Below are 62,715 nucleotides of genomic sequence, written 5' to 3'. Positions count from 1 at the left end.
TTGTCAAAGTTTTAACGGAAGAATACGAGCTTGAAACATAATGAGTAGTCAGATGATAATTTTGTAACTTTTAATAGTCAATAGACTTAATAAAACAACTCCATATGGTTGAAAGAATATTTTGTAACTTTCTATAGTTAAGGAACTTAATACAATAATATCCTATCATAAAAGCACACTCCACGTATTCACTGCGTCCACAATCATCAATCGTCACATTCCTAGGTTGATAAAGCCCATACTTTTTAACACGTACCCTTTTTACCCCTAAATACGATTCCAATCTCCATTTCATTGAAAAACCATCAATCTCCAATCGAATATAAACTATTTGATTTATTCATCCTCTAATTTATAAATGTCCGATCACATAAAATTAGACTACGTTAGTTGATTTGTCATTCTCTTATGATCTACTGTTTAGATTGATCATCTGTTCACAATAGTTATATCACGTTAACTCGTCCGTTAAATTTTTAATCACGTAATTCTAAAATAAAACAAAAACAAAATGATAGAAACGTACAAGTAACCGGGGGATTAGGAGGAAGACAAAGTCGTGGGTTAAATCGGACGGACAAAAGAGCTTGAATCGTGTCGGGCAGGGCATGTTTTTCGATTTCTGTGTTGTTGGAACAATTAGATAGACAGCGTCAATGATAGCGTGACAGCTGAGTGCATGCATTTCCATGCGATTGTCCCCCTCCTCTTACGTGCCACCCTTGCCTTTTCTTGCTCCACTTGTTCGGGAACTCCACGTCTTTTCAATTAAAATACAAATATTGAGGTTTTAAATTACGTAAATTATAAAATACATTTTAGGATAAAGTACAAAAATGGTCCCTCGATTTTAGGATCTTATTTTATTGAGTCTCTCGACTATTAAAAATTATAAAATAATCATTCAACTATTAAATATTATTTTGTTGAGTAATTCGACTATTAAAAGTTATAAAATAATTATTATACTATTCATTAGATTATAAACTCATTTTTCGTTAAAAAATTGACAATAATCTGAACTGGATGTTAATTTATTATTTGAGATATGAAAATCGTTTGAGATTAAAACATTCTATGAAGTCAGCAACAGGTTACAAATAGAAAGCGTCCGACAAAGTCGCCCAGGGAAAACGGGCTGTACTGTCATTACTTACACCAACGTTCGCAAATATGCTACGGTGGTCGGTGGCCCCACTCTCACATGGCTCCATGTGATTGTTTTTGTTTAATGAACATCAACTCTTTTTTTCTTCTCATTTGCCCCTAACTTCGTTTATTTATTTATTTATTTATGACATATATAAATTACAGGTTCTTTTACTTTTGAAAAAAAATTAATGTGGTTCTCATATTATTTTATTCTCTCAATATAATCCTCTAACTCATAAAACAAATTCAATGTGACCCTTTGACCAACGTTTTTCGTCGTTGATCGTTACAGTACTGGCATGTCAATTCACATTATGATGTGGCAGCCCATCTTTCATATTTGAGTTACCAATTTAGCCCATATGGCATGTCATCCGTCGCAATAATCTGTCACCCTAGACTATCATGTTACAATCGTGGGTTGCCACATCAGCACCGTGAACTGTCACGTCAGTTTCATAACGATCAACGACAAAAAAACATTGTTCAAAGGACCACATTGAGTTTATTTTTTGAGTTGGAGGGTCACATTGAGAGAGAAAATAATACGAGAGCCACATTTATTTTTTATAAAGTATAGGGACCTCTGATAACATTTTGCCTTTATTTTTTATACATGCTTTATAGCTAATTTCTTGATTCCATCATCCCAATTCCAGCACTCGATAATCGCATGCTTCATGGTGTGCATCTCACGCTCCTTTTATTTTGAGATTCATGTAATTGAAGTGCTCTATACGTAGATCTGTAATATTTGATTTTATATCAACTGAATGCTTATATTAAAAACTAGAACCCCATAACAAAGGCATAATACTAAACTTACCCCTAACATTTACTAAAATGATTATTAGTTGACACATGATTAAAATTATAAACAAGTTTTTTAATATAAAATGAATATTAATAGTTAAAATACTCTAAAGATAAAAATAAAGTAATTATTATATTAAATATTAAGATTTTTTTTGTTATAAAATAAAACGTTACAAGTTAAAATATTCTAAAAGATAAAACTGGTGCCAAAATAAATATTTTAAGACCTGATTTTAGTATCACGTCTAAAGAAACAAAAAGTAGAAACTTCAAGATCGGCCGTCAAAGCGCGTGGGCGATTAATTGATTAGCTCCAGATGTGTGTACACTTATAAAGTGGGCCCATATGTTTGACCCACCAATGATAACATCCACCGTCAGATCCGGCAAAAGGTAAGAGGTAGGGTTCAGTAATTATTGTTATTATTATCATCTAAACTTTGAAAATATTTATTTATTCATTTTCTTAAACAATAAATAATAAAAACAAAAGGTAAGAGGTAAGAGGTAGGGTTGAATAAATATTATTAGGAAAAAAGGTAATGAAATTCTTGTAATTTATAAAATAAATTTAATATGTTCATTTGACAAATATTTTTTTTATTTGACCGTTTTAGTAATAATGTGAGGATTAATAATATTAACGTGATAATCTATGGTATTGACGTGATAATCTTTCTATTATGTTTGATGCTTTTTTTTTCCATATTATTATTAAAGAGACAGCTCCCAATAATCTTCTCGGGATTGATGGTAAAGAGAAACTGACTCGTCGTTTCCACTATAAATAAACCCTATCTCCCCTCATTTCATGTCAACTTTCTTCCCCAATTCTTTCCACTTCTCTTTGCCTTGTTTCAGCCATGGTCGCCCATGAAGCTTTAGGGTTTTATTTTTCGATGAAAAAAAGAACCAAAACAGCAAAACATGGCTCTCTTTGTATTCTTCCACAGCTTTCTTGAACTGCAGCTTCGTGTAATTCGCACCGTTCGTTGCTGCTTTTCTCATCGTAATCGACCGTGCATGCCGTAAATGAGCATGCTGCAGCGGTTCAATAAAGCTGTGGGAAGATACAAACAGGGCCAAAAGGACCAATCTGCAGTAGCAGTGTAAGAGAAAGAGTGGAACCGGGAAATGTAACTGTTGTTTTGGTACTTGGAGTTTTCTATAGCTCTAGATTCTCGACTTCTGCTGACTGTTTCGGATCGATCTACGTTTATTTTCTTTACCGTAATTTATGACAGTAGCTTCGATTACATTTACCATGGTCATAAATGCCATTCAAATTTCACCCCCTTCCGATTCCGCTCAAAATTCCATTTGAAACGTAAAATTATTCCCGAACGATTTATTTTCGACCAAAAATTCACGTTTGAAATGTAATTATCGACTCAACCAAGAAACTTGTTTGGGAAAGCGAAGCTGTACTCTTAACTGCTCGAAACTAAATTTGACACTCAGTGTTTAGGGTTTTTTCATTCATATATATATATAAGGGTAAGATTCGTTTTATACTAAGTGTAAAAGTTAAGAGTTGTATATATTTTTAGGATTATTGGGTGCGAGAAATTAAAGATTGAGATTAATAATAGGAAACGAGAAGATATTCACCGGAAAAGAATAATAAGTTAATCTCAACATTTGATTTATTTCAATTCAATGGTCCTAAAATAATGTAAAATCTTAATTTTACCTTATGTGTAAGTGGATTGTAATCCTATATATAGGAGTGTATTTGGTTCGGTTCGATTTTTGACTAAAATATGAATCGAACCACACATTGTGGGTTTTGAAAAAATGAAACTGAAACCGAATGACATAAAAACCACGGTTTTCGATTCGGATTGGTTCAGTTTAGCGGTTTTTTTATTGTTCACTATTTTTTAAACTCGACCTCAGAAAAAGCAAATTTAAAGCTTAAATTGAGTTCAAACTTATAAATTTAAATTTATAACAAAATTTTACTAGTTTTAAGAATTTATTTATTTAAAATTGTCTTGTAATAAATTTAAAATGAATTTATTTGGATATTTTTTCTTTTATTTTTTTAATTCGGTTCGGTTCAAACGGTTTTTCATATGAAAAACTGAAACCAAACCGAATTACATATTTGTTCTCTTAAACAGAACCGAAACCGAAACCGAACACTAAATTAAAAAAATAAACCGAATCGAACTGAACCGCACACTCTGATTCGAACCTATTTTTGGATTTTCTCAATTTTGTTGCTTAACCCTACCGTCCCCCCCTCTCTCTCTATATATATATATTGAACCACAATGAACAAGAACAACTCAGCTGTAAGAAAGAGCTTCTAGATTATCCCAAAACATGCTGTCTTGTTGTAAGAGCATGTTTCAAATACCAGATCTGAATGCTCGTGCCTTCCTTTAAGTGGATCTAGACAAAACTAGTGTGTTTCCTTTTTCTTTTAATGAATGAAGTGGGTAGTGTTCTGTACAAACTTTGACAGACACTAAAATAATAATACAAGTACCCTACATGCGTCAGTGTATGCATATACGACTACATATAAGTTAGATGTATTAGGGATATATTCACCATATCATCTAATCTAACTGATTTAATTATGTGATCCCATCGATATTGATTCATGCATGTCTTAGTCCCACCAACTAATCCTCCTTCATATTTTAATCACTTTTTTTACTTTCGGTTTCCAAGGATTTTGCCTTGACTAATCCGGATCGATCCAGGTCGCACATTTAGTTTTAGTGAGCGAGTCTCGCGATGGGAGTTTTCTGCTTACACAAAAACTCAAACTCGAAATCTACTTAAACGATATCAAACTGATTGCCACTTTAACCAACCCGTTAATATATTTTAATAACTTTGCTCCTTTTGTTTGGTGCATGTATATGTGCATAACGAGTTATGTAACATGTGTGACACATTGATAGGGCATAAATTAGAGTGTAAAGATATTTTAAGAATCTGGAATTTATATATATACACATGGATGCATTGAGGAGATGTTGAGACAACTCGTATTCTTAAAAATTTTAAAATTTAATGTAATTTAAATATTTGATTTGCATTTTTATTGATAATTTAGTTTTAGATTCCTTAAATTTTTAATATAATTTTTTAAATCCGCATCATTTAACATAAAACCATATGTACGTTTATGTATACATGTGTGTATATGTTTGTCGTAACCGTCTTTCGGTTGGGTCCCGGAATTGGGCTTCGACTTGAAAATGTGGATTGGAGTCGCCACCGACCACTTTAAAACGAATTTAGGTGGGCCGGACACCATCTTACCTGATCTGCGTTGTACCAGAAACGTATCGGGTTCGGGAGTCGGTTACGGTCAAGGAAGGATTAGCACCCTTGAACCGCCCTTTCGGTACCAATTAATTTGTCGGTTGTCTTTAATTGTGAAAATAAAAAAAAAAATTAAATTATCCGATTCGAAGTACCTACCTTTGATCGAATGAAATTACCTTCAAAAGTCAAAATGTCAGATAGGAAATAATAAAGGAATATTAGATAAATCAAAATGAGAAAATAAAATAAAATATAAATAAAAAAAGCTAGATAAAAGAAGGGGGAAAGGTTTAAAAAAATCTAAATTCTAAAGGAAATCAATAAACAAATGAATAAATGTATGATGAAAAGAACAAAAAATTATGTTAATTTAAAATGAAACAAAAAAAATAATTGTTGCTTTGTTGGAATATAGTCATAAAGTAACATATACGTGGGAACCACTTAGTAGAAATTTACAGCATTGGATTCCATTTTCATTGAATTTCCTGAACAATACAATGCCAAAATCTGTTTACACGGCAAAAAATTTGACTTAAGGGAATTAAGATCACATTCCTAACAATAACAATAATACACAAAGTAATAACTAAAATTATTAATATAAATACGATGAAGTATGGAACGTATACATATATAATATACTATAATACTAATAAAATAAACAAAAACGTAATATGTTAAATAATGTAAAAAATAAATAAAATAAAATTTAAAAGCTAAAACACTAATTGACTTTTAATAGGGGCTAAATTGAAAAGAAAAACAAATCAAATGGCCAAATTAAAAGAAAATCGGGTTTAAATTCAATTTTGGGATCAAAATAAAGGTACTGAAATATCAGAGGGACCAAAAGGGTAGTTTACCCTATTTTATTCAAAAACACGCGTATCCGCTTGTGTTATCGGGTCGGGTTGTGGGCTTTACTATAAAAGCCAATATATTTTTTAAAACCTCATTTCTCTTCTTCTCCACGAGAGCACCCCTCCCCCTTCTTTATTTTGCTCTCATCTGTTCTTCATGCTGAAGAACAAAGGTGGCCGGTAATCATGAGGAACCCAGAACCCAGCCGCGCTCCGCCGTGCGCTACCTCGCCGGCCGCCGTTCATCGGCGGCGAAATTGAAAAAGCTTTCATTTTTTCAAAAGATCCTTGTACCCTCGTTCTGAAAATCAACATATTTTTCCAAAATTCGCCTCGTAGGGGTGTAGATCCAAAAAAGAAGATTCGACCACCTCCCCCTCCGATCATCGGCGCAACCCACTTTTGGGTTATTCGGGTTCAAAAACAAAACAAGAATTGGAAGGCATACAACAATAACAACCGAATAAGGTAAAAGACAATCTTTCTTTTATTTCTCTGTCAAAAACTTTACAAATGCCCGTATTTCCTTTTAGGATTTTCTAGCATTTTCATGTGATATTGTCTGTAAAAAAAAAACCTCTCCCCCTCATCTAAGTTACATGCAATATTTATACTGAAGAAAATATGCTATTTTTAGAGTCCTAACTACACTGGTCTTTGTTTTTTGCACGTTTCTTGATTTGGTTTGTTGCCGAGGAAACCGATATTGGGGATGTGGAACATGAGGGAAGCTTACGGTGTTGGCTTGGATGAGATGCGTGAGTGGCAAGGAGTCCACGGTGAGTGGAGCGCGGCGCTGATGGATCTTGGAACTAGGGTTTTGAAAACCCTAGTTTTCTGCTATTTGGGTCACGGGTTTGGACCAGCTGGGCTACTGACTGGCATTTGGGCCACCCGTTGTTGGGCCTGTAAAATGTAAAATAATATGTAAATATATGTGTATTATAAAATATAATACATAACTATATTATATAATATAATAATTTTAATTGAATGGAAAATGTCAAAATTTGGTGTCTACAGCTGCCCCTCTTTGCTCATTATCGTGTAACGAAAATAGAGCAAAGATTAAAGACACAAATTTCGGTCATATCGAACATCCTCTGTCGTAGAGTTGAAATCCGATATTGAAACTGGTTTGTCAATATGAATCACGAAATGACTCCCTCGTCGTGAGGTTGAGTCAAAACTGGAAAATTCTGAGCATGAATCATTCGTCGTGAAGTTGAGCCTGAGAATTGGATATCCTTCGTCACGAAGTTGAGATCCAATGCAAGTTGCGTTGTTTCGAGGCCAATATCCTTCGATGTGATGTTGAAATTGACTCTGAAACTAGAAAGTGTGTTGACAGACACTCCTTCTTTGAGTTGAATATCCTTCGCCGTGAAGTTGAAATCCAATCTAAATATGGATGCTGCTTGTATGCACGATTCCCTTCGTCGTGAAGTTGAAACCGCGGGCGGCCGATTCGTTGTGAAGTTGAGTCTGGAATTGGATATCCTTCGTCGTGAAGTTGAAATCCAAGTAAGTAGCATTGTTCCAAGTCCAATATCCTCCGTCGTGAAGTTGAAATTGGCTCTGGAACCGGGAAATTGTTTGTTGACAACCAGCTGTCCCTTCGTTGTGAAGTTGAACTTGTGTTGTCTCGAGTCCAACATCCTTCGTTGTGAAGTTGAAATTGATTCTGAATGAAATTTTGTTGACAAGCAGCGGTCCCTTCGTCGTGAAGTTGAACTTGCGTTGTCTGGAGTCCAATATCCTTCGTTGTGAAGTTGAAATTGGCTCTGAGATTGGGAAGTTGTTGTTGACAAGCAGCGGTCCCTTTGTCGTGAAGTTGAACTTGCGTTGTCTGGAGTCCAATATCCTTCGCTGTGAAGTTGAAATTGGCTCTGAAATTGGGAAAATTTGTTGACAACCAGCGGTCCCTTCGTCGTGAAGTTAAACATACGTTGTCTGGAGTCCAATATCCTTCGATGTGAAGTCGAAATTGGCTCTGAAATTGGGAAGTTGTTTATTGACAACCAGCGGTCCCTTCGTCGTGAAGTTGAACTTGCGTTGTCTGGAGTCCAATATCCTCCGTTGTGAAGTCGAAATTGGCTCTGAAATTGGGAAGTTGTTTATTGACAACCAGCGGTCCCTTCGTCGTGAAGTTGAACTTGCGTTGTCTGGAGTCCAATATCCTTCGTTGTGAAGTTGAAATTGATTCTGAATGAAATTTTGTTGACAAGCAGCGGTCCCTTCGTCGTGAAGTTGAACTTGCGTTGTCTGGAGTCCAATATCCTTCGTTGTGAAGTTGAAATTGGCTCTGAGATTGGGAAGTTGTTGTTGACAAGCAGCGGTCCCTTCGTCGTGAAGTTGAACTTGCGTTGTCTGGAGTCCAATACCCTTCGCTGTGAAGTTGAAATTGGCTCTGAAATTGGGAAGTTGTTTATTGACAACCAGCGGTCCCTTCGTCGTGAAGTTGAACTTGCGTTGTCTGGAGTCCAATATCCTTCGTTGTGAAGTTGAAATTGGCTCTGAAATTGAGAAGTTGATTATTGACAACCAGCGGTCCCTTCGTCGTGAAGTTGAACTTGCGTTGTCTGGAGTCCAATATCCTTCGTTGTGAAGTTGAAATTGGCTCTGAAATTGAGAAGTTGGTTATTGACAACCAGCGGTCCCTTCGTCGTGAAGTTGAACTTGCGTTGTCTGGAGTCCAATATCCTTCGTTGTGAAGTTGAAATTGGCTCTGAAATTGAGAAGTTGGTTATTGACAACCAGCGGTCCCTTCGTCGTGAAGTTGAACTTGCGTTGTCTGGAGTCCAATATCCTTCGTTGTGAAGTTGAAATTGGCTCAAAAGGCTGTAACAAATCATGTATGCTGAAAATGATGGATATGATGCACCTAGGTATGTCTAAGATGCATGCAATCATGAATGAATTATGATTTATTTCTTGGATTGAAGTCCCGCGTCTTGCCTGCCAATCTGGTTCATGGAATTGATCGTGCCCCATTATCTTCTCGAGCTTTGGCTTTACAGACCTTTCAAATCTGAGACTACTCTGTTTGAAAAATATTTTTCTCTTTTTTCTTGTTTTAGGAGAAAAATGTTGTAAAATATTGTTGGCAATTGACTCAAATTGTAAACGTGAGTTCAAAGAATATCAAAGGAATCAAGAGCTTTTTTAATGCTTTTAGAGTCACAGTTCTTTGAAAAATGTTCAAATGGATGAGTTGGCCTTAGGTTGGCCTCCTTTCTAAGGTTTTGGTAACCCAAAATGTCATTTTTAAATATCGAAATATGCTTTGGCATTTCATTTGGGTGCGGACATAATGACGCAACTAGAATGACTAATTACTAGACATTTTATTTCTGTCCTCTGAAATCTTCCATTTGTTCAGGCTTTATAGGCTCCTCCAACAAAGGCAGTGCGAAAAATATCGGTCTAAAAAATGAAATTCTTGAGTGCTCGTGTGTAGTTGACTATAACAGGTGTTCCTTAACTCCCTTAGTTTAACATTACCGAAAATTTCTTACTCAGATAAATTTGATTTAATTTGTCGTTATCTGGCAAGCTGGATCCATAAAGCCGGGGCGTTTAACCAATTGCTTTAGAGGGACCACTTAACATTATAATCAGTTTTATCAAGTTCACTGAAGGGTTCATCTCATCACAGAGTTTTCAGCCTGACAAGAGCAGTGGAGCAAACACCGAATTGCCAAGTGTCCGAGCAATGTCATAGTTTGAACGTAATCTACTCATAAGACCAGGGCTTTCAAGTTTCCTCTATAACCAATTGCCTTAGTGGAATAGCTCAGCTTTACGGATTTAATTTCTTAAGATTGGCAAGAAGAACCTGTTATAGCCTAGGTGTTTTGTTGAAAGTCAAAAATTTCATCTTTAGAGTTCAATTTTCAAGCAACTGACCTAAACTGGATTCACCTACTCGACTCTTTCATTTGTAAAGATCATCATCGTTATTGAACGTCTTAAATAAAAAACATAGTAATTGTCATATGCAAATGATGCCCCATGTTGTCCGCACCTTATGAAAGGAAAAGGGTATATTGGTTAATTACAAGAGCAGGGTATGGTGTTTGAGGGTATATTCTGGATAAGGTCAAAGTCCCTTTTTTTAAAATCATGTTACTTTGTCAAAGATCCGTAACTTTGAACCATTAACAGAGTTTCTTAATTCAAATGATATTCAAAGAATTGCAAGTTTGCAAATGTGATTTATTGCTCGCCATTATTAAAGCAACATAAATTTATTTAAAAGTCCTTGCAAAAACTTGAGAAAAGAATGAAAAAACAAATCCAAACAGAATGGCTCAAATGATGAAATGATATGCCTCACTTGGATGCCCCTAAGTTGTTGAAGTAGATCCGATTCTTGTTACGTATTTTCTGTATGATTCTCTTGATGGTGGAGTAATTCTCGATAGTGCACCCTGGGACTCCGCTATGATTTTCGCAATGAGCGTTCTCATCATACTACCTGGGGTACGGGGCTTCATGGACACCACGTGTGCATCAAACAACTGTTGGTAAAGCTCCTTATATGTCATAGGATCGGAATATTCTCATTTTTGATGTGAATGCAATGAAAAAAAAGGAATCATAATGCGAATGTAAAGAAAAGTAACAAAATGCACAACATGTCTAAATGTATGATGCATGAAATGTTCGAGGCATTGATCCGAAAAATGTGCCTATTATTCTGAATAATCCTTATTGGGGACAAAAATGTTACGTCTGAAGAGACAAAAACTTTTTTGATGGTATAGATCCTGCACAGCCTCTGGAAAGTTGATTCGTCTTTCGCTTTTTCACCGGTTGAATATCCTGTCGAACCATTCCGGTTCCTTTGGCTAAACTTGTGCGGGTGATAAGTTGCTTGCCCCAAAAAAGGTCTCGAATGACTGCATCTCCGGCCTTCACTCTATGCCGAGCTCGTTCCAAACGAAAGTGCCATTGGAACCCTTCATCCGAAGTTTGTCGACTTGTTTTTGGAATTCATCAATGATGGTCTCCGGCTTAGCTAGGGTTTCACCATCTTGTTCTCGTAATTTTTGAAAGGACTCTCCAGGTCAGTAACCATTTCCTCGTCTTGCCCCTGCAACATTTGCCTCTGAGTATTCTTTGATCACGGTTGGACTTCTGAGCTTTTTATCTCTTTGTATTATAACCCCTTTGTCCATTAATGCAGATTATTTACGTTTAACAAACACATTTTTGGTGGATCAACACCTCGTTTTAAGGATGCGGAAAAAAAAATGCCAAAGAAAAAATTCAATAAGGACAAAAAAATTAGTGAGATAAGGATAATAATAAAAAAATGATAAAAATGAAAAGTTCTACCCCACATGATATCTACCCCACATGCTTATTATTCTTATCCGGACATGATCTCTATCCCGCATGCTAATTTCAAACAAATCCTAACCGCATATTTATCTAATTCGCATGCTTTGAACAGAAAGTAAAGTAAGAAATAAAAGCAGCATAGGGTTTGGAATGAGGTTTTAGGGTAGGCTCTAATTCCATGTACTCTCCCGGTTTAGGTTCTAAAACACGGTACCCGAGTTCTCCTTGCTGGTGCCCCCTTGGGCTTACCAGACCCTTAGTCCTAAACCCATCACAGGCTTGTGTAGACTAAGTTAAACTCGAGAGGAAACATTCCCTTATGCCCGCACGGTGAATAAATTCACACGAAGACATAAGGTATATGAATCCCGAAGGCTACTTGCTAGGCATATGCGGTGAATAAATTCACACGAATGCGTCGCTTTCACCCCCACTTAAAACGGGTTTGGAGCTCGGGTTTAGAGCTTAGAGATGACAATTTTAAAAAAAATCTGAAATCATTAAAAAACATCAGTACAACTATTTATTTGAAACAAAATAATCAAAGATAAATAATTGGAATCGAATAAATAAATTAAAATTAAAATTTAACATTTTCACATAAAAAAAACAATCAAAAATTAATTTCGGCCTGACTCACTTACCTGGTCCCCAGCGGAGTCGCCAAGCTGTCGTAACCGTCTTTCGGTTGGGTCCCGGAATTGGGCTTCGACTTGAAAATGTGGATTGGAGTCGCCACCGACCACTTTAAAACGAATTTAGGTGGGCCGGACACCATCTTACCTGATCTGCGTTGTACCAGAAACGTATCGGGTTCGGGAGTCGGTTACGGTCAAGGAAGGATTAGCACCCTTGAACCGCCCTTTCGGTACCAATTAATTTGTCGGTTGTCTTTAATTGTGAAAATAAAAAAAAATTAAATTATCCGATTCGAAGTACCTACCTTTGATCGAATGAAATTACCTTCAAAAGTCAAAATGTCAGATAGGAAATAATAAAGGAATATTAGATAAATCAAAATGAGAAAATAAAATAAAATATAAATAAAAAAAAGCTAGATAAAAGAAGGGGGAAACGGTTTAAAAAAAATCTAAATTCTAAAGGAAATCAATAAACAAATGAATAAATGTATGATGAAAAGAACAAAAAAATTATGTTAATTTAAAATGAAACAAAAAAAATAATTGTTGCTTTGTTGGAATATAGTCATAAAGTAACATATACGTGGGAACCACTTAGTAGAAATTTACAGCATTGGATTCCATTTTCATTGAATTTCCTGAACAATACAATGCCAAAATCTGTTTACACGGCAAAAAATTTGACTTAAGGGAATTAAGATCACATTCCTAACAATAACAATAATACACAAAGTAATAACTAAAATTATTAATATAAATACGATGAAGTATGGAACGTATACATATATAATATACTATAATACTAATAAAATAAACAAAAAACGTAATATGTTAAATAATGTAAAAAATAAATAAAATAAAATTTAAAAGCTAAAACACTAATTGACTTTTAATAGGGGCTAAATTGAAAAGAAAAACAAATCAAATGGCCAAATTAAAAGAAAATCGGGTTTAAATTCAATTTTGGGATCAAAATAAAGGTACTGAAATATCAGAGGGACCAAAAGGGTAGTTTACCCTATTTTATTCAAAAACACGCGTATCCGCTTGTGTTATCGGGTCGGGTTGTGGGCTTTACTATAAAAGCCAATATATTTTTTAAAACCTCATTTCTCTTCTTCTCCACGAGAGCACCCCTCCCCCTTCTTTATTTTGCTCTCATCTGTTCTTCATGCTGAAGAACAAAGGTGGCCGGTAATCATGAGGAACCCAGAACCCAGCCGCGCTCCGCCGTGCGCTACCTCGCCGGCCGCCGTTCATCGGCGGCGAAATTGAAAAAGCTTTCATTTTTTTCAAAAGATCCTTGTACCCTCGTTCTGAAAATCAACATATTTTTCCAAAATTCGCCTCGTAGGGGTGTAGATCCAAAAAAGAAGATTCGACCACCTCCCCCTCCGATCATCGGCGCAACCCACTTTTGGGTTATTCGGGTTCAAAAACAAAACAAGAATTGGAAGGCATACAACAATAACAACCGAATAAGGTAAAAGACAATCTTTCTTTTATTTCTCTGTCAAAAACTTTACAAATGCCCGTATTTCCTTTTAGGATTTTCTAGCATTTTCATGTGATATTGTCTGTAAAAAAAAACCTCTCCCCCTCATCTAAGTTACATGCAATATTTATACTGAAGAAAATATGCTATTTTTAGAGTCCTAACTACACTGGTCTTTGTTTTTTGCACGTTTCTTGATTTGGTTTGTTGCCGAGGAAACCGATATTGGGGGATGTGGAACATGAGGGAAGCTTACGGTGTTGGCTTGGATGAGATGCGTGAGTGGCAAGGAGTCCACGGTGAGTGGAGCGCGGCGCTGATGGATCTTGGAACTAGGGTTTTGAAAACCCTAGTTTTCTGCTATTTGGGTCACGGGTTTGGACCAGCTGGGCTACTGACTGGCATTTGGGCCACCCGTTGTTGGGCCTGTAAAATGTAAAATAATATGTAAATATATGTGTATTATAAAATATAATACATAACTATATTATATAATATAATAATTTTAATTGAATGGAAAATGTCAAAATTTGGTGTCTACAATGTTAATAAATTATCACCTTATTTGTACTATTGTAATAACATTTAAGTCAATTTTACCATATTTTATTCTTGAGAGATGCTACCGACATTTATATATGTGTAAATTTAAGAGTAAAGTATATAAATAATCCCCGATTATAGAATGATGTTTTATTGAGGTCATTTGTAACACCCCAACCCGTACCCGACCCGAATACGAGTCCGAGATGTCACATTGACTTTTAAAAATGATTCCCTTTCAAAATAATCGAACATTTTAACTTATATTAAGAAAATACGACCATATATAGTTCAATTGTGTTTGTTATAAAATTTTGATTCAAAAATATGTATTCGTGAACAGTAAAAATATGATATGAATAGTGAACAGTGAACAGTGAACAGCGAACAGTGACAGACAGTGGGGGTATCGATTCCCTATAGGGGGAATCGATTCCCTCATTACATTCTGGAAAATTTTGGCTTAAACCGTGGTTATTGTTCACTGCTACAGTAACTTTCGTAAAAAGTACATAAAACTCGTAAAAATTTAACCGTTCATTCCTATATACTTATATTTACATAATTATGTTTAAAACATTAGAAAACTCGATCAGAACGTTTCTATTACAAATCCTTTTTATTACATGCCAACTAAATTCTTTTTAACAATATACATATAATTCAATCTACATTTCTGATCTGATATTCGGTAAGGAGAAACTGACCTGTCTTGCATAACTTTTACAAATCTTCTTCTTCTTGAAACCTACGCGTGAAACATTCACACGCTAAGTCGTTGACTTAGTGAGGCATATAAAACATAATTATATGTTAACTGTAACTTCCCCAATGCATGAACATTTGATATTACCTTATCATACCAAAGCATATATATATACTTTTATGTAATATATACATACATGCACATATCATGTAACATAACATCATTAACATGCTTATCATTTCTCATTTTACCATCATTAATTTCTTTATATACTATATCAACATATAATGTAAACTATAAATCATGTCATTGCATAAACAATTTCCAATCTCATATGACAAATACATTCCACTTAGAGAAACATACAATATCACATATGAATCTTGTAAATACTTTCAATGTCTTTTATAGGCCCATGTACATTACTGAGAACTTAAGGTATGCGAGTACACTGAGGTTGTGCACATATGCTGTCACCACAGCTCGTATAAATTTGCACCGTAGTGCCACGTAGAATTTTGTCCCGAAGGACCGCGTAGAAATGCACCGAAGTGCCATATAATATGTCCCTAAGGACCTCATATAAACTCCTTAAGAATCATATATATATGCTAAGGATCAAACATGTGTCTCAAAAGACCTCATACATGCTCCAAAGAATACATATACGTCCCGAAGGACCACGTAGAATTTGTCCCGAAGGACCGCGTAGACCCTCGACTCTTGGCATGCCAACTATACCTCTAGATCTCATGACACATAACATGGGCATTATTTTTTTTTTCATATTTATCACATAGTTCACTTACACGTAGAATATTTTCATATGATTCATATTCATATGTCACATAGCTTATACTTTGTTCTTATGCCTTCTCAGAGACATATATTCTTTCTCACGTAGTCGTATAGGTTCATATCATATAATATATATCATTCACCTTTCCATTTATTTACATAAACCACATAGCATTTACAAGAACATATCCACTCATATAATCAAGCATCCATACATTTTCATGTCATTAATATATCTATCATACAACACATAGAACATCATGTCAAACATATCAAGTATACATGTAATCATGTAAATTATGTCACATACAATAACATTTTAAGAGTTACTACTTACCATAGTAACTCCGTCACTGGCTCATCGCAAGCCAATGTTTTTCGATAACATAAGTACAATTAAATTGCACTCACCTTAGCCTTGCTTTGATTCAATCCTAATCCTTTGATTATTCCGAAACTTGTTTAGGCTCAATATCTACATAAATAGAACATTTCAAAACAACTATCAAAAGCCTAAACCTTAAACTTGATGTTGATAACTTAAGACGGTTTAATAAACTAAATTTCCATTTTTCATTTAGGGGGGAATCGATACCTCCCCCCAGGGGGAATCGGTACCCCCTGCATAATCTGGAAATTTTCGTTCCAACCCAGAAAATTACTGTTCATTACACGAAAATTCTCTATTTTCACTTCAATTCTTCATATTTCATCCCCTTTCATATTCCTAACTCAAATATACATACTTAAACTATTTTATATCAATTTATTTCATCTTAAACCTTAGAATTCTATTCTCCATATAGAATTCAATAATCATATCAAATTTTCCATGTTATCCAAACTTAATTGTAACACTTCTAACTTCTTATTCTCATAGATGACAAGTCAAATTCAACCTCCATAATCATTTAAACATTTCTATTCAAAATTTCACTTCAAACCCATTTTCTTTAATCTGTCATAACTCCTTTATCTTTTGAATTTAAGATAACTTAAGCTTTCCTTAAGCTTAATTATCATTTAATGATCAAAACCTAACCTTTAATTCAGCAAATAATCAACAAAGTCGAAAACTCACCTTTGCCTAGTCTTCCATGGTTGGAAAAGAAGAAGAAATGAAGAAGAAGATAAAATGCATTCATCTCCCACGTTTTTATCTCCTATTAAAGGGGATAAAAATATCTTTAATGTCAATTGACCATTTTGCCCTTTAATTCATTGGATAATTACTAAAAACTTTCAGGAAATATCCTCAAATAAGTCATTGAACTATTCAAGTATTCTACTTTTATCATCAAATTCTGAAATTTTGCAATTTGGTCACTAACCCGTAGTTTGGGATGTTACATCATTAATTATTAAAAGTTATAAAATGATCTTTAGACATAGAAAATTATTTTATTGATTCTCTCGACTATTAAAAATTTGACTATTAAAAGTTATAAAATAGTCTCCTGACTATTCATATGTTCCAAACTCATCATTTTTTCATTAAAAATTACAGTCGTTTAAGTTGACGTTCATATGATAATTTTTTTAAGATTATTTGATCAGATTATATCATTTCTAAGTTAATAGGTTAACGTCTAACTCAGACTGTAATAATTTTTTTTAACAAATTTAAAATATAAATAGTCAAGTGATTATTTCAGTATTTTTTATAACTTTTAATAGTCGGGATTCAACAAAACAATATCGGAATGGGTAATATGATTTATGTAAGGTATGACTCATAAATATACCGGTAAAGAGGACAGGGGATGGAGCGGAGTGAGCGAAGCGAACATCAACTATCTTTACAAAGAAAGTCTCGTAGAGGGGGTTACGATTATGTGGGTTGGAGGTGCGGGGGCGCAGCCCCGCGGTACGGTACATGGTTAATTTTTGTAATTATGTACCAGAGTTTTCTATTATAAATAGAGATGTAACCTAAACCTATGAGAATTGAATAAAATTTTCTAGCGCCGCCTAGGCACCGAGGACGTAAGCACATTGTCGAACCTCGTTAAAATTCTTGTGTTCTTTCGTTTACTTTACCCAATTTATCAACAATTTAAGTATTAATAATAAATTTAATTATTATATAAAAAGTTGTTATCGCCTTGTGTCTTGTGAATGTCTGGTAAAATAATCTTTGGTAATCTTAAGGACACTGCAATCCATTTTGTCTGTATTATTTGCTATAATGCGGTAACAACTAATCTCAGAAAAATTTTCTTTCCATAACATTTTTTACCTTAGTTTCAAGGTTTTGTTCTGATTAATTCGAACGAACTCATGTTATATATTTAATTTTGATTAATGAATTTTTCGATAAACTTTTTATGTACACAATGACTCGAATTTTATACTTTACTTGGTTTCCATCACTTTCTCTTTAAATGAACAGCACCACAACACAAGTTAAGAACTTAAGATGCTGATTTAAACTAACATTTTCTTCCACTCAGAGCTTGACTTTTCCGATGTATTCATTGTTGTACAAATCTGACATATTTCCAGCATGTCCCTGTACTTTAATTTTACAGACATGTAGGAGAAATTGATACATTGAGATTGCTGTCTTTTCTTCGTTGCATGTTTTGATGTTTGTAAGTAGGGAAAAGTTGGGCTGCAACAAAAAAAATTGGGTTTAATTATATTTAGGTCCTTCTTAGTTTGAAAATTGTGCAAATTAAGTATTTTTGTTTCTAATTTGTTGGAATCAATTATTTTTGGCCAAAATGCATCAAAGGTCCCAGTACTAAAAAAACCAATGTGGCCCTCCAAATTAGAAATTAAGTCCAATGTCATCTTTGACCAACGTTTTTCATCGTTGACAGTTACGATGTTGACATGATAGTGCATGGTGTTTACATGGCAGTATGTTGTGTTGACCTGACAGTTCACGGTGGTTGATATCGTGTCAGATAACATGTCAAACGGTCTAAATTGGTAACTCAAACACGGTAGATGAACTGTCACGCCAGTACCGTGAACCACCACGTTAGCACCGTGAATTATCACTTCAGCACCGTAATAGTCACTTCAGCACTGTAATAGCAAACGATGAAAAACGTTGGTCGAAGGGTCACATTGAGTTTGTTTCATGAGTTAGAGGGCCACATTGAGAAACAAAATAATACAAGGGCCACATTGTTTTTTCAAAAGTATAGGGACATCTGATGCAATTTTTTTTTTTTATAATAATCTAAGGTGATTACAAGATATTTGTTCAAAATTTTCTTAACTTATTGACAACATACATACACCCTATAAACATATATGCTCGTACTCTGGTCTTCTAGGGAAAATATTATTATTTTTACCTCTATGGTCGAATAATAGATTCGGATTCAATCATTTTTTAGATTCCCTTACTTTTGAAACTTGGTGAATGAGATCCTAACCTCCAATTTTTTCCGGCACAATTGTGTTTTAGGTCCCTTCTAGTTTGGAAACTAGGCAAAATAAGCCTTGGCCTACTATATTTTGGTTTAAATACTTTTTAAGTCCTTCGAATTTCGATTTCAAATCATACAAATGAAAGAACAAAAAAACAAGAAAATTAAGAAATCAACAACAAACAAAACTTATAAAATTCAGTGAATCACCTTCCCCACAAAATCTCACTTACTGATTCATTACTTTTACTATATGCTTTTATTTTTTAAAAGTCGAAAATAATTAAATTGAAAAAGGGAATAAATTGAAGACGAGACATTCCTTCTTTCTTTAGGTGATGTGCCACCACTACTCCATTCTCTTTGCACTTTTAAACTAAAAAAACTGACCAAAAAGCTTCAACTTTTATTTAAAAGGATGCCAAATTTCGTCCTTTCAAAACTAGGGTAAATTACTAGTTTAGTACCTAAGCTATCAGTTTTGGTCTGTTTTAATACCTAAACTTTCAATATTTTCAAAACCACACCAAAAATTTAGTTTTATTTCAACTGAGTATCCTGTTCAAAATTTAACGTTAGATTTTGAGAGAAAAAAATGAAAGTTTAGGTACTAAAATGTACAAAAACTAATAGTTTATGAAATAAACAGTTTAGTTTTTAACAGTGGGGTACTAAAATGTAATAAAAACTAAAGTTTAGGTATGTTTTTGAAAAAATCAAAAGTTTAGATACTAAAATGGGCTAAAACTGATAGTTTAGGTACTAAATGCATAGTTTACCCTTTTAAAGATTGTTGTGTTAGATGTGTATTTATGTATGTATAAACACGAGAGATTATTTGATGGATCCGACTCACTACATCTTATGTAGTCGTACTTCTTATTTACATGTAGAAAAGAGGTGAAGATACATCTTGAAAAAAATGATATAGACAAATATTATTAGTTGAGACCATAGACGACATAATGAGCTGAGACCATCCAATAATTTATCGTATAAACACACAGGGACGGACGCAAGATTTTATATTAGAGGGACGGACTTGAACTTATAAAATTTCATGGGGTAAATTTGAACTTATAAAGATTTAAAGAGGCGAAAATACATTTTTAATAAAAAATATATAAAATAAAATCTAAAATATATGATAATTTTATATTACTGGGGCAACCGTCCCACCCGCCCGCATTCCATTAATGAACACACATTCAAAATAACATGGCAATCATCTTATCTTCATGACAAGTCATTAAAATTTCTCTTACATGTTTGATCATATAAAAGCTCTGACCTTCAGATGGATATAAATATATAGGGATGATGTTTATTTAATTATAAAAGCAACAATGCAAGTATATAACAGCTTGAATTGGTAAAACTGCAGATGCATAAAAGTGTTTGAATTATTGTCACCTTTTTCTCCATGTTTTCTCAATAATTGAATTCATTCTGACACATGTAAATAAAGCTGCACATAAATTCCTGAAAAGGTACATCACATCTAATATTAGCAACATTATATATGATAAAGTTCGTATACCATTATTTTTTTTTGTTAGTATTTATTATTTTCAGCCACCACCCTTTGCCTACCTTCCTACGTCTCTACTCTTATAATCGGTGACGGATCTAGAATTTTTTTGAGGTTGGACACACACATATTAATCAGGGGAGGATCTCTATGATGCCCGGGGTATCCCGGGCAACCCCTCATCCATGGACGGACCTTCATGGTGCCCGGGGTATTCCAGGCAACCCCTCCACAAGTATCACCCCTAATACAAGTATCACCCCTAAAAAATGCCACCCCTAGAGCTCTTGCAACCCCTGAATTTTTGTAATAGGTCCGCCTATGATATTAATAATATCAAATATTTATATCTTAATAGATACGATAACATTTCAGGGTGGACACATATATTTTAAGAGAAAAAACTTCGAATACTAAGAGCAAAATTCGAATTCCACAAAATTTCAGGGTGGAAACGTGCCCATCATAAAAACCAATGTACATCCGCCACTGCTTAAGGTAAAATGAGATGCAGAATGTAAAAGTTCAGGGATCAAAATAGGGGAGAGAGAAAGAGAAAGAGAAATATTCGGAGAACAAAAAAACTCAATGTATTAAGTTTAGTGAAAAAATTTAAAACTTTTAAAATTCCGTGCGTAAAATAGGAGATAGAGTAAAATTCAGTTACCAAATTTGTAATTTACCCTTTTTTATATTTTATTTGAACCCCTTAAATTTGTAATTTATTAAAGAACAAAAACATGCTAACTTGCAAATTCAAATTAAAACCTATGCTCAAATAGGGTACTCAAGGACGTAAGAAAGAGATGATTATAGATTCAAATTCATAACATGATTTAGATCAATTTTTCTACAATGGACATGTATTTTTAGAGAAAAGTCTTAAAGTCAGCATGTTCATGCATGGCAAGAGATGCATTCAGACCCGTAAATAGGCAACTGTACCGTAGTAGGTAGGGATGACAAACGAGTTGAACGAGTGTGAATATCCTTTATTTCATTCTCATATTCTTATATCCACTATTTACCCATCATTTACAATGGATAAATTTTTTAAATCTACATCCGCTCATGTGGATATATTTTCATATTTATCTTCACATCCACTATTGAACTAAATACTTACCATTTATTTCGTACCCGTCTGTATCCATCTATACCCTCATACATGCCAATTTGAGATAAGAGAAACGATGATGTTCAATTATGGATATGTTTATATCTTAATATTTGGTTAAATTATACATAAATTCATAATGGTCCAAAATTTATATGGTAGTTAGTTAGTAGGTGAATGGATGTGGGGCGAGCTGATGTGGGACGAGTAAGGTCTCAAACCTCATCATCTAATGTATAACTTTTTACATTCACACCCGTCCACTACCTACTAAACTTATACCCACCCCACCCCAATTAGAGCGGGTATAACGCGAAATCTACGAAATTGTACCCATCTATTAAGAGAGAACTGCAAGAACTATGGATCATAACTTACCTAACATATATCATTACTGTTCAATTTGTTCATCTGATGGTAGAAATATTTTAAGAGCAATGTACACGCAATAAGGATGGAAGAAGGAAAACCTGGTGCCTGATCGTATCAGAAACCTCTATTCAGAGAGAACTGCAAGAACTATGGATCATATTTCAGAAGGAAAACAAGTAGTAGTAATTTTGAAAGCTCGAAGCTTACCATGTTCTATATGCAGAATCTGCAGATAAAAGAGAAATGGAGTTGCTTGCTGCAAAAGAATCTTGGCCTTCAATGTACGTACGTAGTCATAACTTAAACCAGAAGAAACACAAGTCCTGAAATGCCATCATGTTCTTCCACAGCTTTCTTGAGCTTTCATACATGCATATGATAATGGTTATCACCTAATATTTTGTTGTACAAAAAGAAAGTTCAAGAAAGCTGTGGAAAAGCATGATCAGAACTTGAAAAATACTCTGAACGTTATCAACTGGAAACCCATTTTTTTATGACCTAAAAACTCAGAGCAGCGATGAAGAAGAAGGAGAAGGATGGTAGTACAAAATTTCAAGGACCACTCTACCACTATATAATTTGTTCACCAGCTTTATAGAGAAAGGAGAAAAAAATGGGGAGCTGATAGGCTTATTTTCATTCACCAATTACAGTTTACTTCAACAGTTTATATATATACATAAGGGTATTCTTTTGAACAAAATCAAGCGTAAAGTACATAAATTTTACCCCAATATAAGATACTCTTTTATTAAGCTCTTTAACCGTTAAAAGTTACAAAATGATCACTCGACTATTCATTATATTTCATATTCGTCTTCTTCCCTTAAAAAGTTAACGGTCATTTGAGGTGGATGTTAATATATTGAATGAAATATTTTATCGTATCTCAGTCAGCAGGTTAATGTACAATTCAAATTAACTGTCGTCAAATTTTTAACGAAAAAATACAAGTTTGGAATATAATGAATAGTCGGGTGACCGTTTTGTAAATTTTAATAGTCAAGAGACTCAACAAAATAACTTTCTATAGTCGGAGGACCATTTAATAATTTTTATAATCAAGGGACATCATAAAAAAACATCCTATTGTTTGGAGACCATTTATGTACTTTACCCAAATATAATTACATTTATATATTTTATAAAACAAAAGTTTACAAATTTATTCTTCTGATCAACATTCATAGCTAAATTTAAATTTTTAATCCATTAGTGTCATACATCACATGCAACAATATGATTTTAAAAAAATATATAATAATAATTATTATTGGAAAGTATAGGTATGGGTTGTTTATGGTCCCCAAGCTTCATGTTTTGTTTTTTTAAGCCCAAACCTGTATGTAATAATTGAAAAATAATCTGCAGTAGATCCACTGCTGAAAGGCAACGATATCATAGGCCTATGTAATTTTGAAAAATAATTGATGTAACGATTGTATTTTTTTTCTCTTGGTGTTGATTTTTAATTTAAAAATTAAATTTAATATGATCATTTAATTAATATTTTTTATCGTTGACCGTTATAATACTGATGTATCAATTCACGATATTGATATGGTTATCCATAGTATTAACGTGTCAGTTCACGATATTGATATGGTTATCCATAGTATTAACGTGACAATTCATCTGTCATGTTAGAGTTATCAATCTAATCTATGTGTCGTGTTATCTATCATGTAAATCTGTCACATTGAATTACTATGTTAGCACTGTAAATTATTAAGTCAACATCGCATCGATCAACAGCAAAAATGCGTTAATAAATGTACTACATTAAAAAGCAATAATACAAGGACCGTATTAATTCTTTTTCTTCAAAAGTAGAGAGAACCTAATGCCTTTTTTTAACCTAATATTTAGTATACACGTTGGCCATGGCGCCCATTAGTTCATTAAGCCATAGTTCTCTCTTAATTTATTATCACTAGGGATGGCAATGGGTCGAGTCGGGTCGGGTTTTTGGGTCACCGACCCGACCCAAGAAGAAAGTGTCCTCCACCCGTGACCCGATTTGATCTGAAGAAATTAAGGTTTCACCCGACCTGACCCGAATATATGACTTAGAAACTCGACCGACCCAAAATAATTAAAAATATATATTTTTATTCAATAAAAACAGCAACTTAATTAAAAAAATTATATATATAGGATAATATTATAATTATCTCTAAATATATAGATAAAATTATATATATTTTTCAGGTCGGGTCGATTTTTTTTACCCTAAACCTGATCCGAACAGTATATTTAAAAAAAATCAGACCCGTCGGATTCGAGTTGAATTACCATCCTAATTATCACGGAGATTTAATAAAAATATTAGCATAAAGAGGAAAAAGAAGAACCATCTATTATTGTCATCTTTTTATCTGTGCTGCTTTAATCCCCGCTAGGGAAAATCATAGTGCTTTACATTTGTTACCACTTTGGACTTCAACTTTGAGCTCTTGGCCGGCTGCACCGTGATCGGAGAAACCTCAGATGTGAGTTGCACTTGCCGGTCCTATTGAGGACCGATGGGATCAAAACAATGTCGTTTTAATATAGTTAGTTTGATATTAAAAGGCTAACATTTCTAATATTTTTAATGTTCGAATTCAAGACATCAAAGAATAATGATAACTCCTCTACCACTGATATCGCTTGATTTATACTTCACTAGAACACCAAATATTTATCCAGAAAATGAATCCATGGCTCTTATTCAAACACCAAATATCACTCTACATATATCATCACCGTAATAATGGAAGGAATGAAGTCATAACTGCGAGCCACAAGTGTATCACATAAACTAAAAAACAGGCAAAGCTATTTAACATAATCACCACAACAGAGCTAAGGCAATGGCCACGGAGAAGAAAGGAGACAGAGTGGCAACAAGCGACGAAGCCGAGCTCGATCCGGGAATGGAACCGCCTGGAGCTCCCGGTGCGGAGGCGCTTGGTGTTCCGGGTGTTGTGGGAGTGGTGCCAGGGCGGTTGCCGTTTTCAACATCGATACTCAGCTTTTGGCCGGCGGTACAATGACCCGGGAAACCGCAAATGAAGTAGTGGTCACCGGTCCTGTTGAGGGTGATTCTCGCCGGTCCATTGGTCACATTAGATATCGGATTGGCAACGTTGCAGTTGTCATAATCGGCCTCGGTCACCTCCAGGACATCATGTTGCCCCGTGGTGAAGTTGAACACTGAAATCATATACAAAACCAACATTCATATATGTACTACCTAATGATCCAATTAAGAATAGGTTAGATTTTGAGCTAAGATACTCACAGAGAACATCGCCAACATAGAAATCCTTGTTGTCGTTCCAATCATCGTAAAAATCATTATTTCCGGTAGGTACTCGCCAACCGGTGGAGTCTCCCACCGTATAGGTCATACCGCTTGGGGTTGCTGGCGTGGTGGGGCTTGGTGTTCCGGGAGTTGTGGGAGTGGTGCCAGGGCGGTTGCCGTTTCAACATCGATACTCAGCTTTTGGCCTGCGGTACAATGACCGGGGAAACCGCAAATGAAGTAGTGGTCACCGGTCCTGTTGAGGGTGATTCTCGCCGGTCCATTGGTCACATTAGATATCGGATTGGCAGCGTTGCAGTTGTCATAATCGGCCTCGGTCACCTCCAGGACATCATGTTGCCCCGTGGTGAAGTTGAACACTGAAATCACATACAAAACCAACATTCATATATGTACTACCCAATGATCCAATTAAGAATAGGTTAGATTTTGAGCCAAGATACTCACATAGAACATCCCCAACATAGAAATCCTTGTTGTCGTTCCAATCATCATAAAAATCATATTTCCGGTAGGGACTCGCCAACCGGTGGAGTCTCCCACCGTATAGGTCATACCGCTTGGGGTTGCAGGCGTGGTGGGACTTGGTCTAGGAGTAGGAGCAGTGCCGTTGCGGTTGCCATTTCTGACTTCAACATTGAGCTTTTGGCCGGCGGCACAATGACCGGGGAAACCGCAAATGAAGTAGTGATCACCAGTCCTGTCGAGGGTAATCCTCGTCGGTCCATTGGTCACATTAGATATCGGATTGGCAGCGTTGCAGTTGTCATAATCGGCCTCGGTCACCTCCAGGACATCATGTTGCCCCGTGGTGAAGTTGAACACTGCAAAAAACACGCACCAGTAGACAATAAATAGTAAATACATGCGTACTCTAATGATCAAATTCATGTTAGATTTTGAGCTAAGCGACTCACATAGAACATCCCCAACAAAGAAATCCTTGTTGTCGTTCCAATCATCATACAAATCATCATTTCCTGTCGGGACACGCCAACCGCTGGCGTCTCCCACCGTATAAGTTCTACCACTGGGGATCGGAGCACCAGGCGTGGTGGGGCTCGGTCTAGGTGACGGTGTACCACTTCCGACGTCGATGCTGAGCTTCTGACCGGCGGCACAATGACCAGTAAAAGCGCAAATGAAGTGATACTCACCGGTCCTGTTAAGGGTAATCATCGCCGGTCCATCCCTCACCATCAACAACGCATTAGCACCGTTGCAGGAGTCGTAATCAACCTCGGTCACCTCCGCGACATTATGCTGTCCCGTAGTAAAATTGAACACTGCAACAAAAAACACAAAATCGCCGGTTAAAAAACACCAAAACACCAGCTAAACATGTACTCAATAATAAAACGATAAAAACTTCCACTCACCCAAAACATCCCCAACAGCAAAGATCTTATTATCGGCCCAATCGTCATAGAAATCATCGTTACCGGTCGGAACAACCCAACCCGTAGAATCCCCCACCGTATAAGTTACACCAAACGCACCCTGCAACAGATTCGCAACCAAAAACACAAAAAGCGTCGCCGTGCCTATTTTCCCACCCATTTCTACTTGCTGTGTTCTCTTTCTTGCAGTCGCCCCACAAAAGATCTGGGATTTTCAGCTGTGAGCAGATGATATGTTCGTTTATCCTTATCTTCTCCTATATATATAGGACGGAGAAAAGAAGCTTCTGGGAAGATGATGAAGAAGCAATTACATGGCGGTCAAATAAATCAAACCATGTGGGTCGGGGCCGTTGTTGACCCACTGGCTAATAGCCATCGCGTTTAAAATTAATAACACAAAGAAATTTGCTCCGATCTGCGAAAATAGCACACCTTCCTTTAAAGTTTTGAACTTTCAACACACGCCAAATATGTTAAATTGCTCAACCTCGTTTTTTTTTCAAAGGTTTAAGAAGTTGTTTGGTTCAAAGATTGTGGGATATAAATTTTATATTTTTATGTTTGGTTGGCTGAGAATCTCATTCCCGGTAATGTTTTATTACCAATAGTAGATTTTTTGGGATATATTACCGGGAATGTCATTATCTCTCTTCCCTTAGGTATTGTAACATTACCGGCGTTTTGGACTAAAATAACCTTAAATTTTTATTTTTTTCAAAAATATTCTTCTTATGTCATTGAATAATAAAAATTCTACGAAGGTTAAATTACAAATTTATCCTTAAATTATTTTAGATTTACAAAAAAAATCTATAATTAAAATTTTATATGAAGTTCAGGGGTTAAATTTTTTTTTATCCTTTCATTAAACATTTTTTATATTTTTAATTTTGTAAAAAAATTATATAAAAATTATGAATTTAAATTTTTTAAAAAAATATAAATATTTTACAATTTGTAATATTATACAAATATATAATAAGGACAATTTGGTCAAATATATATTCCAATAATCTTTTATTCCTTTAACCAAACACGGTAATCTTACATTTCTGCTAAACCAACCAAACAAAAAATACAACATTCTCAGTAATCCTATTCTCTGGTAATCATTTATTCCCACTGATAATCTTACATTCAGTGAACCAAACGGACCATAAAGGTATAGCCTTTTTCGCCCCACCCCCCTTAATATACAATAATCATTTAATTTAGGGTAAACTACACATTTAACACTTTAATTATTTGTTTTAATTACCCAATTATAGTTTTCCAAAAATCATACTTAATATTTAGTTTTGGTTTCATTTTGTTGTCTACGGTTAAAAATAGAGGTGTTCAATCGATTAAAAAGGTGACCAATTGAACTGAATTACGATTAACCGAACTTTTTTTCTTTAACCATTAACCAAATCGAACTTTTTTTTGAAAATATTAATCAAATTGAATTAACTGAATTCTTTTAATTAAATTAATTTTAATATAATAGAATTACTTTTTTAATTTAGATTAAAATTTAATTAGGTATTAATAATTTAATGAGTATTGTGTGGTTAAAAAATTAGGTCTTAATTCTTAATGATTTTGAGCTTAAAATATGTATTTAATATATATATATATATATATATATATATATATATATATGTATATATAATATTTAATATATAATAATTTTAGTTAATTTGGTTAATTAATTGATTTTGAACCAAATTAACTGTTAACTGAATATTGAAAAAAACATTAACCATTCTCCGAACGAACTAATTCGATGATCGATCGAATTAATTGAACTAATTCAGTTTGATTGGTTAATTCGGATAAAACCGAAAAATGAACACCCCTAGTTAAAAACTTAATAATGATGCTGATATGTCACCATGCGTTATTACCACATTATCATTGATTTTTTTAAATGCCACATCGGTAGTTATGTTGCTTTTTAAAAGATAAATGTTTGAAATGAAACTAAAACGTAATATTAGATATAATTTTTAAAAAAATAATTAAGTGATCAAACCAGAATAAATGTGATAATTAAGATACTAATCATGTAATTAACCTTTAAATTTAAACATTTTTTTAGATTAACTGATCATTGTGTCATATATTATAATACGATGTTCTTCGATTTCTTCATCTTTCGATCTCCATAGTCCACTGTTCGATGGGGCTGAAACTATACTATGTTGGTCGACTCCTCATTCTCTCATGGTATACCATTCGGAACAGTCATCCGTGCACATTAGCTATGCAACGTCAGCCTATCCGTCAAGTTTTTAACGACGTGTACTAAACTAAAACAAAAATTAAATATTAAACATGGTTTTGAATAAAAATTAGATACTAAAACTGACTAAAACTTATAGCTTAGATATTAAACTCGTAATTTACCCAAGAATCTATTTATTTTGATATAAAATTAACGTACTCTATTATTTGTATAAATAAATTTATTTATTTTTAGAGCACTAGACGTAACATCAGTCAACCTAAATTAAAGAAATCTACTATTTAGAAAAATATTACATAAAGTGAATATTTTTCTGACAAGTTATGGTGGACAACAGCAGTTGCAAAATTGAACAAGTATATTCAATTGTCTTTATTTAATAATTTAAGTTTCAGTCCAAGATAAATTATTTCTATAACAACACGCATACTTGAATTTACATATAAAAATCTAATTAAAGGCATTGAGACCCGTGATAATATTTTAATTTATAGTAAAATATAAATAGTTTCTCGATTATAAGATATTATTTTATTAATTTTTTTTAATTATTATAAATTATAAAATGATCATTCGACTGTAATGTGTTATTTTATTTAGTTCATTGACTATTAAAAGTTATAAAATGATCATCTGATTATTCATTATGTTTTAAATTCGTCATTTTTTATTAAAAAATTAGCGGTATTCTAAGCTGAACTTTAACATGCTGACTTTGATATGATAAAATATGATACTAGAATCTCAAACGACTATCATATGGTCATCCAACTTAGTCAATCGCCAATCTTTTAACAGAAAGGGATGAGTTCAAAAAATAATAAATAGTCGGATCATCATTTTATAACTTTTAATAGTTTAAGAATATAACGAAATAATATTATGTAATTGAATGATTATTTTGTAAATTTTAATAGTCGATTACATTAAAGTTGAAGTAACATTGATCCTTAAATTTTAAATTGAATTCGAACATCTTATAAATTTAAGCTTTGACTTTAGCGTGTTACACCGACGTCCCCGTCTATCCTTTTCCCCATTGACAAAAGTTCAGAAAGAAGGCTCCAAATAGTCAGCATTTGGGGATGATCTCTGCTTCTAAGTTTCAATTAATTAGAACTATTCAAAATGCCCTGATTTTAATTAAGATTTTTCTTCATGTGAATAGAAGATTTGGTGATGGGTAATCGGTTGATTTTGTTGAACAAAATGCAATGGTCGACGTAAGGGAACCGCTGTTTCCATCCCTCTCCTTTCTATGTTTGGTGAGAAAAAAAGGGGAAAAAGCAATCAAATTTTCCATCCCTCTCCCCTGTTTGTTTAGTGAGAAAAGTTGAAAAGAAAAAGCAACTCGAGGCTTCATCATGACCACCGCATTATTTACGTTACTACCATTCCGAATTGCTGGTTCGGCCTACCCCTCATGTTAAAAAGGTTTTATCTGTAGGTCACACGAGCTCCTCTATGATGAGTTCGGGTCACTGCTGCACGAAGTCGACTCGTAGGTTTAGACATAACATGGGGTTTTCCATGCTTCCTCTCCCTGATGGTGGCTCCGACTATAGACTGGGTGTCACATGGCGGCCGGTCCAAAGAGAACGGAATGCAGCCTATTTGATGACGGTCACAGAAGATGTAATGTGTGGTCTAGCAGATGGATTGATAGCAGGTAAGAGCTTGATAGGATCTGCTGGAAAGCTTCCAAAACAGTCCATGCAGACCATTTCTACTGGACTGCCTCTTCAGTTATGCAACAGCATTACAGAATTATAGGAGACCACAGTTTTTTGGACCGAGGAAGATCTGGCAGCCGGCACTCGGGATTCTCATCATATATGTAGTGACGACTCTGTCTATTTTCCCCGGATTTATAGCCGAGGATCTAGAATCGAAGCTTCTTCAGGACTGGTATCCAGTCTTGTTGATCACAGTGTATAACTTGGCAGATTTCGTGGGGATATCTATTACTGCAATATATGCTCTGCAGAATATAAAGAAAGCTACACGGGGTTGCATAGCCAGACCTTTCTTCTATCCACTTTTCACCTCCAGCCTCCATGGACCGAAGTGACTCAAGGGTGAAATACTGGTAGCGGTGCTTACAAGACCTTACTGCAATATATGCTCGGACTGACTAATGGATACCTGCCCACAAGACCTTACTGGTGTCGGAAGCAGAATTATCCACAGTCGTGTTGGTTGTGTTCGTGGGAATCGGTTTGGTCAGTGGCGGTTCAGTTCTAAGTTGGTTTTGGCTGATCTCAATCTGATCCCTTCCTCAGCTCCCCTTGTCTCCCAATAGCCAGTTTCCAAATAGAAATCAAAAGAGAATTTTCATAGAGAAACCAAAAGAGAGGGATTGTAAGAGAGAAACAATAACATTTCAATAGAAAACTCATTTTCACATCTTATTTTTTTTACTTTTACATGATGGGTACTTCCAAGAACGAGTAGATCAAAACCGAGTTCTCAATAACTACAAAGCTCACTCACTTCATTTCTGCTTAACACAGAGGTAATATTAACAATAGTCAGAAAGGCAAAAAAACATATCAGAAGAGCCTTAAGAAGCAGCAGTCAAAGGAGGAGGCATTGAAGGAACTCCATTGATAAAGCTTTGCTCTGATTCTTCTTCATCATCTTCTTCCTCAGCATCCCAAAGAAACCGTGCATATGACGCTAACACATAACTGCAAATTTCATTAAAAAAATATGAACCTTTTTCATCAATCACTTTGAAATTGAACACAAACGATGAAACCCAATTTTTAGAATTTAGTTTTTCCTGGGGTTTTACCAGTCATCAGGGGCAGCTTTAACAGCTTGATCGAAGTAAGTTTCAGCTCTGGAACTATCTTTGCGAGTCTCCCAGATCAAATCAGCATACATAGATAGAACATTCCCGTCATTTGGATTTGCTAAGATCGCCCTCCCGCAGTATTCTTCCGCTTTCACGTAATCCCGGCGGACCTGTACGGTTTTCCGGCATTAGATTGAACTCAAAAACTCTGTTTACCTTTCGTTTATCAAAAAGAAACTGAATGAAAAAAGATTATCTAAAGTTACCTCTTTCAAGAATCTAGCGTAATTGTCGAGGAGAAGTGAATTTCCAGGATTAGCCTCGATCATTTTCTGATAATACAACTCGGTACCATCATTTCCGTTGTTCGAATCCCACGAGCTCCATTCGTTATCATCGGTACTGGATCCACCACCATCGCCACCGCCGCTTAATCCACACTCTTCCTCCACCGTGAGCGACGCCGTCCTCCGCCACTGAAATCCAGCTTCTTCTCTCTCCACCTCCTCTTCTTCCTCAACAAATACCCCGCTATTTTGCTTAACTTTTCCCATCTTAGGGACCGCCTCAGAGCCGGTCATCCTCAGATCCGTCTCCGAATCCGCCCTCGTCATTCTCCGCCTCGATTCGTCGTAAGACCCGAAAGAAACCGAACACGGAACCCTGAAAGAAACGCATCGGGTTCGGGAAATCAGGGGCGACGACTCGGGCTCCGGCGATGGCTCCTTCGAGTGTGGGATCCATGAATTAATTAACGGCGTGGACGCGCTCCTTAGAAGCATTTTGTACTAAATTGAAACGTTAAAGTAAATTAAAGGGTGAATTTCATAAATAAGCCAAAGATCTTTAGATCTAACACTTCCCAGCTGCGGTTTGCAGCGTTTGAAGCAGAAATTGAGGAAGAAGAAAAGAGGCGGTGCTGGTTTTTATCGGGAGAATCAGTGGGCGTATGGAAAACATCTGGGCCGTTGACTCCAGTGCTTCAATCTACATGGGGATGATGAATACGTGGGATTTTGATGATCATGGATGGATGGATCGAATTTTCAACCAATTTGATTTAATTTAAGTTTAGTGATTATTTCATTCAATCTGATTCCGACTTAGATTTATGGGTGACTTCACTTGATTCGATTTCGACTTAATTTTTTAGATAAAATTTAAATCGGACATGATCTAATTCAAAATAATTATATTTATAAAAAATTTAAGCTCACTCACGAGTTTGAGTATTTTTGAGTTCGACTCGACTGAAAAACTCTATAATGAAACTCAACTCAACTCAAAAACTCACGAGCTTAAAATTTTTAAACTCGATTCAAACTCAAAACCATAAATTGAATCTCGTAAAAACTCGAAAAAACTCATAATGAAAAAGAAATCTTAGATTACTGAAATCTCAAACTCGAACCTAAACCTTAAATACATAAAAAAACATTATACTGCAATGTTAATATTATTAATAACTTATGTTTTAAAAAAACAAAATCTTAATATATTATATTTTCGAATTGTTCGAGAACTTTTCGAACCGAGTATCAAGTAGCTCATTTCGACTAATTAAAAACTTAAGTTGAGATCGAGCTCGAATCCATTTGAGTGGAGTATTTATCAAACTTTGACCAAATTGATCTCAAATTACTCACAATCTTTCTTGTATCATTTGCAATTCTACTATAGAGCTTGACTGAGTTATCTCAAGTAACACATGATCCGTCTCGTCTCATTTTAAGCCCTCGTATGGATAGATTTAACTTTGGTATCTTTCTTTTGCATTGTCCCTAAATCACTCAAAATGTAGAGCTTTGAACAATCTTTATGCAGTGATGGTGGCTAGAAAATGCACATAAATGAATCTTTAGTCGGGCATTGAATCCAAATGTTGGCAAACTTTACACAGCAATACCCTAAAAGTAAAAGGGGGGAATTGCTCTCGTTTGTATTCTTGAATGATTATTTATATATTTATAGCAAAAGATGCTGAGTTTCTAGTTTTTTGGTGAATAAGAATGGCTATAGATTTGGAATGGAGCTGCTGAGCTGTTTCGAGTCGGCTTCGGCACCATCAGTTGGTGCATCTTGATAGGCCCAGGTGGAGATGAGGTGATGCGCGATTGCAAATGGCCCGGGAAAGAACATGGGAGCCAGCTCCCCGCTCTCGACGTTGAAATCCGCGGACAAACTCTGTCCCTTCTCGACTCCTTTGCACATCTGAACTACTTTTGTCGCGGTCGTTCTTTGTGCCTTCTTGTATTCTGCAACTGCCAATGCTTTCCTCACATCTTCTCTACTGTGCCACTGCGCATCTAGACAAACAAGAAGTGCGGAAAAGAATGCGTAAAACTGCAAAATACTGGAAAGCCGCCGAGGGAGAGATTACCACAAGGGCTTCTAGGTTAAGTTCGTGACTTCGTGCAACAACCCCACTAACTATAACCCATTTCTTCCTTTAACTCGTTTACGTCTATGGTTCGCCACTGATATAGCATACAACAAAGCAAAAGCCTTCTACCGACTAGTAGTTAAACGACATGCAAAGGAACGTAAACATTAGCATATGTATCGATTAAGCATGCTTTACACAGCGCAAAGGAATTCGCAACTTAGATTTCCGCGAGAGATGAAAAAGAACAGAAGAAGAAATACATAGGAAAAGAACTAAGATATGGTTTACAGGGCATAAATGTAATGACTAAAATTTCCAAATAATTGAATTCCGTAGCATAGAAATTTTGTTCTCAAAATATAAAGCAACCCGGAACGAAAATTGTAAATGACAATATATTTATGCAAGTTCAAGTACCTTCTAGTTCTTCCTTATCAACGTTTATTTCGAGAGATTTGGCGTGTGCAAAGAACCCCACCATCAATTGGCACGGAATGCTACTCGGACCAACTGAAAAAAAAATTGCACATGAACCGAAAAAAAACATAGAAAAAACATGTTATTCATGAAACAATGCTTGAAGAATGTTACCCGGCCATGGCTGAGAACTATGATAGACAACTTCTCCGACTTCGATACCAGTCTCTTCATACGTCTCTCTCCTCACTGCTTCTTCTAAGCTTTCCCCTGGCTAAGGGAAAAAGAATGTATTCAACAATGAAACCACCAAAACAAGCATCGATTTTTCACTAGGATATAAAAAAATAAGGGCGACTGGGCGAGTACGTTTCGTTTCTCATACTTGCGGTATTGTCTAATCCTACAAATAACAGCTAAAACTTACTATAAGCTTAAAATGTGCCTAAGATAGTTACCTCTATGAATCCAGCTAAACAACTCCACATTCGAGGTACGAATCGGGACTGTCGACCAAAAAGAGCACGATCGTTTTCTCTATCAATGACCAACATGATCACAACCTATTTTTTTCAAGAAACATTAGCTAAAGTTAACAAAGAGAGCCTATAACAAATCCATTGGATTAACATTTCGAAACTTCAAACATCGATCATAGAACATAAAGGCGAAAGACGTTTACCGGATCGACTCGAGGGTAAATCCTCTTTTTGCATAGCTCGTTGGAGCATTGTTTTCTTCTCCCAGCTTCCTTGGGGACTGTTTTCTCTCCACAATGTCCACAAAATCGCGATAGGCTATGCCATTCAAGCAATGCTCGAGCCTGATCAAATGCAACAATCATTGAACAACAAGAATTAAAAACACAAGACATGAACGAATTATGAAGCTAAAAGTCACTGGTTTTTTCCCACTTACATGACCAGCAATGGCCAATTCGCCCATAGCTGAAGAATCAGCCCAATCAGTAGCCACCATCAGTGTCCTAAGCTCCACAAAGCAAAACTGTTTGGTACCCAATTCAGGAACCAAACCGTCTTCCTCAGAAACATCAATCGCCCAGTAAACAACATCCTCCTCAGCCTTTGATCCCAAATAAACCAAAGAATCCTCAGTCAAATCGACCCCACATTTCCCCAGAAAACCTTTGCAATCAGACAAACTGATCCAGCCCAGATGCCAACTGGGCACATCATCGTCCCCTGTAACAGACGAAGAAGCCAAAGGCATGCCCTTTCTAAAGGGGAGGACCTTGAAAAGAGGGGAATTTGAAGGAGGAGGAGGAGAGTTGTTTTCAGGGTTTTGGAGGAGATTGGTTTTGAGGGACTGGTAAACCGAAGCAGGGGAAAGTGGGTCGTTGGGTTTGGGGGTTTTGGATCTTATAAGGTTACCAGCAAATGCATGGGCGTTGAGGTTGATGGACATGGTGGATAGAGAAGAAAAGATGGTCCTTTTTGCTAGGGTTTTATAAAGGATGAACAAATGAGAGGAAGAGGAAGAAGAAGAAGAAAAGAGGAGAGAGAGAGACCTGGGCATGGCTGCCTTTGGACCATTGGAGTGGCTCAAACTTTATCAGAGAGTTGGGGGTAGGTGATGACTAAGGCTATTGGAATGCTGACACGTGTCTCGATTGATGGGGCTAAATTACTGACACATATTTTTTTTTTAATTTTCTCTTTCTGACACCGATCAATATTTCCAGAAGTAGCACTCTTTCTGTTGAGTTGGCAAAGGCGTATCTCCGGGGACGCGCTTTACCCGTGTTTTCGCTGAGTTGTATGCCACGTGTGGAAGGCGCGTCCCCGGGGACGCGCCTTTGCCATATCAGCAGACACGTGTGGAAAGCGCATCCCCGGGGACGCGCCTTCCATTAAATGTCATAAATGCCCCCATCCGTTTTTCCTAACTACCCCTCCTCCTCCCCTATATAAACCCCCTCAACCCTCCATCATTTTTCACACCAAAATCATATTCTCCTCTCTTATATAACTCAAATTCTCCAACTATTTGAGTTTTAAATTTGTTATTAGTGGTAAGAAATTTATTTTTATGTTAGTATTTTTTTAAATAGTTATTATTTTTATATTAATATATTTATGTAAATATTATTTTTTTATTAAAAATAATATTTATATAATTATTATTTATTTAGAATTATTAATTTTTTTTTTTGCTAATTATATTGTTTTGTCTACAGTTATAATGGAAAACAAAATGCTGTTGCGATTGGATATTGATCATATCTCCAGATATTTTAGCGATATAGTAATATTTTTTATAATTAATGTTAATATTTAAATTTATTTTTATTTTAAAGTTATTATGAATTTATATTAATTTTTATTTTTTATAATGTATATTATTTAGGATGCTGATCGTATTTTAGAGACTTTTATTAAAAATCCACGTATACCGACACCGGAACGTATTTTGCCATATTTGGCTTCTGCCGGGTTCGGGTATATTGCAACAATTATAGGCGGTTGCAAACTCGAACTTGTCCTAATTTCTGCACTGATTGAGAGGTGGAGGCCCGAGACACACACTTTTCACCTTCCATGTGGAGAGGCGACAATTACATTGGAGGATGTCTCTATGCATCTGGGGCTTCCCGTCGACGGAAATATGATGTGTGGTACGGCGGATGGTGATTGGCAATCAATGTGCATTGATTATCTTGGAGCTGCTCCGCCAGAGTTTAATGGAGGTAGAATAGCTTTATCTTGGTTGAAAGCTAATTTTGAGGTTTTAAATGAAAATGCTTCAGAGGATCAAGCAAAGGCATGTGCTCGGGCATATATTCTACGAATAATTGGAGGAATATTGATGCCCGACAAATCTCGCAACCAGGTGCATTGTATGTGGTTGCGACATCTGATCGATTTTGATGAAGCTGGAAGATATAGTTGGGGTGCTGCAGTTTTGGCATTTCTCTTTAGAGAAATGTGTCGGGCGACGAATTATAAGAAAACTGCTATCTGTGGATGTCTTCTGCTTCTACAATCATGGGCGTGGTTCCGCATGCATTTCTTATGCCCGATCGTGAATGAACCATACGTATTCCCCTTATTGTTGAGGTAATTTTCGAACTAAATTTTGATTTAAATATTTTCAATTAAATAGGGTGATATTTAGTTTATATTATATTTCATAGGTGGTCGATGAAAAGAAAGGACCATAAAAGTATACCTACTGGGTTAGAGGAAATTCGTTTACTTATTGATACGAAAGCTGGGTCTGAGGTATGTTTTTAAATTTGTTTAATTACTAATATTTTAATTTAAAATGTTAGATATAATTAGAATATTTTATTTATTTGAATTGTATATTTATATTTCAGTTTCAGTGGATACCTTATGCGAGCGATAAAGTGAAAGCTTGCATCCCACCCCACCTTAGTGGGTCATTAGAGGTATGGATATCGGTTATACCTCTTATATGTTATGCTATTATTGAGTGGCATCCAGTTGATCGCGTGCTCCGTCAGTATGGTTGTACGCAATATATTCCTGGAGCTCCTAGGAATTTAGACGACGTGCATAACATAGATAGACGAGGAAAGAAAGATGTTAACTTGGTGGTGAGACACAGAGATTGGATTGCGCTTTGGGAGAACCGATATACACTGTTGGCCCCTCGACAATATTACGCTGAAACTGGTCATATGGTTACGGATAACTATATGGACTGGTTTAATGAAAATGGGAAGCCGTTTCTACTTTCGGCGGAAGCACGAGGGGTTAACATTCCTAGGCGCCGAGAAAGACGTCAACCGTCTCAATATCATCGTCCCCCGACGCGTGGACGAAGAGAAGGCGCTATCGGTTCTGCATCAGTCCCACCACAACATCCTTATTCGTCGATGCCGCAGGGGTACATGCCCAGCCCTCCACTTCATATGCCAAGCCCACCAGTTTATATGCCATCTCCGCAGGGTTACATTCCGAGCCCGCAGGGTTACATTCCTAGCCCTCCAGGTTACATGCCTAGCCCGCAGGGTTTTATACCATATGGAGGTACATATATGACTATGTTTAATGATCCAGCATATGATTCATATGCATCTTATTTGGCTGGTTGTGCTTCTCCGCAGATACCTCAATCTCCATCTGGATCACATACATCGATGCCAATGTTTCCACAGTTTTCACAGTTCCCGGGGAGCGGTGGGATTGTTACTAGCACTCCTCCAGGGTCGTTATTTTATACAGCCCCTTCAGCGTCATCTACACCAAATGAAGAAAATGCTGCTGATGATGATAGTGAAGATGAGGAGACTGAAGAACAAGTTCCACGAAGAAATCCTCCACGAAATAGACAACCACCGCCATGTGGAACTCATTCGAGAAGACGACATCGGTGATCCAGTTATATTTAATGTTATTTAAATAATTATATTTCATAATTTTATGTAATTTGGTTATGTTATTTAAATGTTTCATGGTTGTTACATACATATTTTTTAATGTTATTTTTTATTCACATTTAACATTAAATGTTTGATAAATGTTTTTAAAATACAAATTATATTATTCAAAATTTAAAATAAAAATAAAAATAATATTATTCAAATTTAAATTTAAAATATAAATTATAATATTCAAAATTTAACATTAAATTTCAACTTAATATTCCAATTGTATTCGAAATTAAAAGTTATATTCTAATTATAGTACACAATACTTAAATTGAAATTAAATTTATCCATACATATGATTTTATCATTAACATATATATTAAAACGTATACATTAAAATCAACTTATGTTAAGTTCATCGATCGACGGAATCAGCCAAGAGGGGGGTGAATTGGCAATTTATTCAATGTCACATTTCAATGCTCATTCCATACAATTTCAATGTCACAATCAACTTATCACTTCACATTTATTCAATTTATCCATAACATTTTATCTAATTTATTCAAACTTCACATAACGTTTTAATTTAAGTTATTCTTAACTTGCTGAACTTTCAAAAGAAGTTAAATTTTGGTTATAATTTACCTGATTTACTGATATATCTAGTGTCCCCGAGGGACATGAGTGACATAATAGGGCAATGATAACATATTCTATGATGAAATAATGGAAGGCGCGCCCCCGGGAACGCGCCTTCATGTGAATAGTGAAATAATAGGTACTGATATATCTAGTGTCCCCGAGGGACATGAGTGACATAATAGGGCAATGATAACATATTCTCTGACGAAATAATGGAAGGCGCGCCCCCGGGAACGCGCCTTCATGTCCCCTGAGAAATAATAGGTACTGATATATCTAGTGTCCCCGAGGGACATGAGTGACATAATAGGGCAATGATAACATATTCTCTGACGAAATAATGGAAGGCGCGCCCCCGGGAACGCGCCTTCATGTGAATAGTGAAATAATAGGTACTGATATATCTAGTGTCCCCGAGGGACATGAGTGACATAATAGGGCAATGATAACATATTCTCTGATGAAATAATGGAAGGCGCGCCCCCGGGAACGCGCATTCATGTGAATAGTAAAATAATAGGTACTGATATATCTAGTGTCCCCGAGGGACATGAGTGACATAATAGGGCAATGATAACATATTCTCTGACGAAATAATGGAAGGCGCGCCCCCTGGAACGCGCCTTCATGTGAATAGTGAAATAATAGGTACTGATATATCTAGTGTCCCCGAGGGACATGAGTGACATAATAGGGCAATGATAACATATTCTCTGACGACATAATGGAAGGCGCGCCCCCGGGAACGCGCCTTCATGTGAATAGTACTCCGATTATAGACACTATTATATGCAACGTATTATAAACTTTCAAAACAACCTTCAGTTCACAATCTTTCAAATTCTCAAATTCCCAAACTCTAAATTCTCAAATTCTCTGAAAATGAGTCGTCTTTCTGCTGTTGTTTTGTATGATGGAGAAATTAAGGAAGCTGAAGAGGGGGTTGTTTTTGAGTCAGATCATTATATCCCCTTAACCTTGAAGAGAAACATCACAATTGAGGAGTTAATCACAAAAATTTCGTTAAAGATTCGTGTAGCAGGCCAGAGAAGACTATCTTCACTTCAGTACAGATTTCCTACTGAACTTTTTCCGCTCACGTATACATCATTTCAGCTTTCAAACGATGATGATATTTCTATGATGGTTGATGCTCATATGGGGAGTTCACAATCTCTTATTGAAATGTATGCTACTTTTTTTGAGGTTCGTGCAACTCGTGGTCTCTCATATTCCTCTCACTTTGGCATTGCATATCAAACTGATCAAGTTGATAGCCCGACACAACTGATCTGTAATGATTTCACATCATTAATGGCGGATCCAACGCCATATACCATGCCATCAAGTTCAATAGGAAGGCATTCATCTGCAACTGCTTATGATCTCAACCCACGTGGCTTCACCAATAATCCATATGGCAACATCTCTTCTACTTCAAGGGGCAGACATTCATCTGCCAATGTTTTCGACTTACATATGGAAATGCCAACGAGACGACAGTCTATTCACATCCCACATGATACAATGGCCTCAAGTTCAAGGGGAGGACACGCAAGCGGGAACTTATTTGACCTCAACATTGGATTATCGGAGGAACCCTCATCTCCACCAGAAGAACCTCTTCGGGAGCCAGGTGCAGATGGTGCTGAAACGGGATTATTCGTTGAACCTGACTCACCACAGTTTAACGTACATTCTGATGATGATGAGGATGACGTTCCGATAAATACAACACCAGCCGAACTTCCTGCACATATGTATGAGGCTGATTATGATGCAATGTATGAGCCTGAATTTCCAGATCTTCCTGATGTTGGCAACTATGGACTTCAATTATCAGTCAATGACGGTAATTTACATATTGGAATGGAGTTCGCATCGAAGGAGGAAGCAATGATGGCAATAAAAAGTTACAATATTCGTAACTCAGTTCAGTCCCGAGTTGATCGATCTAACATGGAGAAATATGTCTGCTACTGCGTCCAACGTGACAACGGATGTCAATGGATGGTCCGTGTATCAAAGAGGAAGAGGAAGAACAACTTATGGGAACTAACCAGATACAACGGTCCTCATACATGTTGTGCAACAGGTATAAACCAGGATCATCCCAACTTGGACTCCAACATTATTTGTCAAGCAATCATGCCCATTGTGAAGCAAAGCTCTCATATAGCTGTTGCAGTGTTGATTTCTGCTATACAGTCACAATATGGGTACACTGTCTCATATAAAAAAGCGTGGTTGGCAAAACAGAATGCCATTTGCAAACTTCATGGCGAATGGGATTCCTTTTACAACGAGCTGCCCAGTTGGTTTCATGTTGTGCAAAGACTTAATCCTGGGACAATTGTTGAGTTCGAAACTCAACATCATTACGTGAATGATCGAATGGTTCGCGATCGCTGCCAATTTTACCGAGTCTTTTGGACTTACCCTTAGTGTATTAATGCAGTCAAGTACTGTAAACCAATTGTCCAAATTGATGGTACTTTCTTGTATGGGAAATACAAGCAAGTTTTATTATTGGTTGTGGTCCAAGATGGAAATCGCAATATTCTTCCTGTTGCGTTTGCCCTCGTTCAAGGAGAAGACACTGAGTCTTGGGCTTTTTTCCTTAAAAATTTACGTTTACATGTTGTCACCAGGGAACGACTATGCATTATTTCAGACCGAGGAGCCAGGATAAAAGCAGCAATGGACTCTTTGGGTACAATGTATAGACCTCCACATGTTCAACATCGTTATTGTGTCCGTCATATTGCTGCAAACTATTACGAAAAATACAAGAAGAACGATGAACGTCAGTTAGTCGTGCAGATGGGTATGTTACTTTTTCCCAATTTTTCTATCAATTTCTTATTACTTATTTATACTTCATATTAACTATTACATATTCCTAATGGCTTAGGTTACGAACTCTTACCTCAAATGTTTGAGTCGATGCTACAAGAGCTGTTTGGCAAAAATAAGAAGGGGTGCGAGTACATTATGGACATCAGCAAAGAAATGTGGACAAATGCATATGACGGGGGGTATCGCTATGGTCATATGACAACAAACTTGGCTGAAGCAATAAATTCAACCTTAAAGGGGACGCGTCATTTACCAGTCACGGCGTTGGTTAAAACGACTTATTTTCGTTTGGGTCAACTCTTTGCAAAGCTCGGTAGACAAGCTCTTACTTGGATGCAAAACGGACATATTTACCACCCAAGACTAGTAGTTGATTTACAGAAAAAAGTGGCTGCATCAAATGGGATGTTAGTTACAAATTTTTCTCGCACCCGTGAATTGTTTCGTGTAACCGAAATGCCACGTCCGCTGCAAGGGATTGAAGCTAACTCTTTCAGAGTTAATCTGCAAGAGAGGTGGTGCGATTGTGGTTTCTTTCAAGCACTCAAATATCCATGCTCTCATGTCATTGCTGCTTGCTCACATTCGCATTTGGACTACAAAAATTATGTTGATCCCGTATACCAACTTTCACAAGTATTCAAGGTATATGAATTTGAGTTTCCGCCCATAGGAAACGAAAGAGACCCAAATGAGATTCAAACTTGGCTTACAATTGTACCAGATCCATTGCTATTGAGGGATTCAGGTCGTCCAAAAATCTACTAGAATACATTGTGATATGGATATTCGGGAGAAGTCAACAGAACAAAAACGATGTGGGCATTGTAGAAACATCGGGCACAATAGAAAAAAATGTCCAGCTCTGTTATCATCATATAACCGTTAACTCTTATGTAATTAATATTGTATTTAAATGAATGTTTTTGTTTCTAATAATTTAATGTTATTGCATTTATATAATTTGTCAATGTATGTACACCTAAATAATTTTTTTAACTTTTAAATACATAAATATATTTAATATATTTATTTAATATAATAATTAATATTATTAGTTATAATTTTTTTAAAATATAATAATAATTCCACATTCTAAGTAGAGAAAAATATTAAATTAAACAAATTAAAAGTTATTAAAAAATTTATGTATACGATGATACATTTAATGTTCTGATTGGAGGATTAAATTTATTAAATTAAATTTTCAATAAGACTAATTTTATAAAAATATGTAAGTCTTGAAGATTAAATATGTAATTATACTAATTTATTAACTTATGCATCAATATTTTCGTTAAATATTGATATGAGATGACTAGATTGATAACATTTAAATAATTAACTGATAAAATTAATAGATCGATAATCAAAATCAAAAATAATAATATAACCATATGTGTAATATTATAATTTCATACATTTTTCCTATAACTACAATAAAGTCAAAACTGGTTTTCATATATTGTTATATCATATTAATGTAGATAATTCACTCCACCTTTAACACACATTAACAAAATACATTTGATAATTCTTACATTATAATCGAAACATTTTACATAATATATTATTAATTTATAATAATAATAAAAATAAACTATTTATTATAAAACAAAATATGTGTCTGCTGAGTTGGCAAAGGCGGAGACGCGCCTTCCACACGTGGCATCCAACTCAGCGAAAACGCGGGTAAAGCGCGTCCCCGGGGACGCGCCTTTGCCAACTCAACAGAAAGGGTGTTACTTCTGGAAATATTGGTCAAACGGTGTCAAAAAGAGAAAATTTAAAGCAAACGGTGTCAATTATGTAATTTAGCCGATTGATGGCCTGTCGTTTTCCTATGGGTTGGTCTCTGGTCAAATCACAATGCAAGTCTTCGTATTAGACATGAAATTATATTCTCATCCTTTTTTTTCTTTTAAAATACATTGAATTACATCAACTTGTCATTAAACTAGGTTTAAATTATTATTTTGATTATTAAATTTTAAAAACTCTATACAATAATTATTAAATTTAATGAGATATCTTACAACGATAATTAAATTTAATGATTATTTTATAATAACTCGATAAATTGTATGATTATTTTATAATAATTTGATAAAAAATAATAATCATTCAAATCATATCAAACCATGAGGTGTTAAAGCTCTATTGACAATTATATTAAATATATTTGGAGTGATTATAAGATAATATATGTTGAATAAAATTTTATCAGTTTATTAATAATGCATATTTTTAAACATACCAACATTTTCGTATTACCATTAATATCATTCTATGTATATATAAATATATTAAACAATAATTTGCCTCTGTTTAGGGTGCAATGGGGTGTCCATTTGCTTTCATGTCAAAACAAAAGTCAATTCCATGTACATAAATGCTTGGTTAGTCAGCAATTTATAGGGAAAAGTATGAGGTGCAACAGTTTTAATAAAGACGTTATCGATTTTGTTATTTTTTTTATCAAAATAAGTAAAAATTTATCGAAAATATTATTATTTCTACTTGTTTTGTTATTATTGGGTATTTTATTAGTTTTGTTAACATATATGGTAAAACGTTATCTAAAACATTATTTTTTCTACCGATTTTGTTATTATTAGACACTTTACCGAAAATGTTAAAAAACATTAATGTTTTAGGTAAAAATAATAATATTTCTAGTAATATTTTACCGATTTTGTTAAAAAAAAAATAATAAAATTAATAACATCTTTTCTTAATTTTAGTTTTATAATAAGGGTATCAAACTGTAAAACTTTTCATTTATAGTATACGATAAGGGAGAATCCTAATGACCATTTATTAACCATTCAAGCTGAACATTCCTCATCTTCCTTTTCTTCTTTGCTTTGTCACTGTGTTTTTTTTATTTATATTCGAATGTGAATACGAAAAACCGATGTTCGACGTTGATATTTTAAGATAAATGAAGAGTTCGAACAGATGACTCCAACTGTCTGTCCCTGTGTTCATCCGAGAAGGACGACACAGGTGACACTTGAGTTTCAAGCATTGATGTGTATTCGAATGCGAAAATATCGAAATATACTGGCGAAACATAAAATTTACAGTCGGTACATGTTATCGTGTTCTGTCACAGAGTTCAAGCAAAGGTACCAGAACCAATTAAGAAATATCAACTACACGAGAAACAACAGGGTATGCAAAATTATCATCTATACCATGTATGACACCCATAACCAGAACGATTTTGCTTCAAGTGATGCAAAACAGTTTTCACGTCTTACGTGGATCGACCTTCGAGCCCCAGTTTTGAAGTTAACCAAGCACAGACTTCTTCCATCTCCTCCGGGATCGTATAGTGGCCAAGCCTAGATTGTCAAACAGATTACTCGGTTCAAGTCGATGAATTGTCAAATAGATAAGAAACATGAAGGATTTGTTAGACTATCGAAAGATCCATACCCATTGTAGGATTTGAAAGTCGTGTCCTTGAATCCGTTTGAACTCAGTGCTCGAGAGGATTTCTCACCAAATCTATATGGAACCACATCATCACCTGAAAACGAGCATGCAACATATAATGCCATACGCACTTCGAATGAACACCTGTAACCTTGATGCCAATCTACGATAATTTGCATAATGAAGGTAAATTATAAATACCTTTGCCATGGCATAGCAAAATAGGCAAAGACGCAGCACGCCTTGCAGCAGCATCGTGTCCTATTTTGCTTTGCAAAGTCCTGGAAAATAATAGGAATTATAACAATACACCAGACAAAAGGGTGGAAAAGGAGATAAAATGTCAAGCTCGTGTATGGAGCTAATGTAGGAAACTCACTTTGAACATGGAAGCCATCCGCTAAGCCCGACAACCACACTCAAATTGGCAGGATACGTGTTTCCGTTTCCATATTTTCCATGTGTAAAACAGGTTGCAGAGTATAGCGAGGTAGCTGCACCCATACTGAAGCCTCCAACACCAAGTTTAACTGTAATCGGAAAAAGCTTTGTTTAGAACAGTGTCGAAAACAATGACGGTGAACAAAACTTTCGTCGATAAAACTAAAGTGAATGCAATATTGCATTGGTTTTAAGCCAATCTAATCAAGCAACAACAAATTACAGGGTGTTAAACCGACCCCAAAAACAATAAACCCCGCAGAATGTAAGGATAGAGTTTGGCAGCCGAAAGATGTAAAACTTTATTTGTCATTAATTTTCACCATAGAACGAAGTATCTAAAATTCATTGAAAATATTTGGAAGAGAAATGGGAAAATGCTGCCCCCCGGAAAAAAAATCTAGCATCATAAAACCTCATAAAAAGGAGCAAAAGGGAACGTACTGTCAGCAGGCTCTGCTGACAGCAAATTTGTAACGTGTGCTGCAGCAGCATCCAAACCCTCTATATCATCAGGGGCATCTTCTGAAAGTTCACCCACATCGAACCCTGATGCATTTTAGATTAGAATTGAACAATTTGATTAGATTCAACTAAAAATCATCAAAATTGTAAGAAAACGATTTTAATGCATTTAGTTTCTATCATATGATTACGAGATAGCATTATTACAGAAATTTAAGAACATGCTTACAAGCAGTTGATGGAAAGCCACCAAATATACTTATTGGCTGAGTCGGGGCAGTTGGGCATATCCATTTAATCTGAAGCATAGGATCATCACAAGCACAAAAATTATGACGTAATCAAGAAGTATAAATTCATTGCCTAATTGTTAGAATAAATTCCAGTAAACATCTTTGGCTGCACTCAACCACCCTTACATTTGGAAGAGGGAGAGTCTCCAGGAGCTGGGACCAACTGTCAAACAAGATGAACAGATAAAATGAGGATGAGTAGGTATTCCAAAAGATATCAACGTTTTTCTTATCTAATATTCGAGATCATTTACCACAAAGATATGGAACACATAGGAAAGATAACTCAGAGAAAAGGTCGAAGTTTTGAAAAGAGTCGCCATTACCGAAATCAGGAGCAAAATAATCAAACACAAGCAAGTCAATTGCTATTTTCCTTGAAAGACTTTTGAACTCTTGAGAGATGGGAACAAATAGAAATAAACTCAACATGAATATAATAAACGAAATATTTCTCCCCAAAAAAATTGAAAATTAGAAGAGTGACGAGGGATCTGAGTTATCAATCGTTTCCTTTTCCTAGGAGAAAATAAGTTAAACCGATGGGATTATTGAGAAAATAATCTAAAACTTATTCACCAAAAAGAGAACCAAAAACCACAAACAATAAGCTTAGAAAGCGATGCAAAGTTTATAATACCTTGAACCATTATCACCGAGGCCATGTAGCCAAACTATAGTAGCTTGGTGCCTGCCTTTCGGCCTGACCACATAGGTTCTTCCGAACTCAAGTGCCCTCCTGACAGTTCTACCACCTGAAATTCATCGCAGTAAAGTTAAAAACAGTTTAAATTAAACCCGAGTTGGAGAAAAACAACCTCATGAATGCACAAAAAAAACTCTACTTAATTCGACATTTGTACCAATCAAGCATACAATGAAGAGAACAAAATGATTCAATCGACAAAAAACAATCAAAGTATTTAATAAAAGCTTGCTACTGAGCTCTCATTTTGGAAACCATCACCATGGCAGCAGGTAGGGAAGCAGATAAACTAACCACGGGAAACGGAAGGACCAGTGAAGCTCATAGTAGAGTGGCACCTAGCAAATGAACTGATCCTGCAAATGAACCGAAACCCAGATTTATATATTTCAAGAATAAAAAGTAAATTCTACAAAGTAATCCATCTTCAGTACAATGATGCAATATACTTGAGATTAAGCAACCAGGCACCTAGATTAAGCAACACTTACACTAAACTCAAAATTAGAAAGAAAAAAAAGGCACACTACAACAAATTCATCGGAAATAAAACATTTCTAGCTAATCCAGATTACAAATGTTTCGAAACCCATCATAAAATGGGACTTCAACTCAAACTAAAATGACGGTATGCATATGAAAATAAGATATAGGAAGGAATACCGAAAGAGGAACAAGAATGAAACTTTGAAAATTCAACTTCTTCTTTTAAAGATTAACAGGTCGCAATGTACTGCGAAGTGAAATCCAGTAGATTCTAGGATATTTTTTTTAAAGAAGAAAGCATTAGCCGGGGTAAAGAAGAGATCAAAGAACCGAAAAAGGGGTTTAGGGTTTAGTCAGTTTACCTTTCTTCGACAATGACTTCGACTTGGATGCGAAGTGCCCGAAGGCTTTAGATATGAAAGATCTCTCTTATTTTGGTCTCCAATCTCGAATTAAGTTATTTTATTTACTAAAGGAATAATTATTATCCTTTGAAATCTCAAATTTTGCGCATTCATTTGTCAAATGGATTAAGGATTTTTCGAACATTTATTATTTTATACACGAATCAACTTATTTCAGTGGTTAAATGAATTGTTCTTATTCTTAGAGGTCACGGATTCAAACACCAGCGACTACAGTAAGATGACTGAGTGTTTATTATCAAATGACTGAGAGTATTTAAAATCGATACTATTTTATAATTACCTTAGCTTAATCGAACAAAACATATATTACCTTATAATCAATTTTAAATTAATAAAAAATAGTTATATACATTGTCATATGAGTACGATTATTCAATATCTATTCGATTCATCATACTTCTTATTCTTCTCATCTCCTATTAATAAGAAAAAATTACTTAAAAATAACTTTTGTAAAAGAAAGAGAGATAAATTACATATTTAATACCTAAACTATCATTATTTCTTTTTAAAATTACACCTAACGTTTAATTTTCATTTCATTTTAGTACCATTGTTAAAAAGCATAACGCATTTAGTATGTAAATTATCAGTTTTAGTCCGTTTTAGTACCTAAACTTTGAAAAAAATTCAAAACTTAATGTTAAATTTTGAACGGGATATGAAAATGAAATAAAAATTAAACTTTAAGTGTGATTTTGAAAAAAAAATTTAAAAGTTTAGGTACTAAAACGGATCATGATAATTTAGGTACTAAATGTGTAATTTATCTAAAAAATAATATTACCTTATAAGAAAAAACATATATTACCTTATAATCACTCTTGATTAATAAAAAAATATTTATATACATTAGCAGATGAGTACGATTATTTGATTCATTATACTTCTTATTCTTCAAATTTATCTTGTGATCATCCCATATTAATAAGAAAAAAATACTTAAAATAAATTCTGTAAAAAAAGTAAATTAAATATATAGTATATAAAATGTCACTTTTTTAGTATGTAAAATATTATTTTTGGTCTGTGTTTTAGTACATAAACTTTTAATTTTTTAAACTTAACGTTAAATTTTAAATGGGGGATGAAATGAAATAAAAACTAAATTTTAAATATGATTTTGAAAAAGTTAAAAGTTTAGATACTAAAATGGATCAAAACTGGTAATTTAGGCACTAAACGTGTAATTTATTCAAAAAATAATATTTTGAGGAATAAAAGGAAAGTGAGACAATATTCTGAGTATGATTATAAAAGGAAAGTGAATTTTTTTGAGTTGAGTTGGGTTTATGAAATTACAACTCGAATTTAATTCGAGTCAAGTTTTCAAGAGTTAAGTAAAAAAAATTGGTTCTTCGAGTCAAGTTTAATTTCGCTCACCCCTAATGTCACGTGTCACCGTTCGGTTGGAATATTAACTATTATAAACCCTACTCGACTTGAAAAAAATTCAAGTTCAAACTGAGTTGTAAAATACAATTCAAATAACTTGAATAACTCAAAAATTCTAGTAATTAGTGAGCTTATTTTCAAGTTTGAGTTGAGTCTTTCGACTTTGTATCATAAATGTATATCACATATGAAAAAAATGAAAAATACACATGTATTGTATATGGTTATAAAAGATCATTTAAATTGGAATAAAATAATATCATAATATTATAAATATTTATAATTAAATTTAAAGAAAAACTCAAAAATTTGACTCGCCTCTAAAAAATTCTAAGTCAACTTCGAGTTATAAAATAAGACTCGTCAACTCGATTTTTTTTTACTCAAGTCCACTCGGCTCGATCCAACGTTCACCCCTACGTGGCATGACATGTGACATCATTCGATTGGAGGATTAAATTTATTTTAATTTATTAAAAGTATGACTAAATTGAGATAATATGTAAATAACAATGATCAAATGTGTGATTATATCAAAATATTTAATGTTGTTAACGGTAGTTAACTCGTAGTTAACTCGGGGTGACCACGTCTTTATTAAATAAAAACGAAAGTGACCACATCTTAGTTAGATAAAAACGAAACTGACCATATCTTATGTTTTTAAAATTAGTGACTAAAAGTAGACAAAATGCAAATGTAAGTGATTTTTCATGTAGTCAACCCTTAAAATTTGAAAAGGATTATAAATTAAATTTCTAAATTTATATGTTTATATATTTTTATATAATAGGCGGAAAACATCATAGGTCTATGTAATTTAAAGAAAATAATGTAACATTCGTATTATTTTTTTCTCAATGTGTCTCTTTGACCAACATTTTTTTATCGTTTGATTGTTATGATACTGACGTGACAGTTCACTGTGGTGACGTGACGATCTACGGTACTGACCTGACAGTCAATTTGCCATGTTTAAGTTATCAATTTAGCCTATATGTTATGTTATTTGTCACGTTATTAACAACCATGGACTGTCATATCAACATCGTGAATCAATACATCAGCACCATGAATTGTCAGGTTAGCATCATAACAATTAATGACAAAAAAATGTTGGTCAAAAGACCATATTGGACTTATTTTCTGAGTTTGAGTATCACATTAAGAGAAAAAATAACACGCGAGTCACATTGAACTTATTTTATGAGTCGAAAATAAGAAGAAAAATATAATACCAGAGCTACGTTAATTTTTTAAAAATTCGACTTTTACTTTTTTTTTAATTTGAGTTTGGAGACAATTTTCTACCTGTGAAAATCATCTTTGTTGGAAGTGTAGACACCAAATTTCGTCCCATTATAATATTTAATATAAAACATATTATATTTATTATGTGTTATATTATTTATTTGTTTATTGTTTTTTTTACAGGCCCAACAGAATGTTCTGGTCCAACCCATACCTCACAGCACACAGCCCAGCTGTACCAGACCCCACGGCCCGAACACAACAACCCTAGTTCATGGTTCTCAGCTGAGCGCTGCATACCCGAGGACTCCCCATGCTCCACGCCTCGCCAACACGCCCGGTTCTCTCGGTCACAAGCAACGGTCGTGGGTTCCAAGCAACCAACAAGCATTCAAACAATGAATTTCAGTTTGTTTAGGACTCTATGACTAAAATAGGATTTAAATAAACTATAAATTCATGTAATCAGAATGGATTGAGGGGGAAGAGGAGAACAGAGGTACTCTTTAGAAAGGGATTTCCCTGAAGTTGTAACGCCACCGACGAATGTTTGGAGAAATACAAATTTCTTTTTCTTCAGATCTGTAAAGATTTCGTAATTTTTAGGAGGTTTTGAGTTCGGATCTGGGTTGGGGGGAGAAAAGAAGTCAAAAAGAGTGTTGATTTTCTTCTTCCGAGACCGACGACGGTTGTAGGCGCGACGGAGTAACGGCGGAGCGGCAGTGGAGAGGTCGTTGGTTTCTGGGCTCGTCAAGAACACCAAAGACAATTGATGAACGAAACAAAGAAAAATAAGTTTGGGGTTTTGATTCATTATTTTTAAGAGTGTGAGCAAATGAAGTGTGTTAAAAAAAATTAACTCATTAAAGCAACCTGGTGAGCCCATAAACCTGCGCCTTCTTCTAGGATATGGTACATGTCTTTCCTCGATCCTTCGACTTTTCCCACAATTTATTTTGGTCCTTAAACCCTTTTTGCATTATTTAGTTTTTTAATTTGGCCTTTAAGTTTTCTATTTCTCTTGTTTTGGCCACCATTCGTTGTTATTTGTTCTTGTGGAAGGTTCACAAGTTAAGTCCATTATATTTATATTATTTCGAACGTCCCATATGGCTTTAGTTGTATGCGTTTTGATCCATGTCTCCTTTTAAATGTATATCTAAGCTATTTTACTATTGATATTTATTTACTCAAACTTTGCATGTCACTGTGTTGCGATTTATTTCTCTTTTTGTATGTATTTAATTTAATATATTCTTTGTAATTTCGCTACTGTTTCATTTTAGTTATAGTATTTAATCTGAAACCCATAATTTTGGTTTTCCTCATTATAATTTATTATTTCTTTAATCTAGACATCAACTTGCTTGACAAAATGATATAATTTGTTTGACTTTGTGGGTTCACTTTGTCCCATCTATAGGTTCACTTTGTATCATCTGTAGGTTCACTTTGTAGCTTGTATATATATATATATATGCGTGCATGTATTATGTCATAAGCTGATAATTTTCAATTAGTCAGTTGCATGTGGTTAATGTGTTCATACCTTTATTTTTATTTTTATTTTTTTATTATTCTTTTGTTAATATGATCTTATGTATTTGTTTTTAAGCCATTTTTAAAAAAAAAACTTTTTTTCCTTTTTTTTTAAATATTTATTTACTTTTACTTTCAGTAGTAATTTCAGTCGATCAAAGGTAATTAACCGAATCAGTTTTTAAATTTAAATTTAAATTTCTAATTTTTCGCAATTAAAGACAACCGAAAAATTAATTGGTACCGAAAGGGCGGTTCAAAGGTGCTAATCATTCCTTGACCATAACCGACTCCCGAACTCGACATATTTTTGGTAAAACGCAGATCAGGTAAGATGGTGTCCGATCTACCTAAATAACGTTTTAAAGTGATCGGTGGCGACTCCAATCCACATTTTTCAAGTCGAAGCCCAATTCCGGGGCCCAACCGAAAGACGGTTTCGACAGCTTGGCGACTCCGCTGGGGACAGGTAAGTGAGTCAGGCCAAAATTAATTTTCGGTTGTCTTTTTATGCGAAAATTTTAATTTTAATTTTAAATTTATTTATTCGATTCCAATTATTTATCTTTGATCATTTTTCAAATAAATAGTTGTACTGACATTTTGTTCAATGATTTCAGATTTTTGAAAAGTTTCTATCTCTGGCTCTATACCCGAGCCCCGAACCCTATTTAAGTGGGGGTGAAAGCGACGCCTTCGTGTGAATTTATTCTCCGTATGGGCCTAGCAAGTAACCTTTGGGATTCATATACCTTATGCCTTCGTGTGAATTTATTCTCCGTATGGGCATAAGAGAATGTTTCCTCTCGAGTTTAACTTAGTCTACATAAGCTTGTAATGGGCTTAGGACTAAGGGTCTGGCAAGCCCAAAGGGGCACCGACAAGGGGAACTCGGGTACCATTTTTTAGAACCTAAACCGGGAGACTATGGAGAGTTAGAGCCCACCCCAAAACCTCATTCCAAACCCTAGGATGCCGGAATTATTTCCTACTTTACTTTCTGTTCAAAGCATGTGAACTAGAAATTTATGCGGTTAGGACTTGTTCAAAATCAACTTGCGGGATAGAGATCATGTTCGGGTAGGAATAATAAGCATGTGAGGTAGATATCATGTGGGGTAGGACTTTCATTTTTATGATCATTTTTTATTATTTTTCACCTCACTAACTCTTTTCACCTTTCTTTTATTTTATTTTATTTTATTTTATTTTATTTTCATCACTTGCATCATTCAAAAGAGGTCATTGATCCACTAAAACGTGTTTGTTAAAACTCGAATAATCTAAATCCATGGACAAAGGTGTTGTAATACAAGAGATGAAAATACAGAGGATAGTCTACAAGGCGACTATGTGTCACATTCAATCCAGAAGACGTGGTGCCCACAATTGAAGAGTATATCACTCTGCTGCATTATAAAGGACTCAGAATGAACCGGGTTTATATCAAGCACAATGAAAGCTTATCTTTGAAGAACTGACTGGCAGAGGTTGCAGGGGCAGGATGAAGGTTATGTATCTTGGAAGTCCCTTTGAACACGACAATGGCAAAATGATAGCTGAAATTGGAGACCATTGCTGGCGAATTCAAGAAACAGATTAATGAACTTCACATAGTTCCTATCAATTAAGGGCTCCAATGACGAATTTGTTGGGAATATGCTCAACAAAAGTAAATGCTCGAGATGCGATCATTCGAGACTTCTTGGACCAGTACGAAAAATAACTCAACATTTTCACGGTTCATCCAGAGAGGCCAGAGCGGTTCGACAAGTTATTCAACCGGTGAAAGAAGAAAGCAGAAGACTAGTCAACATGTCAGAAGCTGTTAGGATATTTTTGTCTCTTAAAAGATAAAACATTTTTGTCCCCAATAAGGATTATTCATAATAACAGGCACATTTCTTGGATCAATGCCTCAAACATTTCATGCATTCTTGCATTTTTGCATCTTCATCTACATTTTTAAGCATTTTCATAAACATGAAATTAAGTCACAGAGGATTCGATAAAGTGGTCTTAACCACATTACACCACATGAAAGCAAGATTTAACAATTAAAGAAAAACTGAAATCAGTACAAGGGGAGCTGGATCAGCTGATTGTAGCACAAAGCTTGCCAGGATGATCTAAGAAAAGAATCCCCATATCCTAAGGGCTACGATGTTGAAGCTGCTAGCTGTTACCACGTAAGAAGCCCCAAACATTCCTCTGAAACTTGTAAGGCGCTTGCTGAAGAAGGGGGCATGACATATACCATTTGCACTTAGAGGATTGTTTTGTTTGAACACGTCTTTGATCTTTTGCTTAATCTTTTAAACGATTGAATTTATGCTACTTTCTAAGGTGGAGCAATTGAACAAATTTAATCTTTAATTCTTCGAATATTAAATGAATTAAGGATTCTTTTAACTCTTCAAGAATTATAGATTTTTGACATATGACAAGATTATACCTTTCTTATCATGTCTCAAACCCCAAAATGAAATACCTTGATCATTACCAAAAAGACCAAATTTTGACATAACTTCCCTTTGAAATTCTTGAACATTGTCTTTATCTTTTTGATACACCCATACATTTCTTTGAGTCAAATAAAGTCACACAATTGTCTTTTTAGACTCAAACTTGACATTTTAATACCCAAGGCATTGAGTTGATCATTTGAACATGAGCATTCTTTTAAGACACAATTTGGGACATCTCGCCGGGAGCCTGAACATTGAGATATGTTGGGAGCAAGGAGTAAAAAACAATTCATTCGAAATAATTCTATCACGCATTAACTACACTGTTTTCATGTGAATGAAATTAATCCTGAAAATCTATCCCCCTGGGGATACCTCTTCTGTGAGGACTTCCATGTATGAAATGATGAACGACTTTCTTTCTTTATCCCTTTACAACAGGAGAAAATATATCCCTTGTGTCCCCTTTTGAGCCTGTAGTAATTTTCTTCTGATTCAACCCTAACCAAGGATCACCCTCCATATTGGGGGGCAAGGTGGGAAGAAATCTGCTCACATGAGTGAAGACATCAATCAAAATGAGACACCAAAAGGTGGACCAAATGGCAAGTGCGAAGATCCAATCAAGAACAAAAAAGAAAAGAAGCAAAAAAGCAAAAAAAAAACAAAGAAAAAGAGAAACAAGAACAAAAGGAAAAAAGAGCAAAAATCAAAAAGTAAAAGGGACAAAAAGCACATGCAAAGATTCCCTAAAGACAAATAGCACATCAAGCTTCAAACTATGAGATTGATCAAGCACAATCATTCCCGAATCTCTGAATCACTTCACTCGAAGATCATGGAACATCCAGAGAAAATCCAGAGAAACACATATGAGCAGATCCAAATTGAGCAAGACAGGATTGAAGGCATCAGAATGAATTGATCCTTGGTTCAACACCCTGAAACACTTGTTTGGGCCTATTTATCATTTTCTTTCATAACCATGAGCCATGGCCTACATTACGTGCCTTAAAAGTCCCTTTTAATCATACATGGATTTCTAAACAGAAGAGACTATCTTCAGATTTCATCCCGCCCATCAGGATTAATCTTTGTTTGTAAAAAAAACAATGTAATTAATGCATGGTAGAAAAAAATAACAAAGGGGGGGTTCAAGACGTAAATCCTGAATAACGTCTTGAAACCAAAGGAGGGTTCGAGTTGAAAACCTGAAAAGGCGGCTCGAATATAAAAATCGTGCAACTGAGGCGATCACGTAAATTCCTTGATAAGGCATCGCACAATCCGAGTGTGACAACAAAGGTTGGGAGTCAGGGAACACTTCCAGCAGAGGAGCATGCAAGCTACCCCATCAATCTTTTGAGCATCCAATGCCAAACCTTTGAGCATCAAATGAACAAAAATGCCAAATATTTGACCAAACACAATAACCTGATACTTTTTTATCCTTTCTTTACTTGACCATAGCTTTGATCTTGGCACTTGTCAAATGGCTATAATTTATTGAAGGATTAACATTGTAATTAATTCTTTGATATCCAATGAACTCTAGTTTTATGATTCGTCTCAATTGTAAAACCGTCAAAGTGACAATATTTCAAAAACTTTGGATCAAACATCTTTCAAAACTCTTTTAATTGATAACTTTGAAAAAAGAGAAAGAAAATCATTTTTTTCAAACAAGACAGTCTCTCTAAAGTGGATCTTGGTAAATGACATGTGACTCTTAGACACAAAACTCGTGCTCAGAATCAATGCTGAAGCAAGAAATGAGGAACATTTGGGGCATCTTTGAACATTCAATATCAAATATTGGGCATTTTTGGATATTGGGGCATTATTTGGGGATTCAACATCCTAATGCAAATTATCAGACCTTTTTCAAGAGATAAAATATAACCAATTCATGTTACATGCATCTTATGCATACATTTTAGAGCATCGTATTTATCATTTTCTACATACATAATTTTTTGCAGCCTTTAGGGTCAAGTTTCGACTTCGAGACGAAGAATACTCGATTCAAAAGCACCTTTAAAGATTCATGTTGGTTGTTTAACTCAGCAGCAAGAAGCTACACTTCGATCAACTCGACAGATTGAAAGTTTCTCTCGAAACAACACAATTTGCTCGAGAGTGGATTTCAACTTCACGACGAAGGATATCTAGCTCGAAGCCAAACTCCACAATAAAGGGTCTCCACGATTTCAACTTCACAGCGAAGGGAATTGTGTCCACCCACAACATACAATACTTGAATTTCAACTTCAGGACGAAGGATATTCAAGTCAAGGCTCAACTTCACAACGAAAGGGCCATCCGCGATTTCAACTCCACGACGGAGGATATCGTGCCACTCGAGACAACACAAGTTCAACTTCACGACGAAGGGACCGCTGGTTGTCAACAAACAACTTTTCAATTTCAGAGCCAATTTTAACTTCACAGTGAAGGATATTGGACTCAAGACAACGCAAGTTCAACTTCACGACGAAGGGATCACTGGTTGTCAACAAACAACTTCTCAATTTCAGAGCCAATTTCAACTTCACAGCGAAGGATATTGGACTCCAGACAACGCAAGTTCAACTTTACGACGAAGGGACCGCTGGTTGTCAACAAACAACTTTTCAATTTCAGAGCCAATTTCAACTTCACAGCGAAGGATATTGGACTCAAGACAACGCAAGTTCAACTTCACGACGAAGGGACCGCTGGTTGTCAACAAACAACTTCTCAATTTCAGAGCCAATTTCAACTTCACAGCGAAGGATATTGGAATCCAGACAACGCAAGTTCAACTTCACGACGAAGGGACCGCTGGTTGTCAACAAACAACTTTTCAATTTCAGAGCCAATTTCAACTTCACAGCGAAGGATATTGGACTCAAGACAACGCAAGTTCAACTTCACGACGAAGGGACCGCTGGTTGTCAAAAAAAAAACAACTTCCCAATTCCAGAGTCAATTTCAACTTCACAGCGAAGGATATTGGACTCCAGACAACGCAAGTTCAACTTCACGACGAAGGGACCGCTGGTTGTCAACAAAATTTCATTCGGATTCAATTTCAGCTTCACAACGAAGTATCTTTGGCTAGAAGACAATCCATGAGCTACTTCTAGTACTCTGAGTTCGATTTCAACTTCACGACGAAGGATTCAGGCTCAGAATTTTCTAGTTTTGACTCAACCTCACGACGAGGGGGTCATTTTGTATTGACAAACCAGTTTCCATATCGAATTTCAACTCTATGACAGAGGATATTCGATATGACTGAAATTTGTGTCTTTTAATCTTTGCTCTATTTTCGTTACACGATAATGAGCAAAGAGGGGCAGCTGTAGACACCAAATTTCGTCCCATTATAATATTTAATATAAAACATATTATATTTATTATGTGTTATATTATTTATTTGTTTATTGTTTTTTTTACAGGCCCAACAGAATGTTCTGGTCCAACCCATACCTCACAGCACACAGCCCAGCTGTACCAGACCCCACGGCCCGAACATAACAACCCTAGTTCATGGTTCTCAGCTGAGCGCTGCATACCCGAGGACTCCCCATGCTCCACGCCTCGCCAACACGCCCGGTTCTCTCGGTCACAAGCAACGGTCGTGGGTTCCAAGCAACCAACAAGCATTCAAACAATGAATTTCAGTTTGTTTAGGACTCTATGACTAAAATAGGATTTAAATAAACTATAAATTCATGTAATCAGAATGGATTGAGGGGGAAGAGGAGAACAGAGGTACTCTTTAGAAAGGGATTTCCCTGAAGTTGTAACGCCACCGACGAATGTTTGGAGAAATACAAATTTCTTTTTCTTCAGATCTGTAAAGATTTCGTAATTTTTAGGAGGTTTTGAGTTCGGATCTGGGTTGGGGGGAGAAAAGAAGTCAAAAAGAGTGTTGATTTTCTTCTTCCGAGACCGACGACGGTTGCAGGCGCGACGGAGTAACGGCGGAGTGGCAGTGGAGAGGTCGTTGGTTTCTGGGCTCGTCAAGAACACCAAAGACAATTGATGAACGAAACAAAGAAAAATAAGTTTGGGGTTTTGATTCATTATTTTTAAGAGTGTGAGCAAATGAAGTGTGTTAAAAAAAATTAACTCATTAAAGCAACCTGGTGAGCCCATAAACCTGCGCCTTCTTCTAGGATATGGTACATGTCTTTCCTCGATCCTTCGACTTTTCCCACAATTTATTTTGGTCCTTAAACCCTTTTTGCATTATTTAGTTTTTTAATTTGGCCTTTAAGTTTTCTATTTCTCTTGTTTTGGCCACCATTCGTTGTTATTTGTTCTTGTGGAAGGTTCACAAGTTAAGTCCATTATATTTATATTATTTCGAACGTCCCATATGGCTTTAGTTGTATGCGTTTTGATCCATGTCTCCTTTTAAATGTATATCTAAGCTATTTTACTATTGATATTTATTTACTCAAACTTTGCATGTCACTGTGTTGCGATTTATTTCTCTTTTTGTATGTATTTAATTTAATATATTCTTTGTAATTTCACTACTGTTTCATTTTAGTTATAGTATTTAATCTGAAACCCATAATTTTGGTTTTCCTCATTATAATTTATTATTTCTTTAATCTAGACATCAACTTGCTTGACAAAATGATATAATTTGTTTGACTTTGTGGGTTCATTTTGTCCCATCTGTAGGTTCACTTTGTATCATCTGTAGGTTCACTTTGTAGCTTGTATATATATATATATATATGCGTGCATGTATTATGTCATAAGCTGATAATTTTCAATTAGTCAGTTGCATGTGGTTAATGTGTTCATACCTTTATTTTTATTTTTATTTTTTTTATTATTCTTTTGTTAATATGATCTTATGTATTTGTTTTTAAGCCCTTTTTAAAAAAAAACTTTTTTTCCTTTTTTTTAAATATTTATTTACTTTTACTTTCAGTAGTAATTTCAGTCGATCAAAGGTAATTAACCGAATCAGTTTTTAAATTTAAATTTAAATTTCTAATTTTTCGCAATTAAAGACAACCGAAAAATTAATTGGTACCGAAAGGGCGGTTCAAAGGTGCTAATCCTTCCTTGACCATAACCGACTCCCGAACTCGACATATTTTTGGTAAAACGCAGATCAGGTAAGATGGTGTCCGATCTACCTAAATAACGTTTTAAAGTGATCGGTGGCGACTCCAATCCACATTTTTCAAGTCGAAGCCCAATTCCGGGACCCAACCGAAAGACGGTTTCGACAGGAAGCATTCAATCAAAATGCGTTACGAACGCGTAGTCTCGGACGACATTCGGTGAGGAGTTGTCTTCCTCAATTCCCGGTGGTCCAGCCACTGTCCTTGTCCGGCTCCTTCTATTCTACAGACCCCTGCCCTGTCTTTATCAACAATTTGAGAGGCCTCACCGCGTTTGGAGTTGGACCGTCGTCGGGCGGCTCGCAACCGCGAATATACTTCGATTCCATGTCCAGCCATGGCCGCCCCTTGCTTTTTGGGTCATGGTTTGCGTTTCACACTCTCAATCTAGGCCCAAAATATTCATGCTGCATTAGGCTTCAACCTTATTCCATGCAATAATCTACGATAAACTTAGTCAATTTAATAATTTCGTATTTTTGTTGATTTATTTCTAAAAAAACACTAATCTATAATTTATTTTAGAGTTAGATAGTATTTTAATTTTTATTATTGTATTTTATCATTTTTAATACTTAAACATTTTTTTGTTTATCTACAATTTCGAAGTGTAATGCATGTGATATCGATCGAATCAAAATTTAATTAATTAAATTAAATATATATATATAAAATAACATAAGACTGATTGGGGGGACATATTAAAAGATGAAATAATTGGACTCAAATTCAACCTATAAATCTAATGTAGGGTCAACTGCATTTAGTTTACACTTGGCAACTTGAGTGAGCATCAACTAGCAAAGGTCCACGTCCGTGACCATCCTGCCCCCACAAAACCCACATGCATTCGAAGTCTGTAGTTAAGACAAGCTTGATTGGCTAAAGACGAACTTGTTCAAGGTTGTCAATTTTCTCATGGCCCATGCATAACCACTAGAGAGTGGACCCAATAATGCAATCTCTGTTAGTCTCGATGCATCGAGACATGACCCAACATGTTACGCGTTCCTTCGACATGGCACTTTAACAAGTCAACTTTGGCATGCCCGCTAATCTTCTTGCTTCATCATCATCATCTTGTAAAATGTACATTTTATTAAGGATTGTCAACGACTGGTATTGGAGTGACTTCTAAGTTTGGCTCTATATGCAGTTACTCTCAAATGTTCCATGCAATTAAACTTGAGAAATACATTACATTCACTATATTTGAAATTTTATCCCCATAGCCTTCTTTTTTAAGAAAAGGGTTTTTTTGTATGATTTTATTGAGCTAATACATACAAAATACAACATCGATAAGTGCTTTGTTAAAAAATCTCCCTAAACATGTAGGTAGGAAAAAGAGTACGCTAAATCGATGTCATACAATATCGATACTCAGGGCCGTGGCTGGAGCGGCGCGAACTGCATGACCGCGCAGGGCCCCCAAAAAAATGGGGCCCAAAAAATATATATATATATAGTGGCGTTTTACCAATAAACGTCACTATAGATGGACATATTACGACGTTTTTTCAAAAAAAACGCCACTATTATTACGGCTTTCTTGATAAAACGCCATTATAGATGGATCTATTGCAGCGTTTGTCAAGAAAACGCCACTATTGTTGCCCCAAAATCGAATATATCTAGAAAATAAGGGTCCCTTTATACGAATTTGTATAGGGCCCCCGAAAACCCTGCCACGACCCTGTCGATACTTACAAGAAACTCACACAGCCATCAGTTATCCTACCTAAACCAATAACACAACCGTATGGCAATTAGCACAACACAACCATCAGCTATTCCCATAACCTATCGAGCTACCTCATTAGTAAAAGTAGCTATTGTTTTCTTTTGATGATCCATGTTTGAACAATTATGTCTACGGGATATATATACATTATCAAATAGACTAAAAAAAACTATGAATAAATATTATTTTATAATCACCTGAGATCATGTTTTGTTATGTTTTGGTGAATTAAACGGTGCACGTAGTGTACCGTTAATTTCACCAAATCAATACTTAGATACTACTTTGTATTAGTTTATCAAATTAAACTAGAAAATTTATCAAATTACAAATCATACAAAATGAAGTTAAATTAAAAAGTGATAATTTTTTAAAAACATTAAAGGACCTAAATGAAATTTGACATTTATTCATAGCCCTGCAGACCCCTTTAGATTCTCCGCTGCC

General features: G+C 35.2%; 3 protein-coding genes and 2 pseudogenes across 4 annotated transcripts; 1 reads left to right on the top strand and 4 right to left on the bottom strand.

The window, feature by feature from the left end:
• Window positions 1-24,745: 24,745 nt before the first annotated feature.
• LOC120179387 lies at window positions 24,746-27,078 on the bottom strand (annotated as a pseudogene).
• A 3,308-nt stretch (window positions 27,079-30,386) lies between these two features.
• LOC120179321 lies at window positions 30,387-31,276 on the top strand (annotated as a pseudogene).
• Window positions 31,277-31,298: 22 nt separating this feature from the next.
• Window positions 31,299-32,718, bottom strand: LOC120179369. 2 transcript variants are annotated; one of them, XM_039184989.1, is made up of 4 exons: window positions 32,073-32,718; window positions 31,804-31,976; window positions 31,560-31,696; window positions 31,299-31,318 (listed from the first exon to the last, which is right to left on the bottom strand). In XM_039184989.1, exons 1-3 carry the CDS (start codon window positions 32,586-32,588, stop codon window positions 31,570-31,572), a joined length of 816 nt encoding a protein of 271 aa, XP_039040920.1. In that variant the 5' UTR covers window positions 32,589-32,718; the 3' UTR covers window positions 31,299-31,318; window positions 31,560-31,569. The 2 variants fall into 2 exon arrangements, with proteins under 2 accessions (XP_039040920.1, XP_039040915.1); XM_039184984.1 differs by lacking the exon at window positions 31,299-31,318 and having other exon boundaries at window positions 31,371-31,696.
• A 1,053-nt stretch (window positions 32,719-33,771) lies between these two features.
• LOC120179360 (nudix hydrolase 19, chloroplastic-like) lies at window positions 33,772-36,177 on the bottom strand. The gene is made up of 6 exons (XM_039184980.1): window positions 35,528-36,177; window positions 35,292-35,432; window positions 35,068-35,172; window positions 34,784-34,883; window positions 34,610-34,702; window positions 33,772-34,112 (listed from the first exon to the last, which is right to left on the bottom strand). Exons 1-6 carry the CDS (start codon window positions 36,143-36,145, stop codon window positions 33,820-33,822), a joined length of 1,350 nt encoding a protein of 449 aa, XP_039040911.1. The 5' UTR covers window positions 36,146-36,177; the 3' UTR covers window positions 33,772-33,819.
• A 9,329-nt stretch (window positions 36,178-45,506) lies between these two features.
• Window positions 45,507-48,714, bottom strand: LOC120179265 (acyl-protein thioesterase 2-like). Its single transcript, XM_039184907.1, has 10 exons — window positions 48,668-48,714; window positions 48,114-48,175; window positions 47,754-47,868; window positions 47,240-47,276; window positions 47,050-47,119; window positions 46,800-46,904; window positions 46,294-46,444; window positions 46,116-46,195; window positions 45,915-46,008; window positions 45,507-45,820 (listed from the first exon to the last, which is right to left on the bottom strand). Exons 2-10 carry the CDS (start codon window positions 48,142-48,144, stop codon window positions 45,733-45,735), a joined length of 771 nt encoding a protein of 256 aa, XP_039040838.1. The 5' UTR covers window positions 48,145-48,175; window positions 48,668-48,714; the 3' UTR covers window positions 45,507-45,732.
• Window positions 48,715-62,715: the final 14,001 nt, after the last annotated feature.

Source organism: Hibiscus syriacus, unplaced genomic scaffold (assembly GCF_006381635.1).
Source record: "Hibiscus syriacus cultivar Baekdansim isolate YM2019G1 unplaced genomic scaffold, ASM638163v2 tig00003632_pilon, whole genome shotgun sequence".
NCBI lineage: Eukaryota > Viridiplantae > Streptophyta > Magnoliopsida > Malvales > Malvaceae > Hibiscus > Hibiscus syriacus.
Note: the sequence above shows the minus strand (reverse complement) of the source record. Positions and strands in the feature narration are given on the sequence as shown.

What these genes read in the sequence shown, in the direction of transcription:
- LOC120179369 (XM_039184989.1), bottom strand. Translation starts at nt 32,588, where the DNA reads ATGCTTCTAAGGAGCGCGTCCACGCCGTTAATTAATTCATGGATCCCA. An exon ending in ACGCTAGATTCTTGAAAGAG is followed by an intron (nt 31,977 to 32,072) that starts GTAACTTTAGAT and finishes AAAACCGTACAG; the next exon opens with GTCCGCCGGGATTACGTGAA. An exon ending in AAAGCTGCCCCTGATGACTG is followed by an intron (nt 31,697 to 31,803) that starts GTAAAACCCCAG and finishes TGAAATTTGCAG; the next exon opens with TTATGTGTTAGCGTCATATG.
- LOC120179360 (XM_039184980.1), bottom strand. Translation starts at nt 36,145, where the DNA reads ATGCCCAGGTCTCTCTCTCTCCTCTTTTCTTCTTCTTCTTCCTCTTCC. An exon ending in AATTGGCCATTGCTGGTCAT is followed by an intron (nt 35,433 to 35,527) that starts GTAAGTGGGAAA and finishes GCATTTGATCAG; the next exon opens with GCTCGAGCATTGCTTGAATG. An exon ending in GTTTAGCTGGATTCATAGAG is followed by an intron (nt 34,884 to 35,067) that starts GTAACTATCTTA and finishes TTTTTCCCTTAG; the next exon opens with CCAGGGGAAAGCTTAGAAGA.
- LOC120179265 (XM_039184907.1), bottom strand. Translation starts at nt 48,144, where the DNA reads ATGAGCTTCACTGGTCCTTCCGTTTCCCGTG. An exon ending in CTCGGTGATAATGGTTCAAG is followed by an intron (nt 47,277 to 47,753) that starts GTATTATAAACT and finishes CTTGTTTGACAG; the next exon opens with TTGGTCCCAGCTCCTGGAGA. An exon ending in TTTGCTATGCCATGGCAAAG is followed by an intron (nt 46,009 to 46,115) that starts GTATTTATAATT and finishes GCTCGTTTTCAG; the next exon opens with GTGATGATGTGGTTCCATAT.